Source organism: Ischnura elegans, assembly GCF_921293095.1.
Source record: "Ischnura elegans chromosome 13 unlocalized genomic scaffold, ioIscEleg1.1 SUPER_13_unloc_1, whole genome shotgun sequence".
Taxonomy (NCBI): domain Eukaryota; kingdom Metazoa; phylum Arthropoda; class Insecta; order Odonata; family Coenagrionidae; genus Ischnura; species Ischnura elegans.
Window position 1 is genome coordinate 291,773 of NW_025791657.1, and position 56,018 is coordinate 347,790.

At 36.7% G+C, this 56,018-nt stretch overlaps 1 protein-coding gene across 1 annotated transcript; it reads left to right on the forward strand.

Moving 5' to 3' along the window:
- The first annotated feature begins 19,910 nt into the window (after positions 1–19,910).
- On the forward strand, positions 19,911–47,837 carry LOC124172458 (zinc finger protein 558-like). Its single transcript, XM_046551899.1, has 8 exons — positions 19,911–20,314; positions 20,435–20,572; positions 22,336–22,503; positions 26,546–26,665; positions 28,194–28,322; positions 39,789–39,861; positions 42,896–43,945; positions 47,671–47,837. The coding sequence occupies exons 1-8, from the start codon at positions 20,147–20,149 to the stop codon at positions 47,835–47,837; spliced, it is 2,013 nt and encodes a 670-aa protein (XP_046407855.1). The 5' UTR covers positions 19,911–20,146.
- The last annotated feature ends 8,181 nt before the right edge of the window (positions 47,838–56,018 follow it).

Genomic DNA, 56,018 nt, shown 5'->3' on the forward strand with positions numbered 1-56,018 from the left:
TGGGCAAATCACTCACAAGAGTACAGAAAAATACAAAGCATGCTTCGCTGAGACATGGATGAGATGTAGTTACTCAATTGACTATAGTGCATCATATTGTTACTTCATCCTACTGCAATGCCTGGACTTACTACCAAACTTGGATTTCCATGGTAGCCTTTTCAAATTCTTCAGCGTTTTGCAGGTGATAATCATAGTCCCTGCTTATTTTACATTTACCCTACCATCCCTTCATCTACCAAAGTTGCTACGCTGATCAAAGGGGTTGTAATTGCATATGTCGGTATAGCACAGTTTGTATTTTGTAGTGAGCCAGTCAATAAATAGATAAGGAGTATAAAGGTGCATTCATTGCATGCAAACAATAACTGCTAGTTTCACTCATTTCACCACCTTTCTAACCTTAAGTACAGAGGATATAAAACCACTCTTTACGTACAAGAAGTAAGACTAAAACAATCGTGAACATCTTTTTATTATAACATTTGGTTTTTGGTGCTTTTTTGGGGTCCACCGAGGGTAGTAACTGTATTAAATGTGTAATACTTTAAGGACACGAATAAAACTTTTTGAGGCAATAATCTCAATAATTTTACAAAATTTTAAGGTTTACTAATGCATCTGCCTCATAATTGTATGCAACCAGATCCACACTAACTGATCTCAGTAAAAGTTGATGTATATCCCAAAAAATCTCAGTTCTCCCTATCTGGGTGTAAAACATGGTAACCAAGTCCCTAGGAGCAACACAAATTTAGAAGCTCCACAGAAAAATTACATCTACTTCTTTTTTATTCTATCAGAGAAACTAGTTATTGATTTATTATTGTCAATTTATTATAGTGAATTCTACCTGAATGTGATGTTTAGTATCCTCATCTGGGGCCCTAGAACCAATAATAAAATATTCTTCAAAATTCATACGAGGATACTGTAGCTCATAGGTAAAATGTCTACATAAACAGCATGACTCACTCTACATCAAAAATTGACTGTATTAACTCACACTTGTGTGTACAAGTATGCTGCAAATTTTTGTGCAAAAAAGTATACTTATAATTATGATGAATTTCTTCGCAAATTGTTTTTTCTTCCTTGGTACTGTTTTTGTATCTTACATACTCATTGACATCTCCTATATTTGTCCAAACAAATCCCTGGACCAATTTAAATATTATTATTATTATGATTACCTGAGCAGAGGCATGGGCCACAAGGTCATTTGTGGCCCCATCAGTGCTATCATTGTGCACATATTCCCCTCCATCATCACTGGTCTGATCTACTTTTACACAAGGGGACCCACATTTTCCCAAGCCACTCTGATAGGAAGTAAATTAAAACTTCATTAGTATGGGTTTTCACCAATTGATACGAGAAGAAAAAGATCACAACCAAAACATCAAGCCACTCTGATAGGAAGTAAATTAAAACTTCATTAGTATGGGTTTTCACCAATTGATACGAGAAGAAAAAGATCACAACCAAAACATCAAATTTATACACAAATGAAAAATTCCCTGAATTGCTATCCTGACCTCAGAGAGGAAGGCAGGATAAATTTATTGACCAACAATATATGGGCCACCAAGTTACTCCACCTTTTCAATTAGCCATTGGAAAATCTTCTGAAGAAGGAAGAAGAAATTTGTCAGCAATATTTTGAGACATGATGGTCTCATGACATCATTCATCAACAACTAAGAATCATTTTCTACATGTGCAGACCGAGTACAAAAATGTTAATTTCATTATCCATTAAAGGTAATAATTACATTTTATTTCAATCAAAGTTGAATATACAACATGCTCCATCAAAATCAGCTCACGGAGAATAATTGATGCCTTTAACAACCAGCCTGGTTTGAAACATTCAATACTCTCTCCAAAGATGGTATCAGTTGCTCAGTGAGCAAAGGTGTGTGATCAGAGCAGCTTTATGCCCCTATTCTGTTCAGTACAATGACCCATTCATTTTGAATGATTTCTTCAAGAATATCATCTCTTTGTTAATAAAAAAAAAACTTTGGGCCTATGGGCTAAAACTTAAGGAACTGTGATTCCCTTGATCTTCCTTGAAAAAAAAAGCCAAAATAGGCAAGGAAACGTAGGGGCTAGCCAAAAATTTGCACGTCAACATAGCGGAGAAGTTTTTCTTTAACCAACACTATGAGAAACAGTGAAAGTTCAAATGAAGACTCATGACACATCTAACATTTACTTATTCACATTTGATAAAGGAAGGTAAAAGGTATTGTTAATATGGAAAATGATATTGGATTATTCCATGGAGGACTGGATTTGTGTAGTAGCAAAACTATGCTTAACAAAGCATACGTGAACTTACCAGGTCGTCAGTTGCCAATGGGTCCAAAGCATTACTTGTAATTCCATCTGGATCCCGTGTGTACATCACAGGATAATTATCTTCACTGAGAGGGTCTTCGTTCTCCTCTTTCATAGTTACCTAGAAGATAATGCTGGGTGCCAATCAATGGGGGCAAAATAAAAATGTAAATAATTACATATAAAAACAATAAAACCTCCTCTTTCACTTGAGACCACTCAAGCTGGCTGAAATCTTGTTTGCACAAGATTTTAGAGACAACCTAAAATGAAATGGCAGACATGACCAGTTTACTCTGCACACCTTGGTGTGGAATGCTTCTCAATGTGCTAGCCAAAGTAGAAGTGGGTAAATTCTTCACCTTTCTACTCAGAGGTTACAGGTTCGAATCCCAAATGGGTGGCCTTCCTCCATCCACGCCTTGGAATATTTGCGTGTCCTCAACTTGATTGTAGGAGAAGACTTTGAAGTCCTGAATTCCATCAATCAATAAAGATGAAGCCATTGTCATCATTTGTTCATATTTATTTGTTTCATCGACATTGCAGGTCCACCTGACCCTTGGCACATCATCAGCCTCAGCATAAACTGATCTTGCCCTACATGTGCCTTATCAAGTCTACACATGGCCATTTTTTAAACTTAACAGCTCATAAGGCTTGCATGCCTTACACCCTAAAAACACAGCCGCTAATTGTCATTGTCATGACATTAATAGTACATCGGAAATTCCAGTAATAAATACCATTTTGAAAACTTTTGGTTGCAACTTTGAATGCAATGGAAGTTTAAGCAACATGATCTTAAAAAGCAGTGAAAATTTCCAGTTCCAGACTAGAGAGATCAACTGCAGATAACCACAGTGGAGACCAGTCTTTATGTGTTCACTTCATTTACACTGGTATGACTAAAACACTGAGCAATACAAAATCATACAGCACATCTCCCAAAAATTGAAATGGAGAAAAACAAACCCTAATTTTTATGTTGATTTAGCCAACTTCAAACCTTTAACTTCAAATTGATAACTACAATGACCGGCATTGGCGAATCTCACACTAAGTACCATCCAAAATTACTTTGATGCTTTATTTTTCAGTAAACTGGCTTTTTGTGGACCTAGGTGATATTGAATGTGAGTCAGACATTAAAAACTAATCAGTAAACAAAAGTACAACAAAAATAGTATGATGAAATGCATAATTATTAAAAGTTTTTTAGAATGAAACAAGCAGCAAATTAAGTTATGTTATAGACTAAAAATTAGGTTTTTCCCTATTTATAGGATTTATTTCTGGTTCTTCATGAATTTCGACAGATATTTCCGATTTTTATTAAGCTATGAATAAATTACGGCTCAATATGTCTTTCTGGATAAAGGGGTGATAAGTGCAGAGCCTTTATTTTTTCCCGAATTGTGCAATAAGGTATTTAGGATCACAATAATTAGCATTAACATGGTTTGAATTACATGGATTTTATTACCCCATATAAAATTTTAGATGAAATGTCTCTTCATTGATCATTTTCCCATGAAACTAGAGTTTCTCTACCATCACTGGCCCGAGTAGCAAATTTTGTGCAGCCATATCACAGACTTCGCCTGAAGCGACAACATCTGGATTTTAACAAGACATTCTAAAGTTTATTGCTTCATCAACGTGGACAGCTTTGTTTCCCCAAGCACAAAATGTCATCATTGCCATCAAAAAGTGATGATCGCAATGCAATTACTAACATTAGCAACTTCGATTTACCAAAAGCTACTGCCATGAAGGAAGTTGTAAGTACAAGGTAGGCATCAATAATGACCACTCAGAGCAAATACCAGGGCAGGTAGCTGGCAAGGTCTTTCTTAGGCACACGTAACCATAACATGTATGTAGTTAGCTGGAAAATTTATACATCAGTGAGCCTAGGAAGAAAAGTTTACCATACTTTAAAATGATATAAAATGTATCTTAATATTTTTCACTTTTGGCACCTATGAGAGGTCATGGGAAGAGCTACCCTTTATTGATTTATGGCATGTAAATATATACACAGTAATAATGTCTGATCACATACAAGTCACATTAAAAATTACCATGCTATCATCGAGACACTAGATGTACGTTGGAATCAAGGCAGTGATGACGTCTGCCTTGAACTTTCATTCCTACTCAAGTAATGAGAATGCAGCTTGGATGCAACCAATGGAGAGTGAAAACAGCATAACAGTCAACGTTATAACATTGATAAGACACAATTCCATCCCACTGAAGTTTAATTCATATTGTCATTTGTAGTGCATTATTGTTTGTTAAAAAAATGTCGACAGCACAACAAAAGGTGCAGAGAGATTAGTGTTTTCTCATTATTTGCAATGGAGTGAAGTGAAATCCTCATTATCAGTGAATCCATCTTAAGATAGACAGAATTGTAAGAAGTCTACCATTTCATTGTCACCTTAAGTCAGTTACTAAACAATTTCTAAACAATTACTTTAGTAATTTTTTTCCTTATTATGAGCAAATCAAGACATTCCATGCAAGAAAAAATTATTTTCATCAAATATTTGTATATACTACAGGTATTTCTCACCAAAACCTATAGATATATAACAAAAAAAGTGATGTTACAGAAATTTTATGACAGGATAGAAGAATATTCGAGGCAATAGAATTTCCATATTCTGGATCATAGACTGATTTTTCTCTGGGCTGTATACATATATGGGCATCAATGCAGTTGGCATGGCACAATGATGGAAAAATACAAGTGATGCAAGATTACAAACATACAAAATCTTTGATAAGGCCGTTTTACTCTAGGCACGGAATTGCTCAGGTTAGAATGGCATTTATTTCTAAAATGGCGTGTATCTGCACGGATGCATGAAGGGAATTAGAAAAGGGACTATTTTGCCATCTCACATGCACACATTCTCGCATGTGTTCTAGCATTTCCATCCTACACACGACACAATTTTGCCTGCACCTTCGTACACACGTCAGATTGTGCTTGAGACAGGTAAAGCGAGATCTACAGCTTCAATCATGAAACATGAAAATAGCCGCCTATGGCCGTAAGGTAAGGATCAAGTAGCATGTCAAAACAAATACTTTGTTGGTTTGGTGGAATTGAAGAATCCATTGTAGTGACCAACCCGAGCCTCTAAACCGGAAACCATAAGCACTCAGCTCAGAGGAAGCCTTTGCAGTGGATGAAGGTGCTTTGCTAGGGTTTCTTCGGTAGAGTCACAAGCACTCATACAACGCATATAAATTTTGTGATAGTTAAAGGGACGTTGCAACAGTTTCTTTGGTTGACAGACACACACTCACTCAACATAAAGGAAACCAGCTTCCTTCATTTTTACATTACTATTGAAGGCTATTTTAATGTTTTATCTATCTATCTTTTGTAGATTCATTTACGAAATGAATAAGATGAATTTGGTCATTTATTGTAATTCCCTTACTTATTACAAATCTCCATGAGGGTTCTGGCTATTTCCTATGATAAGGTCAAGCTGGCAGATTGATTGAAGAAAAATATAGTATTCTTGATATTCAGCTATGCTGAGGCAAAGACAATATGCTAGAAAGGAGAATTGACACAAACCATCAATGGACTCCTCCATGGGATGTGTGACATTTCTTCTACAAGAATGGTGGTGTAATAAACCTCAGATAGACGTATATACCTAAGTAGATTAAGGCCTTAATCTATTTAGGTATATACGTCTATAGATTAAGGTAGTCAGCCTTTTTGCCTCATGTTGTGCAACTGATGGTCACACATAGGGTGACCAGACATTCAGATTGATTTGACATGTCAATTCAGACATGATCTCCATTTAAAACATTTTTCTACGAGAACACTTTTATATCTTAACATTTTTTATTGTTGAATCTGCCTAAATATTTTGTTCATTGATAAGCAATTCTTTATAGATTTTTTAATTTATTATGTAATGGCTTGATTAAATGTGTTATCTTTTTTCTATGTTCTTTCATCTGTGATGTTATACATAAGAATATCGTTTATGGGTTATCCCGTAAATAAATGAAATGAAATAATGTATTGATGATGCCTTCATATAGGGGGACTATACCTTCGGTGCTGGTCCAGACTGATATCCTTTATAGATAGTCTCCTCAGATTTTTTAAGAATAGGAAAAGTCCTCCTTTTTGAAAATCATGATTATAAATATATAAATCTTTTAATAGCCACTCAGAACTTTCAACAAAATTTCTGAATATTTCTCAAGCCAACCATGGGAAAATACAACTGCAGAAAGGGTACTTTCTCTTATTTCAAACCCGTGGACCACCAAGAGAAACAAACTAAACAGTGCCTCAGGCCGTGTTCCAATCCGTCGGGTGCACCCTACCCTCTTGTGCTCTTACACTCTTGCGGACTCTTTTGCTCTTTCCTGCTCGGATTGCAAGTGGTGCCACCACTGCGGAGTGGCGATTTTTAAACTGAAAAAAGTTGACTACTGAATATTCGCGGTAAGAGAATGTCATTGCTGTTGTTCATTAATTATTGCAATATTTTACTGCACTAAATGTAATTGTGGAAGTGATAATGTATAAATGCGGCAGAGGCAATGGGGAGTGGCACCAATTGTAACCATTACACTTGACAATAAATTTCTTCAATTTGGACAGCAAATATCGTACAGGGTAATGTTCAGACAAATTGAAGAGGTTTTAAATCAAAACACAATTTAATAAATATGTCATTAAAATTAAAAGTATTAACTACTGTGAAAAGATACCATCATAAAAATTTAAATGCAGTAAGTTGAAAGATTAAGGGCCGATTTCACCAACGCCGATCAACGCTTGATCTTGTATCAACCGTACAAATAATCTCAAATCACACTGATCGAGTTTCACCAACGACAATCAGCGCTAATCGGGGATCAAAATCCTTGATCAAGTTGATCATGGATTTTCTTTGATCAAGCCATGATCAACCAAGATGGCCGACGCACTGTCATCATCTGACAAGGAGTTGGATATAATTATAGATTATTTCAACTTACGTGCACACCACGGGTCATTGGAAGTAAATGCGTATGATATATACGAAGAATAAGGAGTTTAAAAATGAAATTTAGATTATCCAAACCTGCCGTTGATTTCGTCCTAGAGCGTATTCATAACAGGGCAAAGGAAACAGAAGGAATCATCCATATCACCCGTGAAACAGCTTTTAATAGCTCCGAGATTCTACGTAATGGAAAGCCTGCAGTTAAATTGAGTGGCTTGAACACACGGTATTTAAATTTAGCGGCTTTTCAACATGAGAGTAACGAATATCGAAACGCTGAGATTGAAGTTGTTTATGAAGACACCGGTATGTTGTTGTAAGATATTCCTACTGTTGTTCTTGTTTCGTTGATGGTTTTGTATTTACATCATACTTTTTATTATAACTGCTATGTGTGCGGTAATAGTATGTAATATAAAGTACACTTGAAAGGAATCAAATGGTAGTTCAATCGGTCAGTAGTTGCGAAGGTTTGTAACGTTAAATTTCAAGTTGTTTGTTTGAAGGATATTATCTTGAGGAAAGAAATTTACTACATTAGCTAGTATTAATATCAGTGCTGCTGTTAGAGTAAATATCATGTAGAATTATATTGTGTGTACGATAATAGTCGCGTCAAGTTTCCATGTAAGTACATAAGTTAACTTCGATTTCAAGATAAGCATTTTGGTACCTCAGCTTACATAAGGAGTTCACTTTTACATTTTAGTTGCATGTATGTAAATCAAGTATAATGGCCATACAAATCAAAACTATTGAAAAAGTAATTTCAAAATTATGTGTCCCTTAACCTTCGCTTGCTCGATGTTGGCCTTTCGGTGATGTTGGAGATGACACATGTTAGTTAGAAATTTAATTAGTGAACTTAATATAACCTTTACTGATTATTTTAACTGTGGCAAATATGAAAATAGTTCACGATTTTTAAGGTAACCGAAGATAATGGTATTGCAGTATGTTTAATTTATATTGTGGTACTACAAATTCTGGGTAGATTTTATTAATTAATGGTCAAGAGATAAGAAGTAATGAACGATGTAGTCTTACTCATTATACACGGTCAGGTGTCAGTCATATTCATCTAGGTGATGTACTTAGATAACACTGCTGCACAGGATTTGGAGCAAACTGGTAATAGTGTTTTTTTAATTGTATCCTAAAGATGATTAATGTATAGTAGTGCACTTTAAAATATCTTACTTCATGAAGGTGATGTAGGTGAGGGGGTCACATAACCCACAATGTTATGTAAAAGTTAGATAAATGGCTAATCATAAACCAGTGAAGGAATCCTATTAATTTTCTCGACTACCTATTGAATACTCAGCATAGTAATAAATACATTAAGGTGTAAAATCATGGCATCGACAATTTAATTGCATACATTACATTTGCAGCTGTGGTATTAATAAGATATTGGAATGCAAATTAGAGATTTTAAACCACAATCTTCAATGAAGTATATTATGTATCAATGACATTAAATTGTTTTTGAGTAATGTCTACTGCTGTTGGATGTATATCACAATTTATTTTACATGAGTTCTTGGGCATGATGATTTTGTTGCTCCTAGTATAAGGAAGTGATAAATAGGTGTCAGTATGTGATGTGAGGTAAGATCGTGGGTGCAAATTCATGAATTGTGTTAATATAAAACTGTTGTTTAACTGTAGCATGTGATGGTTCACAACAATTTAGATATGGGAAGTATAAATTTTAACACGCTACATTGTTCACACATCAATTATAGCTTGATATATACTACAGCTTTGTTAGTATAATAAAATATACTTGATTAGTTTATTTTGTTGTGTCATTATTGTTATCATTCTATCGTAACCATCCTCTGTATGCATGTTCGGAAATTAAGTTAAGGATTATCTTTTAAAATCAAAGCATGAAAGTGGAGCAATCTCTTTCTTTATTTGGTCTACAATCCTAACATGTTATCATTATAAAATACAAGTGAATAAAATAAAAATAAAAAATTGTTGTTGGAATTTGTTGATGCTAGGACCTTTGTAATGCTAGTATGAGTTGATTAGTGTTAGGCATGGAAATAATTATGTACACCTAAAAGTGTAGCTCATCACATAGCTAGTAGTAGACTGTTATTAAAATGAATAATACAGATTATTACAATTATGTATTGCGATAGACTTCTCACTAAACAATAATAAGATACCAAATGTAGCTGGTAGGTCAGTTGCTAGTTCCCTAGGGAGCAATCGACCTGATTTAGGCGATTGAAATTCTTACCAACCTTTTATATACATATTTATAAATTCTTCTTGGCAATATAATATCCTTCAGATCTATTTTTCATCATAATTCAATGGTGGTGGGAATAATTCAATGATAGCAGTGGTTACCAATTGACTCTTGATATTTATGTTGAAAATAAATTTTGAAATTTCTAAATGCATTGCTCCAGTATATCTTAAAATGCAGTCTTGATTGTGTCTCATTAAAATATTTTACAGGGCATTGTAAATAACCTAACAAACTATGGTCTGAATGAGATTAATTGACTTTTTTTATTTTCACATTGAGGTTTATTTTATGTAGCTGACAGTCATTTAACCTGCCTCAAGTTGCATTATACATTTATGTAATTAGGTAAGAGGAAGCTATGAAGCTCCTGAGATTTAAAAGTTTTTGCAGATACATGGTAATTGGTGAACTACTTAGAGTGAGTAAATCAAGCAGTCTAATTTAAAGGTCCCATTTTGTAAAGCAAAGCTGTACCAAGAATTCATACAATTTCCTAGTGGAAGAAAGGAATTTGTGAGAATGGAAGAAGAATTTTTTGGGATTGCTTGATTCCCAGGCATCATTGGGGCAATAGACTGCATGCATATCCCAACAACTTCATCTGGAGGAAAAAATGTTGGAGAATTATTTGGAAATAAGAAGTCCTAATTTTCTATCAATGCCCAGGCAGTTTGCTCCCCTACACTATAATTGACTAATTTGGTGGCTTGGGTCTGTTCACAATAGCACTATTTTCAAAATTTTTCATTTGAGGGCTAAAGTGTAAAGTGCAGAGATACCAGATGATTATTTATAAGGTGATGGCGGTTATCCCTTCAGGCCATACCTCCTTGTTACACCCTGTAAACAGAGGAGAGAGGAAGTACAACCTTGCTCATGAGCAAAGCCTAAACCCATTTGAATGTTGTTTTGGGCAAGGACGTACCCAGTATCAAAACTATGGGGGGGGGGGGGCAAGCCATGGTTGTTCAAGTTGTAGATAAGATTTAAGCATGGAAAAGGTGAATGAAATTAACATTTTAAGGAAACTGTAACAACTCTTTATTAATTTTTAAAATTATTAGCTTGAAAAAATATTATTTTCCAAAAAGACATTTTTGATTTTTGCTTCTAGGGGGGGGCAGCTGCCCCCTCGCTGGGTATGCCCATAGTTTTAGGGTATTGAAACAGAGGTTTCCTTCCCTCTCCATTGGACTAAGAATGAAAAAAATACATATTTCCTCATCATTGTGACTACTGGGGTTTTACACAAAATTTCAATTATATTCAAAGAAAAGGTACTCATTCAAGGTTCTCATTCAAGATGCCAATGTGAATCTTCATCAACTCATGGGAGAGGTATCCACAGGAGCAGCTGTTTGACTAGCCTTTATTAATGGCATACTTTTATGAGTTTTTTTAAATAAATTCTTCTTTCATGATAACCATAGCATGGTTCCTCGTGGTAAATGGTTTTCTCTCATTTTTACATTTTTCCTGAGTATAAAAAATTAAATGGTAAATGTCATCTATTTTAAACATTCAATAGCATTTTAAACCTGCAGATAAATTACAGAAATAATTTTTTACCTCAATTCACGGATAGTATAACTTGGAATTTAGATTTGATGACATTAATACGATAAAAAAAACCTAGGATTTGAGAAATATTATTTATTTATTTTCCTTCACTTTGGCTAGGGCAGCCTATTTTATCTCAATTTATATTTTTCTATTTTCCAAAGCTAGTACACTATTTTTCAGTTTATTATATAACGCTTATGCTTTCTTCTTCTCATTGCATGTATTAGCATCTGTTCTTTTGTTCCATATAATATTTGAATGAGTTTCTACGAGATGAGATTCCTCCAACTCAGAGAAATTATTCGCTTTCGCTGTTTTCTAAACTCGAAAGTCGCGGTTTTCACGTAGGTAATAACAAATGCCGTTGTAATGCGCTGTAGACAGCCAATAGGAAAGCTACTTACAAATCTATGAGAATTATAATGCTACGCGATTGCCGATCAAGTGATTTTCATTGTTGATCAAGGATCAGACGTTGGTGAAACGGACGCGAAACTTGATCTCGGATCAGGGAATTGATGCCGATCAACTGATCGCCGATCAAAGAGAGGTTGGTGAAATCGGCCCTAAGTGTGTCTAGCAAACCAAAGCAGAACAATTTCCACCATTCGTGATTTTTCAAGGGAAAGTTTTCAGGTTGATGTTACGTGATTACTGTGATAGATAAGAAATTTATAAGGCCAAGGAATGAATCAGTTAACACACACTTCATCATCAAATTTAATTTAATCATTTAAATTTATTCTATGCAAGCCAAGAATCTACTTCAACCTCATAAGTATATAAGCTCATATGCTGATGTCATCTGTCCTATTCTTTGAGTTTTTGAATCTTACTTGAAACAAGAGTTAAAGGAATTTCAATTCCGTACTCTGGTCCGACATTCCACGTTTCGATGCAGCTGTAAAAATTCCACTCAGCTACTGCATTTATGATTACGACAAACACATTTTACACCAGAAAATGGCCATTGAACTTGAAAAATTACGCCTGAAATGAATTTTAAATTTCAGGCTGGATAAAATTTTCATGATATTTAATGCATAATTCTAGACACTTAAAATTCTTGCATAAATCCCAATTTTCCTGTTGCTTTTTTGGTTGCTGCACACACTGAGATTCACATTTATTCTAGATTAATTTGGATTTGATATTCACTCGATTCATCATGAACAATTTAAATAACCAATTCACTGCCTCAAATCATATCTTATCGGTATTCACATAATGAACAGAAATTTCTACCTGTGTTGAACAAGTAAAGGTGAATCCTCACCTTTCCTCTTGCTCTTCGACTATGCGCTCTTCAGAGGAGGACCGGAGTTGACTGGAATCGCACCATCTGACGTCACTTCCCAAATGTGACCATCAAAAAGTGGTGGTTAGAGCACAAGAGAGCATTCATGGTGGATTTGAACATGGCCTCAGCAAAAATTAAAAACTAAGCACTGTCAAAAATGCTGAAACTTGCTTGAAAAAGTTAGATCCACAATCAAAAAACAAAACCACAGTGCTAATTAATTTCTTTAGTTCTAAATTATGAATTTGCAATTACGTTTCTAGTGTCCTGCTTTTCCTCCATGCATACTTTTATTTTAACCCTTTCTCACCAGATGCCGGGCGGAGCCAACAGGCATTTTTATTCATTGAACTCCTGCCATTTTGTACAGTTGGGATATTCGTCTGGTATGGGGTTAGATTTTTTATGAATGGAACATTTTCCTCCTCATTAAAAATCATGATTTTGTGTACAGTTAGTCTGTTACCAGCTACCTAGCTAGCTGTAAAAATGCAAACATTGCTTGAGAAAAATAAGTCCAAAAATATTACAAAATCATAGGTCTAATTAATTTATATTGTTCTAAATCGTGAAATTGCCATTATTTTTCAAGTTGCTGACTTTCTTCTTATCTCATTTTTAAAACATTCAGTGTGGAATATGTCAATTGACATAGTCCCGTCCAAGTCAATATATGGAGCTGGTCAATACAAGTGCTCTGCCAGTCGGGCAACAAGACCATTCTCCGCCTCCATAAGTAACTAATATCCATTCCCAAGTTTTTTGATCGTGCGTACGATCTCCAGCAAGGAACCCTTTTTCGGACCGTGCGCGCCTTTTGTAAATAGCCTTGTGTGAACTGAAGGTATGTTGTGGAAAACTCCCTCTTCGTCTTTCTTATTTTATCGACCGATTCTGTCGACCTTCTTGAAAATCGCATCCGCAATGAATGAGCTAATAGCTAGCTAGCTTATACAAATACATAAATTACTCAAGAAAAATAGATACACAGAAAAATATATAAAATCATACTGCAAATTTATTTTATTGTTACAAACTATAAAATTGTCATTATTTTTCAATTGGCCTACTTTTACTCTTATTGCTTATTTAATAGGGAGCTGCCCTGCATTTTTCACCTCATAGCATCTGGGGCAGAATTCTGTACACCGTTCCGACGATTGTCGGTGTCGGTAAGCCGGTCCTACCGATAAGTCTCGGTACGAGCGATTCAGGTGACACGTTTTACTGACGATTGTCCTAATCCCACCGACAGTTGTCGGTAAAACCGTCGGTACATACCGACGATTTCAAAATGCTCGGTAGGACCTACCGACACTTTTTAAGCAATATGGCGGACTTTTGTTTACACTTTTCGGCCTAAGCTGACAATTTAAAATCATAATCTACGACACTAGATCCGTGGAAGTGCTCTAATTGTATGATATTTATAATAAAAATGATTGATTAAACACTTGAAACGTAAAATTTATGTAGTGGGAGCAGTAGTTGACTTTGCCAATGTTACACGTTATTACATATTATGCGTTCCAATAGCGTAAGGTATTTTACATTATACATATTCCATCATTTTAAGTATGTAACGTATTGCTTTGCTTTTAAATTACTCACACCAAGACACGATAGGTATCTATTGTTGATTCGTAAGTTTTGGACCTGAAATTAATTTACATTTTCAATAAAATTGAATGGGCTACTATACGGTATTGATGCACTTTCAATGAAATATGTATATCCGTGGACATTTCGTTCACTTTCATATTAACTTCAATACCCTATGTGAGCATCTGAGAATGAGGTTTATAGTGAAAATAACTCTCCTACCTTCGTAAGTACCCTTGAGAGCATCAGACAGCAACAACGAAATAGAAAAAGCATATTGCTACCATATTATAGAAGAATGCAAATGACATCACTTAAATCCTCTCACTCTTTGACGTCGTTACCGGTGCACAAAATTTCCGTTCCAATTACTGAATTTACTTCACCATACTAACCAAACACCGTCTGGGACTTTAATATAGGTTTTTATCATTATTGTATGAGCACAGAATAGGTACATACCGTGTATTCCATCGAAAGAAAGGGGCAAATAAAAAGAATGATTGCACGAAACTAGGAATCATTTAATGAATTATTCATCATAAAACTACAAACATTTCATTTAAACACGAGGAAACCTTCATACCTTCAAGCAAAAATTAACACTGATCCAGTATATTTAGTCCAAGTCATATCAACGCAAAGTTGTTTGAAATAACACACAAATGGTATCAAATGCAAACGTTAACACTTCCAAATAGATAGTGTGAAGTATGTCACTCAAGTTCACAATCACAACACTTGACGCAATGATACCTTCCGTGACATCCGCGCAATCTCGGTGTTTTTCTCAACGAATGTATTTTAAATAGCCCAAAATGTGATTTAAAGCGACAAAAATGTTTTCTAATTAAATAATTACCCTTGTGGAAGTATCGGACTTACGACGAACAATGAGGCAAACGATGTAAACAAGCCGTGGCTGAAGATGAAGGTTACATTGTTACAATATTAATAAAAATAATTTTGTCACTGCTAATCCCAAGAATACAATTATATTAAGTGTGGGTGAACAATTATGTAGCAGACAAAGTCCTCTTCAAGACAATTATACTTGAAAATTCCGATACATTGAGCACCAAATGTTGCCGATATTCTTCTATCAACGACCGTTGAATCCTTGAATATAAATGCTTTTTTACTTGGGCTAGAAAAAATCCGATGGTAAATACAGAAAAATCTCCGAATACAAGCCACATCGCACCAACGGGAGTAAGAAATTGTGTTTGCAGAGTAATTAAAAATCGTAAATATCTCACAAAGCAGTGATCAACTCTTTTTAACTTCTTCGCGGGCTACCGAATAACAGATGGCGTTTTCGGAGCCTCATTTGTTTAATGCAAAGAAAGAAGAAATATGATTGGTCGAGGCACCTAGCCTCACCTGCGGGTGCCACTTTCGTACTGACAAAAGCACTACGTCATGAATTTGTCGGTTGCACCGACGATTGTCGGTAGCATCGTTTTGAGAATCGCATTTCTATCCGTGCAACCGAACATCGTCGATAGCTACCAACACCGATGATCGTCGGTATCCATGTACAGAATTCCGCCCCTGGTCTCCCTATTCCCACAAGCAAACGTGACTTTCTGTAGAAATGCATCCATTTACACTGCACAAAGCCACTTACGTCAAACAACCGAGTAAATGTCAACTACTTAGGGTTATTAAACTCAGGTATCACTGTGGATGAGAATAAAACTTACCAACATATTAGATCCGAGTTGTTGGGAGTCTAGCACAGGAATGTATATTTCAGTCCTTTGGGCTGAGCAAGTGAGATGTGAGGTGCCTTCAATCACATCTCTAATGCAGCCATTTGTCTCAGCAGGAGTCCCCAACTTGTCATCAGCTGCCTCCTCTCCTTGGATACTCTATGAAGAGAGTAACAGTGATTAAGAATCCATCCACTCGAAAGCCAACAAATGAAGCATACTCATAATAATGAAATGGGATTTTCAACGTGATATCTAAGCTATTGTGTAAAAATTGAGATGTGTCTCTTAATCCATAACTCAAAAGCTAAATAGCTGCTGAAACCAAATTGAAAAAAAAACTTGGAATAATTAGTTCGCATAGACAACATACTTTGGGCAATGACAGATAGAAAATAATTATTTTCAACAGAAGTGTCTTATAATGTGAATCTTTGATGTGGAATATGTTTTTGATTCATTTCTACTGGAATTGAACTCCTGTACTCAAATACCAACTCAGGGAGAGAAGAGATACATCTCATATTTTGGCCACTATCTTAGGTAGAAGGGTATGAAATCATCAGCCTGTTATTGGATGGGAGACTTAAGAAAAGTGGTAAAGAGGAGAAAATATTTTTCTGGGACTCAAAACATCACAGAAGAGACAGCAATTAGAGATATATGGGACCAATTTCAACGGGCAAGAGAGCAATGCCTGAACAGCCAATGCACTGAATAGTGTACGGCATAGCAAAGAAGACAAATGAGAATCTAGGAAATTCTGACAAGTCAACGTCAATAATCTGGTGGACGGAACCTTACTAATTTACGAGATTTTATATTTTTAAATCTCATCACTTAGTAAAGTAAAAAGTAAATACAGCTAACATGCTTTTTCAGCTCTAGATTCAGGTGAAAAAGTTCTTCCCCTAAGAAACCTGTACATTTAGAGTTGAAAGTTTATCAGGAAAAAATTCTAAAACAACTAATTCATTAAACAAAATTTACTTACAAAGTGGAACACCAATCCATTCCCTGTACAGAGAATCACTAATAAAAAACTTTTCTGAAAAGGTAAATTTCTAACAAAATTACTTATCTGAAAAAATATTGAAGTTAAAAAAAAACAGACCTCAAAATTTATCATAATTATCAAAATACCTAGTGTAAATTTAACACAAAAAATTTTTCCTCAACAACCCCAAAAAATTCAGAATATCAGATTCAGTGATAATCTTAGTTGGTACTCAAAGAAAAAAACCTAGGGATTTTAAAACACCAAAATTTCAAATGCAGAATGAAATTTTAACTGATATATTATTCATAGAAACTTTAGTTTTACTCAAAAACGAAATTATTTGTAATAGATGAAGTGACATAGGTTGTTTTCGCAAATGTAATGTACTCATATCAATATACATTTTTGCTAAAATAAAAATGTAAACATTATCCTGTATAAAAATAACTGTCCAACAAACTAAACAAATTGATACTTAAAAGATACATCACGTCCATTTTCTCATTGTGTTTAATTTTATTTATATAGTTTAAAACGTTAGTAATGACATTTTTGGCAACCATCAAGTTCATAGCTGAAACTTAATTGTAAATACTGGGCCACTTATATATACATTGCGCCTCTCGTATAACAAGCCGTGAAAATTGAGAGAAGTTTTTGAACTGTCTGCAGGTATGTTTTATTATAAATAAATAAAACCTCAAGAATGCACATTTTGTGTGTGTGTATTTGAGCCTATGATTGGACACTAACTTTCAGCTCAATTTAAGTTCACAATTACGGTTAGCAGGAACCAGTAGGAGATTTTTTCGTTCGTTTTAACATGCTTCGGTTACCCAAATGAGCACATTTATTAAAAGGGATTGTTTCATTGCGTTGTGGGTGCATTGCCTTTTATGAGTTGACGACTTTGAATGCCCCACTTTGATAGCCATAATTATTTTACAAACACACGGCTGACTCAGACAGAAAAACTTCTTTACTTATCACCACCAAAAACACCAACTGCAAGGTATAAATCACTTTGCATGGAGATTGAGAAACAAAGCTTGCGGGAAACTGGGCTAGTTTCACTACTCCGTCAACCATGTACGACGGCCTTGAAAGTACTCCAGTACTATCAATTAACAAAAATAATGATCTATTTATTTTTAATCTCCAATCAAAGCACTTTTTAAAATAAGGTTGGCTCTGCCACCTTCAAGAAGTCATACGACATTCTATTTCTCAAGTTGTGGCATCAAGTGAATAATCAATCACAATTTTGAGTTAATCCAATCAAACAAGTGCCATAAGAATTTAAATCCACATATTATGATTCACCTGGATTTCTCACTGCTGTCGACACAAAACAAAGACTCTCACTTAACATTTTCCGAAACATACCATGCACCAGTCTTCAAAAGAGAATAAACGAAAGTACTCACCCTAAAGCAATTAAAGCCAGAAAATTTTCTCAGCTTTGCGTCCGATTCTAAAGAAGTCATTTTGAAAACACTTAATTCCGTGAGCTTTCTCAAACATAGTTGACACATCGTGGTGGGCAGGCCATCTCCCACAGCAACCTAAGATAGCAATCAACACGTTATACATTGAAGAAGTGCGAAATGATGCTCGTCACAAGGAATAATGAAAGCAACATGAAAAATGCGAAATAGATAAGTTGCAGGCATCGAACCACTTACTTCTAACCCGAGTAAACCATTTATAGCATCCTTCACAGTCATTCTGCAAGCTACGTTGGAAGTGAATATGTTGTAAAAATAATCATTATTCTTCATGCATAGTCTGCACAAGGTATTCTCAGAATTCCTTTCTGATGAAGTGGTGAGAATCCCGGCGGTACGATTCATGTTTCAACTTCAATCACTCATTCAATCTTCAAAATATGTTAAATCGTTGATGAAATTATCAACACACAACAGAATGAGATCTTCAGATTCGTCACGGGAACTGCATACAATTCTATGATATAACCTATATGTAGAATGCTCACGGTGAAAGACAAGTTTAAATTTTTAAATTGAAATAACTCTTAAGCATCTCAACGGAAAAATACACCACAGCAAAATGAATAACAAGGTTGACCTTGCAGTTCTCTGTAACAACGATTATATAAGATCATGCAAGCAAACATTTGTTTTCTTCACCGGAGTTTTAATTTACATTTTGGTCGCTAGAGGCGCGCATACATAGCAGGCCTATAATCAACGCCCGTTCCGAAATTAAACGGCAGTAGCATGGAAGAAGGAGGAGACTTTTCATTTAAAGGCCTGTTTACACGATACATTAACACGTACGAGTTAATTTACGTATGCGTGAATGATTTTTTTGGACCGGATCGGAACATGTACGAATGCATGAACCGAATTAGAACAGGTCCTATTTTCTGTGCATGCATTCGCACAAGTTGGGTGGTTAGACGGTGCATTTTGGCGTTCATTTTCGCGTTCATACATTTATACATAAATCCGTACGTGTTAATGCACCGTGTAAACAGGCCTTTAGACTATGCAAGCAATATTAATGCTATCGTGACAAAGCACAGGGTTGCACGGTGTTGATGAGACACATTAAACGACTATACAATGGTAGAATTTTTAGAGGTGTATGTCTAAATCAACATTATAACAAGTCTGCAAAGAGTTGATAAGGTGAAAAACTATCTCTGTAAGTGATGCATTATATTTCAATTGATATTTCTTCAGAAAAATACGTTAATGACACAAAATTAACTTTGAAAGAAAGCCTTAGAAATCTAATTTTTCATTTGAATTTTATAAGTGATGTTTTTGAGTGGAATATTTTATAAAGAGAGAAGGGAGAATAACACTTTAAGTACCAAGAATATAAAAATATAAACCATATTCCATTTATTGGCAAACTCAGTCTCATACTTAATATGCTTAACTTAATATTCACTTCTGCCGGAACGCGCCTTGATTAGAGGCCTTCTATGTATATCTGTCTCTAGCGGTAGAAATAAAAACTAACACTCAGCGAAAGCAAACCTATCTTTATTGCATGATCTTATATTAACATTGATTATATCAGTGAAGTAGAAGGTCAACAATAATATCAATTTTGCTGTGTATTTTTTCGTTGAGGTGATTTTGAGTCATTTAAATATTAAAATTTAAACTTGTCTTTCACCGTGAGCATTCTAAATATAGGTTATATCATAGAATTGTATGCAGTTCCCGTGACGAATCTGAAGATCTCATTCTGTTGTGTGTTGATAATTTCATCAACGATTTAACATATTTTGAAGATTGAATGAGTGATTGAAGTTGAAACATGAATCGTACCGCCGGGATTCTCACCACTTCATCAGAAAGGAATTCTGAGAATACCTTGTGCAGACTATGCATGAAGAATAATGATTATTTTTACAACATATTCACTTCCAACGTAGCTTGCAGAATGACTGTGAAGGATGCTATAAAAGGTTTACTCGGGTTAGAAGTAAGTGGTTCGATGCCTGCAACTTATCTATTTCGCATTTTTCATGTTGCTTTCATTATTCCTTGTGACGAGCATCATTTCGCACTTCTTCAATGTATAACGTGTTGATTGCTATCTTAGGTTGCTGTGGGAGATGGCCTGCCCACCACGATGTGTCCACTATGTTTGAGAAAGCTCACGGAATTAAGTGTTTTCAAAATGACTTCTTTAGAATCGGACGCAAAGCTGAGAAAATTTTCTGGCTTTAATTGCTTTAGGGTGAGTACTTTCGTTTATTCTCTTTTGAAGACTGGTGCATGGTATGTTTCGGAAAATGTTAAGTGAGAGTCTTTGTTTTGTGTCGACAGCAGTGAGAAATCCAGGTGAATCATAATATGTGGATTTAAATTCTTATGGCACTTGTTTGATTGGATTAACTCAAAATTGTGATTGATTATTCACTTGATGCCACAACTTGAGAAATAGAATGTCGTATGACTTCTTGAAGGTGGCAGAGCCAACCTTATTTTAAAAAGTGCTTTGATTGGAGATTAAAAATAAATAGATCATTATTTTTGTTAATTGATAATACTGGAGTACTTTCAAGGCCGTCGTACATGGTTGACGGAGTAGTGAAACTAGCCCAGTTTCCCGCAAGCTTTGTTTCTCAATCTCCATGCAAAGTGCTTGTTACCTTGCAATTGATGTTTCAGTGGTGATACGCAAAGAGGTTTTGTTGTCTCATTCGAATATGCGTTTGTAAAAGAATCATGGCTAACAAAGTGGGGCATTCAAGTTCGCCAACTCATAAAAGGCAATGAACCCACTACGCTATGAAAAAATACCTTTTAATATATTTACTCACTTTGGTAGCCGAAGCATTTTAAATTTTACAAAAAATCTCTTACCATTTCCTGATAATTGTAAGGGTGAACTGAAATGGATCTGTAAGTTGGTGTCCAATCATAGGCTCAACTGCACACGCACAAAACGTGAATTCTTGATGTTTTCTCTATTTTATAACAATATATACATGCTGATGGTTCAAAAACTTCTCTCAATTTACACGGCTTATAATGCGAAAAGAGGAGAGGTACATTGAATGCATAAGTGTTTAAAATTACGTTTGAGCTTAGGAGATGATTGTTGCAAAAATGTCATTACTAACGTTGTAAACAATCGACGTAAAAAGAAGAACGATTAGAAGGTAGATGTGACGTATCTTTTAAGTATCAATATGTTTAGTATGTTTGTTAGTTACTTTGATACAAGATTGTATTTACGTTTTTATTTTTGCATAAATATTTTATTAATATGAGTATGTTGAGCTAGAACAATGTATGTAACTTCAGCTATTACTACTAATTTTCTTTATGAGTGAAAATAAAGTTTATTTGAATAATCTATTAGTTAAAATTGCATTCTCTGTTTCAAATTTTCGTGTTATCAAATTCTTAAGTTCTATTTCTATGAATACCAACTAAGATATGCACTGAATGTTATGTGCTCTGTTTATTTGATTTTAAAGATGGCTTATTTGGTGAAATACCATATTTTATTAATTGATATGGTTAACCTATGTAACAGTCTTCACAATCGTTGCTTGCCATATCATATCCTTCATTTCTAGGGGTTGTTCAGGAAAGTTTTTGTGTGTAAAATTGGCCCTGGGTATTTAGATAATTATAATAAATTTTGAGGTATGCTTTCTTTAACCGAAATATGTTTTAAATAGGTTATTTTGTTAGATGTTTACCTTTCCAGGAAAATGTGTCACAATTTAAGACACCATTGTTGAAAACATTTATTTTCTGCTTCCGTTGCCCCAAGGATGTTATACATGCACTATGTAAAATGAGAATACGAAGAATCTTCTAGCCTAATTCGGATTAGCAGCTATTGAGCTTTTGAGTTATTGATTAAGAGACACATGTCAATTTTATGCAAATTCTTGGATATCAGATTAAAAATCCTATTTCATGAGCACGCTTCATTTGTTAACTTTGAAGGAGGTGAGTTTATCACAGTTACTTTCTCCACAGAGTATCCAAGGGGATGAGGCAGCTGATGACGAATTGGGGTCTTCTGCTGACACAAAAGACTTCGTTCAAAATGAGATAGAAGGCACCTCACATCTCACTCATTCAGTCCAAAGGACTGAAATATACATTCCTGTGCCAGACTCCCATCAATTCAAAGATAATATGCTGGTAAGTTTTATTCTCATCCAAAGTGAAACCCTTGTTATACGACCTTAATTTATAGATACTTACTATGTTCCTAGACAAAATTTCTGTAGCCCAGTGTAACTGAATGCATTTCTATGGGAAGTCACCGTTGCTTGTGTGACTAGGGAAACCTGGGGGGCCATGCTCGAAATTTTAGTCGTGCACGACTTCATTGTGGTGTGCGAGTCACTTGGTACGGAGCCGAGTGCTCTGGCCATTTGGTATGCTTCAGCTCCTTGGAAACGAATGCAACTGTCCCGTGCACGACTGCAGCCGAGCGCAACAGAAAAACAGAAAAATCTCCAAACATGAACCACATCGCACCAACTGGATATAAGAAATTGAGTCCACAGTTTAATTAAACATCGCAAATATCTTACACAACTGTGATCAACTCTTTTTAACTTCTTCCTGGCTGCCTAGTATTCTATGGCGTTTTCAGTCTCATTTGTTGCACAAATTTGCTGTTGCTATTTGAAATTAGCTGTTGTTTACTTCTCGAGCGCTCGTTTCTGCGACGTTGCCACTCACTCTTCATGTTGGTCGAGCGACCTATGTCGCATTCGGTCGACTTCGTCTCTAGCATACCGATCTCAGCTCGACTCGGGATACCACTCGACATCACCACTGGCTTCGTTGCCGAGCGCTCGGATAAGTCAAGCGGTTTTGAGCATAGACCCCCAGATGCTACGAGGTGAAAAAGGAGGACAGCACCCTATTAAAAAAGAGATAAAAGGAAAAGTAGGCCACTTGGAAAAAAACATCAATTTTATAAGTTTGATCAATAAAATTAATTTTCTGTATGAATTTATATATTTTTCTGTGGATCTAATTTTCTTAAGCATTTTATTTATTGGTATCATCTTGTTAGCTATTAACATGTTGTACATTCAATATGGATGTGATTTTCATGAAAGTCATCAGAATTGGTCAATAAAATAATAAAGAAAAGTAGAGGGAGTTTTCCATAACATACCTTCCGTTCAAACACTGCTTTTTACAAATGGTGCACACCGTTTATAAGAGGGATCCTTGTTGAAGGTCATTCACATGGTGGAAGAACTTGGATTGGATATTAATGACGTACCAAGGAAGAGAGAGGACTCCTGGCCTGACTGGCAGAGCCTGTCAATTGACTGCTCCGCACTTAATGTTTTTAAAATAAGATAAGAAGAAATATAGCGTTAATTTTATAATGTAGATAAGTAAAAATTGATTAGATCTATGATGATATATATATTTTGTGGATCTAATTTTCTCAAGCATTTTTACATTTTTTACACCTAGCAAGGTAGCTGTTAACAGATTTTCAATACACGTAATCAATATTTTCAATGAAAAGTACAATTTCCCACTTTTCAAAAATCCACGTGGCTATTGGTGAAACATCTGCACTGTACACACTGGCAGGTGTTCTATGAATAAAAATATCCGCTGGCTCCTCCTGACATCAAGGTGGGAAAGGGTTAAAAAGAAAGGATGAATGGAGGAAAAGCAGGACACTTGAAACGTAATTGCAAATTCACAATATAGAATAAGGAAATTATCAGCATTGTGATTTTCTGTTTTGTATGTGTATATTACTTTTTCAAGCAATTTTTTCATTTTTAAAAGTGTTCTGTTTTTAAATTTTTACTGAGGAAATGTTTATTTTGTTTCCTTCAATGGTCCACATGGATGAAATCTGGGAAAATACCCTTTCTGCAGTTGTATTTTGCCATGGTAGGCTGAAGAAATATGTAGAAATTTTGAGAAGTTCTGAGTTTCTATTATCAGATTAATATACTTAATATAACATAATTTTTGAAAAGGAGGGCAATTCTCCATTCTTAAAAGATCTGCCCAAGCACTGGACGTACATGTACAAAGGATGAAATGGCTAGACCAACCCGGATGTCTGGTCACCCTTTATGAAGGCGTCATCAATACATTATTACATTTAATTTATTTACGGGATAACTCAATTATGATATTCTTATGTGTAACATCACGGATGATAGACCATAGAAAAGAGTAAACACACATTTAATGAAACCATTAAATTAAAAAAATCTGTAAAGAATTGCTCATTAATGAACAAAACATATTGGAAGATACAATAATATAAATGTTTAGTTGTAAAAGTTTTCTCGTTGTAAAATTTTTAAAATATAGGTCACATCCGAATTAACATGGGGTCATTCCATTTTAAATCAACCAGGCCATGACACCAACCGACTCGGATTTTCATGAAACTTGCCAAGATCATACATCCTGTTATAATTAGATATTGTACGCAATTTTAGCCTCCAATTGTCAATTTTTAATGAAATATGAGCAATTGAACCTTTGGCGTGACCCCTAAAGTGCCGCAACGTGCAACGCATGGTGATTTTTATTTTCATCCATAATTCCATTCCTGTGAGATGAAAAGCCATTATTATTTTCTATAGCTAAGTGGTCCATAATGATCCCACGACTATCTTTAATATTCAGTGCATGAGGTAATTCAGCTGCAAAAAACAGTGTACAAAAAAATCTCGCTTGTAACATTTTTCATTGTCAGCATCCACAGGAAAAGGCCATGCGAATACAGACTCATGGTTCAGTTAAAATAATAATTAATGTATGAGCAAAGATCCTGATGAAAAAAAATCGTGAGTCGGATGTTCCTTTTAAAAAAAAATACTCATTCATGGTCACGAAAAAAAATGGCTCTTTTTCAAGTCACATAGAATTTACACAATTTAGAGGAGAAATAAGCTTATACTAATGGTTAAACAATATTGGAGCTTGCATTATCTAACTATAGCATATGCTACTGGCTCTTAGAGTAGGAAACACATGAGTAATCATGTGAATGTACTACCCAATGTACTGCTAATTTTGTGCTTTCAGGACAATTCCTAACAAGCTTTCTCTTACAAGGGTATTGGGTAAATGAATAGTATGGTATAAAATGCAAAGGCAGAGGATAGCTATCAGAAAGTTTTCTCCAATTTCAGTCCAAGTGGAGTTAATTTAATTCTCATTCATATGGTGCTGCCTTAGTGATATTATGTGTTGAATTTCAGACTAAGCAACTCGTGTGTGTGATTGATAGTCAGGCTTACATTGTAACATGTCTTATTCGTATTGAGGTATGTCTTGCCATGTCAGAGATAGCATTGTGCAGTGTTGGCAAAGAACTCAGTTCTGAATTTCACAAAAAGAGATACACAAACACAGCCCAAACTTTTTATTTCAAATAACTACCAGAAGTGGACAGATAATTCATTGCCCTGCGGAGCAATATTCCTATTTCATCACTATTGACAGTGTGCTCTCATCATCTTCATTGCTACTTAAAGATATACAAGTGTTATAAGCCTTAATGCTGTACCCTTTTGCCATACATAAAGCTCTTTTTGCGTAGCATAAAGCATAAAGCGTTTTTTGTAACATATCTATAGTTTTTGGTGAGGGATACCGGTAGTATATTCAAATAATCAATGAAAAGAATTTTTTATTGCATAGAACGTCTTAATGTGCTCATAAAAAGAATAAAAATTATTAGTTATTGTTTGGAAATTGTTTAATAACGGACTTAAGGAGACAATGTCATCATAGACTTCTATAACTTCTGTCTCGAAATGGATTCACAGATAATGAGGGTTTCACTTCTCTCCTTTGCTAATAATGAGAAAACAATAATCCCTCTGCTTCCATGTTGTGCACTGGACCATATCAATACAACATATAATGCATTATAAATGGCAATATAAATCAAGGTTCTACAGGATAGAATAATGTCTGAGTTGGAAGGGGAAGAAATTACACACTTCTACTGTGGCTTGCACATTGAGAAGCATTCCACACTGAGGTGTGCAAAGCCAACTGGTCATGTCAGCCATTTCATTTTAGGTTGTCAGCAAAATCTTTTTCAAACTTGATTTCAGCCAGCTTGAGTGGTTCTAGGTGAAAGAGGAGGTTTTATTGCTATTATTTATAATTATATACATCTTTATTTTGCCCCCATTGATTGGCACCCAGCATTATCTTCTAGGAAACTGTGAAGGAGGAGAATGAAGACCCTCTCAGTGAAGGTATTCATCCTTTGGTGTACACTCCGGATCCAGCTAAAACTTCAAGTAATGCTTTAGACCCATTGGCAATTAACGACTTGGTAAGTTCATGTTTGCTTAGTTAAGCACAGTTTTGCTACTACACATATTCAGTTCTCTATGTATTATTCCAATATCATTTACCATAATAAAAATTCCTTTTCCCTTCCTTTATCAAACATGGAATAGGAGTATGATCACAGGAATATTTCCTCCACGGAATATTCCTGTAGCAGTTGCCAGAAAAGCATAACCTTTACCCTAACTTTGTCAAATGTGAATAAGTAAACTTGAGTTTTGTCATGAGTCTTCTTTAGAACTTTCACAGTTAGTCATGTTAGTTGAAGAAAAGATTCTGGGCTATGTTGCCTTGCAAATTTTTGGGTGGCCCCAACGTTTCCTGACCGATTCTGGTTTCTTTTTCAAGGGAGATCATGGGAATCAAAATTCCGAAAAAGTTTGGCCCGTTGGCCCAAAAGTTTTTTCGACTAACCTAGAGATGTTTTGTTCTTGAAGATATTGTTCAAAATCAATGGTTCATCGTTCTGAACAGAATGGGGGCATACAGCTGCTCTGATTACTCAACTTTGCTCATTGAGCAAGTGAGGGCTCTGAAAACATCATGGCATTCCAATTTTATTTGAGCAAGGGAACACAATGCTCACTTCCAATCACCACCAAACAGAAGGACGGATCATCATCATAAGTCGTAAGATATGTTTAAGGCAACTCTCCAGTCTGCTAACTTTTTCATTGGGACCTGTTTCTTTTTTTTTCATCTTTTATAACCTTTGCTATTCCTCCACCAGTCCTTCTACGACTGTTTTTATTAGGCCATCATGTCTCATTATGGGGTCAACTACTGGTGAAGTCATTCCAAATGAGAAAAATCTTTCATGGTGAATGATAAATCCTATTGTGTTGGTTTTGGTTGACTGTATTGCCACATAATCAGGTGATGCTGTTTCTAGCCAAATCTACCAAACATGAATTACTCCCAAAAAAGAATTTATTTAAGGCATATTCAAACTGTAGCAGATGTGGATGTGGTGAGAACTGTATGGAGTGAATTATAAGGGGGACTCAGGATTTGTCCTTCGCCAGCTTTGGAAAGGGTATTAGATGTTGGCAAACCATCACGTTGGTTGGTGGTTGTTGAGAGGCATCAATTTTTTTCCGTGAGCTGATGTTAATGGAGCTTGTTATGTATTCAACTTTGATTGAAATAAAATATAATGATTACCGTTAATGGATGAAATCAACTTTTTTATGCTCCGTCTGCACAAGAAGGCAAAGATTCTTGTTGTTCATGAATTATGTCATGTCTCAAATTTATGCTGATAAATTTAATGTTCCTTTTCAGGAAGGTTTTCCTATGGCTAATTGAAAAGGCAGAGTAACTTAATGGGCCATATATTGTTAATCGATGAATTTCTCCCATCTTCCTCTCTGAGGTCAGAATAGCTTTTGAGGGAATTTTTCAATTATGCATACACCCTTTATTTGTTGTTTTGGTTGTGATCTTTTTGCTTTTGAGACCAATTGGTGCAAACTTGTATCAATGAAGATTTAATTCTCTTTTTTTCTCAGAGTGATATTGGAACATGTGGGTCCTCTTCTGTGAAAGCAGATCAGTTCAGTGATGATGGAGGTGGATATGCACACAACAATAGCACTAATGGGGCCACAAATGACCTCGTGTCCCAAGCCTCTGATCAGGTAATCATAAAAATAATAATTATAATAACAATAATAATAATAACAATATTTTAATTGGTCCAGTTATTTGTTTTGACAAACATAAGACGTCAAGGAGTATGTAAGATAAAAAAACAGTACTAATGAAGGAAGAAAAAATTTTTTATATGAAGAAATCGTCATAATTATGAATATACTTTTTTGCAGAAACAGTTGCTGTATACATGAACACAGAGGGTTGATGGATATCTACAGTTTATCTGATAGAATCAGGACACAAGTAGAGATCATATTTCTGCAGAGCTTTTGAATATGTTCCTCCTTTATTATCAAGTTTTACACCCATGTAAGGAGAACTAAGATTTTGTGGACTCTACATAAATTTTTACAGAGATCAATTAGTGTGGAGCTGGTTGCATACACTGTTGAGTCACATGCATTTATAAACATTAAATTTCATAAATTTACAGATTAAGATTACTACCTTAAAAAGTTATATTCGTGTGCTTAAAGTAATGCACATTTAATATAGTCACTACCTGTGAAGCAGCCTTTATATAGCACCAAATATCAAAATTTTATGAGAATAGCATGCAAACGATCGTTTTAGGCATACTTCTTGTACGTAGAGAGGGAGGTATGATACCCACCGTACTTTAGGTGACATAGTCAGTGGAATGCGTAGAACTTGCCATTATTGTTTGTGAGCTATGAATTGCTCCTTTATACTTCTTAGCTATTTATTGCTTGGCTCACTACAGAGTGAAAAAACTGCTATACCGACATATGGAAATACAACCACTTGGATTATCATAGTAACCTTGATAGATAATATAATGGTAGGGTAATAGTAAAAAAAAGCAGGGACTATGATTACCATCTGCAAAATGCAGAAGAATTTGAAAAGGTTACCATGGGAATTCAGGGTTGGAAATAAGTCCAGGCATTGCAGTAGGATGAGTTAATGAATGATATGATGCACCCTTGGCAAGGGAGCAAACACATCCCATCCATTTCTCAGCAAAGCATGTATTTTTTCTGTACTCTTGTGAGTGATTTGCCCTAAATTGAATTTTACATGTATCTGTATTTTGAAAGACAAATAGGAATTTTGATCATGACATAAAACATCTAGCAGATAAAATCCACGGAATATAAACATTTTTTGCACGTGTGGAAGATAAGTCAAAGTAAAGAATGATGAGGGCAACAATATTTTGAAGCAATTCAAATTAAACCCATGTCTCAGTCACACATTCAAGCATTAGAAAAATAACTCGCTGCGCTCCGCGCGCTCGTTAAGGGGCTCCGCCCCTTAAAAACCCCGGGTCCGGCTTCGCCGTCTACATTTGTGATTCTTCGTAGAATTTTAGTTCGAATAATTTCACCTCAGCTAGTGGCCGGCTTCGCCGGCCAGGGGGTACGGGAGCGCCCCACTCATTCCTCGGAACGGCTACGCCGTTCCTCGTTGAGAGGCGGCTTCGCCGCCCAGGGGTTGAGTGTGCCCCCCCGGGGCTACCCCGCTTTATACTCGGAACGGCTTCGCCGTTCCTCGTCAGGGGTCGGCAAAGCCGCCCAGAGGGCAAGGGCATTTTGGAACTGTTTCACCGTCATTCGTTTAAGGGGCGGCTTAGCCGCCCGGAGGCGGAGGGAGCCCACAGCGGCTGCGCCGCTTTAACGTCGGGGCGGCTTCGCCGCCCAAGGGTTACTGAAGCTCCCCCTCGCCTACGCCAGTTACTCCTCGGAACGGCTTCACCGTTCCTCGTTGTGGGGCGGCTTCGCCGCCTTGGGGATAATGAGCCCCCCGCGGCTGCTCCACGTAGTCCTCATAAATGGTCCTCTCCACCGAGAGGGTGCCCAGGGGGATTAGGGGGTTTTCATGTGTTATACATGCGGTCATCGATCGTCCACAGTGATCATGTGGCGATGATTTTAAAGGGTAGTGCAATGCGGCGTAAAAGTGGCGACAGGTACCCATAAAAGAAGACTTAATGGCAAGTTTTCATTTTTTGCGGGGGGTTCCAACGGAATACCGGGGGTTTTATACGTGTGAAAACCAGTGGTCACAAATCGTTCTCATAAATTCCGTGCGGATAAGTCCTAGGGGTCTGGAACAGTGGCAGAATTCTGACGATTGTTTTACCCGGAAAGGCGATTTATTAGAAAACGTTTCTGGGAGGTTTCACGGGGTTATCGGGGGTTTTAATAAGTAGTAGAGGCACCAGACAGTAGTAGAGTAAATTGTGACGAAAACTACTCGGAAAAGCGCATTTAACATTTTTTTTATTTTTTTTTCGGCGAGGTTCCAGGAGGTGATCGGGGGTTTTATGGTATATTTTCCCGTTTTATTTACGGTGGCCCGCCCTCATAAAATATTCCGGATCTAGAGCTCAGAGGGGACGGGTAGTGCGGCGTAATGTTTGCGAGAAGTTCCCAAATAGGAGACTTAATGGCACATTTTACATTTGGGGAGATTTCAGGGGGATACCGGGGGTTTATATGTGTGTACTCCTTGCGGTCACCATCCGTTCATTTGAATTCCGTAGGGATGAGTCGTTGGGGTAAGAACCAGCGGTGGAAAGTCACGAAAAGTACCGAAAAAGTAGACTTCTATACAAAACTTTATTTTTTGGGGGGTGTATGTGGGTTTACCGGGGGTTTATAGGTTTTGACTACCAGGGGTCATCAATTGTCCACATCAATTCCGTAGCGATGATTGGTAAGGCTAGAAAAGCGGTGGAATTGTGATGAAAAGTACCCAAAAAGGCTAATTTTATTCAAATTTTAATTTTTTAGGGTTTTCAGGGGGTTTAAATATGGCCTTATCATATGGTCACATGCATTTACTATCATATCTAAGAGAAGTTGCCCGTATGACATACATATTTCGATAGTAGTACAATAAAAAGTAAACCTCTCCCCGGAAATAATTAGTACTATCCGCCATTTTTATTTTTCCGCAGTTATATTGACTGCAACATTTATTAAATTCTTATATTTTCGGAAACCATATGCATTGATGTATGTAATTGTAGAGTTTAAAGGACATCGGTCGGGAAAAAATTGAAGAAATCTAGTGTCAATCTTTTTAAAATCGTAATTTTCGGTGATTTTGGGAACGTTTTTATTTTTTCTGGAAAACCATGGACGATGAAAGAAAATTGTTACCTACATATCGTAGACGATGTTATGAGCATATATAATAATCATTTTCAGTATCCTACACCTGCAATTACGACGAGGGGAGAGGGAGTTATGAAATTTGTTTCGAAAAAGCATTTTCGGACGCCATTTGTGCAGCAATTTACTTTAAAATTATCTAAATCCATTACATAATTACGTGACTACATTCATCAGCTTTCAAAACGTACATAAACTATCCGCGTGGCACACACCGTTCACGCGCAGTAAAATAAAAACCGAAATACCGTCCCCGGAAAAGGCGCGATTTCGGCCATTTTGTCGTCCTAGCCACAACACGTCGCGGAAACTTCTGGTTTTCGGATTTTTCCTCCGGAGGTTTTCTGGTATATTTTCCCGTATTGTTTGCGGTGGCCCGCCCTCATCAAATATTCCGGATCTAGAGCTCAGAGGGTACGGGTAGTGAGGCGTATTGTTTGCGAGAAGTTCCCAAATAGGAGACTTTTATGAAATTTTTTATTTTTTGGGGGTGTATGTGGGTTTACCGGGGATTTATAGCTTTGTACTGCCAGGGGTCATCAATCGTCCACATTAATTCCGTAGCGATGAGTGGTAAGGCTTGGGAAAGTGGCGGAATGGTGACGTAAAGTACCCGAAAAGGCTACTTATGTAAACATTTTAATTTTTAGGGGGTTTCGGGGGGTTTAAAGATGACGATACCATATGGTCACATTCATTTACTTTCATATCTATTAGAAGTGAGCCCGATGACATCCATATTTCGAGAGTAATACCATAAAAAGCAAACCAGTCCCCGAAAAAAGTGAGTAGCGCCCGCCATTTTTATTTTTTCGCGGTTAAATTCATAGAATCATTTATTAAAAATTCATGTTTTCTGAAAGACATTGCAAAGCTGTATGTTACTACAAAGTTTGAAAGAAATCGGTGAGGTTAAAGTTGAGAAAATGTTGTGTTAATCTTTTGGAAATCGTAATTTTCGGTGATTTTCGAAATTTTTTATTTTTTTCTGAGTAACCAAGAACGATGAAAGAAAATTGTTGCCTACATTTCGTAGACAATGTTATAAGCATATATAATAATCATTTTCGTTGCCCTACACCTTAAATTAAGTCGAATGGAGCGGAAGTTATGAAATTATATTCGAAAAATCAATTTTTTGACGCCATTTTGGCTGCAATTTTCTCAAATGGAAACTAATAAATTTACTTTATTACGTGCCCACGTTCATCTGCTTTCAAAAAAGACATTAACACTAGAATGCCGGGAAATTTGTATCCCCTAGAATGCCGGGAGGGTGTCATTTTGACACCCATGTTTTTATATGCATGTTACGTTGCAGATTAGTTTTATTTCGGAGTCGATAGTGTCAACTTCTTTTCAATGCTGGTTTTGAGTCCTAATATTTAAAAAAAATAAATGTTTTAATAGAGAACCATTGAAGTAAAAAATTTTATACAAAAAATACTCCCCTGGAATGCGGCATCCATCGATAAGATTGCGCTGAAACGTCGGAGGACGCATGAAAGTGTAATAATACCAATATATAATCATTGATTACATTTTTTTAGTATTTATTGTTCATTGTAATTGGTTAAATTTTATTTGCATAAAACAATTAAAATGAACATGACAGGATTGTTTTTCTTTTTATTATTATTTTTAACTTTTTTCGTCAGGTTTTCGTCTTAGAATACAGAAGTGTGCTTCGAAATTTAAAGACGAATCGAAATTTAAAATCGAAAGACGAAAATTAAAAAAAAACAATTGCGACCACTTATCTATGAAATTTTTTAAAATAAAACGCAAAAACTTCGTAGGAACCCAAAAAAATCGAATACTTTTTCATACAGACTTACAAAAAGTAGAATACAGACTTACAAAAAGCAGTATCTAAATAGTAGATTCTCTACATTTCTGGCTCTTTTGGTCTGTTTGGACGTAGATTTGCTCACTTTTTACTAAGCTTACAAAAAGCAACAGTTCTGTTTTTATTGCATTTTATCTATGCTTGACAATCCCTAGTCAGTTCTGGATTTGGTTGCCAGATATTCGTTGACGAAATGTAAGGAAAAGCAAGCTATTCTGACAAATTTTGTAAAAATAATTCGGGACATCTTTTGTGAAGTTATTTCCTTATATATTATCCAGGAATTTATTGCGACCAAGTCAAAAGTACTCTGGAAAGAAAAAACAGGCAATCGCCTGGTTCTAGTTCTGACCAAATATTTCCGCCCCATATGATCAATAATATCTACTTCAAAGATTATCTATCTAATATCTACTTCATTACAACACCTTTCAGTTTCGGGCGATTTGTTACAGTTGTTACTAATATGAGGGCGAAAAGATCATAGAATAAGAACTCATCTTTTTCGGTTTGCCCTGATGAACAGTAAGTGTTACGTCACCATTTTTGTACAATTTAGTTGATTACAACTCTTCCCGAGAAGCTTTTATTGCACCAGAGATTTCCTTTCTCCCCTGATTTACGGTTCCCGATAGGCATGTACCCTTTTGTTTCGATTAGAGCCAGCAAAAGTGATGTGAAATAATTGCCAGTGGTTACATTCCTGCCCTTGCTCATGTAGGGTTGCATACGTTACAATACAACATGATCTGAAACGCGATCGCCAGCTTGACGAGAGCTGTTCTTGACGTTTACCAAAAATCAGTTTACCAAATACATATTGTCTTTACATAGTGCAAACCAGGATTTTTTCCCATACTTATCAGGCTTTGGTGCCATGAATTGCTTGAATGGACATCTAGCTTTGCTTGGAAACAGCTGTTCGTCAATGGTTATGGTAGGCCCAGGCTATGATTCCTCAGCATGGCCATCTCCTTCTGTGGCAGGATCTTTAACAAGGAGTTGACGTCGCCTTGAAGTCTACCCAGCGTCCCTTCCTCGTCTGCACACCACGTCACGACCACGCACAATTTCTTTTCTGTCCGATATCCAGTGCAGATCCAGCAATTCAATTATGGGTATATGCGTATTGTAAAGTAAATATGTTTATCTTTCGTGATTAAATTACTAAACTTAAATATAAAAAACACTGAAACTGACCGTGCTCACTATTTTCATTGCTTTTGGATGAACTAAACTGCACCTCCGGTGCAACCCAATCGTTGTCCGACTCAATATCTTCATCAGACCCTTTCTCTGACACGCCTCCTGACATATCGTTTAGTATTGCCATACTTTGCTCCGTCATAACACGTCTATGCAGTGCCATTATCAAGACAACTGCCGAAGCAAGTCAAGCAGCAGGTCGCGACACAATTGCGACCCAGTCCGCCAAACACGAGAGCGAGCCAGGCAGCCCAACTCAGAGGCTCGGCAGCAGCTAACTGCATTGTCGCGAGCATCACTTCACTGCTATGTTTGACGGCAAATAAGTGTCACCGCGGTAAAAAAAATAGTTGGTTTCAAGGCGTATCATTCGCAAAAGACAGCGGAATATAATTACCTTACGAGCTACTAAACTTTCGAAAATAATAGTATACAGCCGATGCTCATTGAAATTATGTAAAAAAAACTATCATGAAGGTAATATACTATACTAAAATATACTATACTATGCTATACTATACTTAAAGGTACTGCACATGAAGATAATGTACTGCACTATACTAATTTGACAAATAATTATCAAACCGAATCCCATGAGACACCTAAACTGAAGGAAGACATGATATAATATACTGGGTGTCAAAATGACACCCTCCGGCATTCAAGGTAAATTTGAATTTTTGAGACGAAAAAAATTATCCCTTTTACTGTCGTTTTGTTATGAGCTAAAAATGAATAAAAGTCACGAAATATTTTTTTCTAGAGCACTCTCTGAGGGCCAGCTCCGTAAAAAATGTACGCGTAGGGTGTCAAAATGACACCCTTCGGCATTCTAGTGTTAAAGACCCGTGTGGCACGCATAATTCGCGCACAGTAAAATAAAAACCGAAAGATGGTCCCCGAAAAAAGCCCGATTTCGGCCATTTTGTCGTCTTAGCGACGACACGTGGCGGAAACTTCCGGTTTTCGGATTTTTCCTCCGGATCATTTCGGGTTCCCCGCACGCGTGCCAAATTTCAGCTCTGCAGCACTTGTAGAAGTGGTCGGGAATTTGTATCCATCAGTGAGTCAGTCACCACAAGGGCTCTATATAGATATTAGAAAAATAATTATTCACCCATTACTTGTTTTTTACTTGATACTTATCCTGCATTTTCTTTATAAGATGAGTCATCCTTTTTTGAGCACTGTGATACAAAATAATTAATGTACAGTTTAATGCATATGAATGTGACATACAAGCTGTGTATGTGAATATTAACAAGTTAATTTTTTCGGTTGTTGTGTAGACGATTATCAATGATATATATGGGAATCATTATTTTTTGGCGAACTAAATCATCTATTTAATACATATATTCAATTAACCCATTATTCCCCAGACTGCATGTAGGGCTTTTACTTTCAGTTAATTGGTATTTTACGGTTTATTTTGACCATAAAGCAACATTATGCAAATCATAATAAATGATTTGCATAATGTTGCTTTCATGCAATGCTGGGTAAACTCTGGAATATAAATCAAAAAAGAACTTTTCACATCTCAGGTTGCATATTTTATTTTTCATCGTCTTTTCTGATGTAATATTAAATAACATTTTGCGTGGAATTAAACATAGCACTTTTTACAACATAACACATCTTTGATTTGCACACTTAACATCTTTGCCGGGAATTATAAGTATTCCTGAGGATGAAATGCCCTATTCTCCCTTGATGACCATGCTGGGGTATGTCATTTTTCCTAAGGTGTCCCGCCATTGGGCACCGATTTTTATGCTAAATGTCATTGGCAATTGTATTGGAAACGATTTCTTTCCTCAGTAAAATTTTACGATCTCGGATCGAAATTCTAACAAAGGAATTGCTTTGCCCATGAATTTGGCGTAAATTCACCACTGCAATATCAACCCCTTTTAAGGATAAAGGTTTTTTTGCCCTTAATCTGAATAGGATAACATTCAACATAATTATCGAGTTAATCTAGACCTCCCATTTCCTAATTGAAATCGTTGATGGCATTTCCATTTTCTTCAGGAATCTTCGTGAATACCTTTTCATCTTTACTACGGGTTCCATATTCAAGTAATTTGAAGCAACAGGGGTGACAGAGTTATCATGCATTTGCACTAAGAGAATTAGTTTTGTCCTGTCAAACAAATAGTAGAAATCCCTTTTAGTCTTCTTTGTCTGATCTCTGGAAGACATGAGTGGGCAGTTTTCGGTTCGATTTTCTCTTACTGTTCCTGTTGCAAAATATCAATTGTCACTTGAAAGCTGCTAATAGATTGTAACCGCTGAAGAAATTATAAAAACTCTTGGCATGTAATTTTGGAGACTTGCAAAACATTCATGAAATCCTGAAAATATCACTTTCAAGTTCCACCTCTCCATAAGGGAAAAACTGATAGCTTATAGATGAGGTACACTACCATGTATCACCTATTCTAAGTAGTTCCCGACGAATGAACATTTTAGCTGTGTGCCACCTGAAATAAAGGACCATTTGTTGGGAAAATTCCTAACTGAATCAAATATTTGTTAAGTCTTTTGAGGGAAGGTCCGACTGTCAAAAAAAGAACACTTTTGTGTAGTTGAGAATTATCAGAAAGCTGTCGATATTCATTTAATTCATCGAGCGGAATCTGTGTCATACATTGCCTCACAATTTCGACCGGCCTCTCATTTTGGATTGTCCAGTACTACATAGTGCACAGTAATATATGTTACCCCAAAAACATTATCAGTCCAATTTTTTTTTTAAATCTGCCTTACTCTGAGTAAATTTATGGTTAGTTATCTCCTCAGCGCAGTTATTTGTGTAGCTAAAAATTAATTCCAGTAATTTTCACTGAGAAATAAGTGACAGATCTCAATTGGTGAGTGGCCTCCATACTTAGTAATAATGGTTTCTAATGCTTTTTTTTCACGCAGAAATTCGGGACTTCTTAGGAAAGAGATTCTATTTTTTTCAAGTTTAGATGAACCTGTTTGTCCTCTGTATCTTTTACTTGGGTATGCATATGTAATGGACGATTTTTCTTTAGATACTGCATGAGTAATCTGATTTGCCATGCAGTACCTCCTGGAATCATTCATATTTAAAATACTGATAAGAGGTAATCCCCATTGTAGTTCCAAAGTTTAGAAAATATCATACATCGCCTCTTCTGTTAATTCATATTCCTCAGTTACCTCCTTGATGTTTCTTCTAAAGTATACGTTTGAGGCGTAGAAATAACAGGTAAAATTTTCTTCCTTTTTTAATTTGAATGAAACCACTGGATGAATTGTTTTCCAAAAACGCTGAGCAAAAACTAATGCGGTATTATTGATATAATTACTGGACGAGAGATAGATATGCATTTCAGAGGAATATTTAACTGATATGGACCCAACTGAAGCTAGATTATTAGACTTACAACACCTAAGCGATAGAAGAAAAGAGAGGTAACTCAGGATTGCGTGGAGAAAATTCCAAATAGCGACTAGAGGAACACTCCACCTTCCATCAAAATCCTGCTTCAACGAATACGGTTTTCACCCTCTCATACTACCGTCACTGAAAATGAATGCATCTGAAGCGGAATTTAACATCTACAAATAAATATTTCCTCTCAATGACATGGGAATGACATTGCCCTTGGTTCCATGCCGCTTCCATTTGTGTGCACCTAACAGTTTGATTCTACGAAGTACCAGAGTGCTAGATGTAATATTGTTACAGATGGCCATCTTGGAATTCAAAATACTGTTCACGCTTTACTTTGTAAACTCACAACCTGTGAGTGCCAAAAATGCAGCTGAACTACGTAAAAAAACATCTGGCGATTTTCAATCATTGACACATGTTGACACAAGTCAACTTGCGTCGTGGTTTTCGTGTTCCATTCTGTGTGTGTCGCCGACTGTTGTGACACAAGTCAACAAACGGTAACGCTAGGGAATAGGAGAGTTATAAACAGTTACTGCGAGTCGACAAAAGTCGCTGCGTGAGTCGCATGAATGGAAAGCGCTCATAGTCGATTAAAAGCCATACTGATAAGTTTTGTATTGCTTTGAGGACAGCCCTCTAGTCTACCTGTGAATTCCCATCACTGAGTAAACGCAATATTATTTACAACAACCATATTTATGCCAAGAATGGCGAAAGTTCGGGACAAAAATAAACATGAATAAAGAATCAATTTAGAGAAAAAATTACCTCTTGTAGAATTACTCAATAAATATTTGTAAAATATCATTTACAATTTGAAGTACATCAATGCTTCGAAACGGGCAAATTTTAAAGTAAAATAAAAAGTATTATTTTAGTGAAAAGTTTTACAAAATTAACTGAACAAGAACGATGGGTATTTCAGAAATTCAGAAAACCTGAGAAAAAATTGTCCCGCACAAAGGTTTTCTTTCTATTAATTACGATTCAATAATGTTGCGTTTACGCAATGCTGGGGATTAATGGGTTAAATTAATAGAGAAAAGTGACGTTTGGGGGGAATCCTAAATTTGAAGTACTGTAAACACGGGGACTTGAGCCCAAATTTTGAGATCTATATCATTATTTTCAAATATGTGCACGACATATAGTAACCATTGCCGCTTGGCAATTTTTATGGGTAACTTCAGCACTAAATCAGCACTCACAAGGTAAGGAGAACTGCTTCAATATCGTGTGTGAATGTGTGGGTGTATACAGTGAAAATTGAATGGAGTGTTGAGTGTTTCACCCTCCCCCCACGATTCCTTGCTTTCGCAGTTTTGTTGTTTTTCCGTGATGTGTACGCGACCAGTGGAAGGTCCACATTTGTAACAATGCCCTCCCTCTAAAAGAACACCCGTGAGCAGCGAATGGAGGGTGACGGAAGGTCATCCCCATCCATGACGGAGAGCCGAAAAGTAAAACTGTTATCCCACATGACTTCTCCCCCCAGTTAAGAAGATGCACGAAGAAATTCCATATATTATTAAGATTGGAAGAACTGACTGTGAAGAAGACCTGTTGCCCCGCAATATTTGTACCTTGTATTTTGTTTATTCTTTTGGCCCACCCTTTCTCCGCGGATAGGAGTGTACATTTTAGTATTTAGGGTAGTGTATTATTGGAGTGTGTTTATAATTAGTCCTGGTGTTGTCAATTCATTTCTCTTTGTATTCTCGCCACAGATTCACATGAGTATAAGATCTTTGTTTCATTCTTTTATTATTTTAGAGTTGTCATTTGTTTTTGGTAAATCTGAAATTCTTACTTTCAGCCTACTGTTACGGAAAATGGAGAGCTGATTCAGAATTACTCAATGGCCATGGAGTCTATGGCGGAGGATGTGGGTGAGTGCTCTTCAGTGCATGAAAGTGTCTCTTCAAAGAAAAGGCTAGTAACTATTCTCACAAGGGAATATTTAAAGACAGGACTCAGAATTCAATCAAATTTTGCAAACCTGGCATGACATTTTTTATATATTGTTTGTATTATCTATGTTACAGATGAATTCATCAATATATCCATACATTTCACTGATAATTTTTAATGTTTTTCTCGACCCCGAATCCTTGGCGTGACAACTGGTCACTTTAACCACTAGACTAATGCTCACCCTTCTTATAGTGGCTCCTATGCATGAATGTTTTTGACCTGTAAATTTTAAACTGCATTTAAGTCTAAACTATTTCGTTATAAACCCTCTTATGGGGGCTATTTCAAAAATAGTCTCCAAATGGACAATGTATAACTCAAGAAAATTTGATTGAAATCTGAGACCCGGTTTTTAGACACTTCCCTTTGAAGGATGTAGCATCTGTATTTTTCACCCACCTAAAAATTCTTTAGTTTATGATTTATATTTGTGCTTGAGACTGTAGTCAGGTCGGCAAATGTCTGGTAAAAATTTCGTCATGCTTCAGTGACATTAACCAGTATGTGCAGTCATGTGCATTCATATGGGGATTCCAGTGTACTTTACCTGACAATTTTTTCTTTAAGACTGGGTAATAGAAAAAAAATACCAATAAATAACTTATGAAGAATGCTAAGCATAACAATCCAGTTATGTAACATGTCAATTGTGGCGTCCATAAACAAAATTAACATGGAACTTGTTGAAATGAGCTAAAGTGTTTTTTTCAGTTTTTAAATGATGGTAAAATTTTGCTTTGATAGACACTCCAACCAATTCACTGTTTTGCGATCTTAGGAAGTGTGCTTTAATAGGCCTAATAGTTTTTCATGGAAAAAGTGAGATATGAAAAAAACAGATTTGGGTAAAAAAGGCTGAACTCAATTTCAAAACCTTGCGTGCAGAAGTTGGAGTTCTGTAGAGAAATAGCAGTGGGTGCTTATGCCAGGCCATGCTTACTTATTCTCGTAAGCTAAGATTTCAAGGTTATAGCTTCATCCAAATTGTGAAAGGTGATACAGCAAAGTACAAGGCATCACCCCCTTCGAGAGCTGATATGAGAAGTTTGAAAAAATTGGATGTTGCTTTAACGATTAACTGCAAAGTTTATTTTTTGTTAGAATGTTCTACACCATTTTTCTGAACTGATGGGGGCTGACTTTGAGCGCGCTCGAAACCCACCCACTCTTCTAGCCAATCACAGGAGAGCGATAGTAGAAAGTGTGGAGGAGCCCGCAGTCTCTCCCCGAACTCCGTGCAGTGCAGATCGCTCTCCAGCTAGCAGTGTTGCCAAATCGAATAGCTCAGCGTTCGTCCGAGAATCTTCCGCCGCCCCCGAAAGTACCGTTATTCTCAAGGCTGGCAACGCCGGTCGGCCGGATGGAGGGGGGAGTAGCGGAAAAGGGAAGGGGATGGAGAGGAAAAGAGAGGTGGAAGGGGCAGCGCTTCTGATTGGCCACTTGCCATTTTCCACCCAGCCGCCTTCAGTTCAGAAAAATGTTATAGTGGTATTTTGTACATTGCTTCACATTTTCAGTACTTAGAGTTTTATGAAAATTCACTCTAGACGTATTCAAAATTAAAATAGCATTGAGATGATTGCTTCTGAAAATAGATAAATTATAAGGGAAATGTTAGGGAATTGGAAAATGGATACATCTTGAAAACCTGGAAATCAGGTATCTTTTGCCAATTTTCCTTTTTTTTCATATAAAGTCTATGAATCGACAAAGTGAGGAAATGAAATAAATATTCTTACAGACTTACTCATGAATCAGGCTTCATGGTGATTGCTTGCTAGACTTAATCCATGATGAATTCAACCCTGAATACTGGGTCAGCTGGTGAAACCAGACGGTTTTATGTGGCCTTGAGACAGAGTTGGGAAGTAATGTGGGGGAAGGCTACTTATATTTTACAAAATATACTGTCTACCATTTCAGTGCGCCTTTGCATGCAAAGCCTTTTATCAAATGTTGGACGCATTGTGCAAACACGACAATCTTTTTCTCATTCTAACATTCTACATAACTGGTATGTTTTGATGGTTTTTGAAACCAATCCATCCTGTACCATCCAGGCTCTCAAACTAAGACTGGCAGAAAGAGATATCAGCGGCACTATGAGGGCACATGCAAAGAGAGAGTTGGAACCCTTTCCACTCTTCTCATTTGGGGTGTGCATTCACTGAAGCCGTAATATAAAATTTCGGATCCAGATCCGATGCCTTCCGCAACTTTGGAACATCTGACCATGCCTAATGTTAATCTAGGTATGAGATCATTAATGCCCCATTCCTTTATACTTGAAATAGTTTTATAAATAATGCAAGGTGTTGTGGTTAGGAAAGAAATAGAGAAGTGTGCCCTTAAGAGAATGTGATCTTCATCTACTGCTATTGTTGTTCTTAAAAATAGTTCTTTTTTTAGTACATGTTGTCGTTGAAGGTAATTTCTTATAATATGCAATACATTTGCCCCTCCATCTTCCTGTCTATGATTTAGTAAGCTGGAAATGATTTTTGTGTGTGCTTTAATTACCTTCTGGGCTGTGTACTTGCTTTACATTTCTATATTGCATATTTTAAACTTTGTAAAGGAAGGGAGTGTTTGTTTTCTATTATAATGATTATCGTTTCAATTCAACATTATGCCTATGCATGCCATTTGTGAACTGAGTTTATGATTACTTCTGTACATGACAAAGTGCATTGAGGTGTTTTCTGGAGTAGATACTTGAGATTAGTATGCAATATTTTCTCAATTTTTCTGAGGAGCAGTGCCACTCAATTTGTGAAGAAATGTATGGAAACCACCGTAAAAAATTAATTGAGACCTTGTTTAGCATTTAACCGGAGGATCGGTTAAAGTAGCTCCCTTGATATGTCTAATGGCTGTTATAAATTAGTTCAACGAATCATAGATTCCATGCCTTCCCTTACTTATTTTTAATTTGAAATTCTTTTCTAGAGTCCCCAGCTCCTGAAAGGGCCTCAGCCTTGTTTGCAGTCCTTGAACCAAAGATTAGTGCATCGCATTCAAGGAAAAGAAAGGATGTGATGGATAAAGACATTAATGAATGTGATAACTTGCTTGCTGACCAAATAACGTTGTGCCTAAATCCTAATGATGGACGGTTACATTCGAAATCGAGATACGCGTATGAAATTGGAGGGGATAGAGCAACAACGACCATTGCTGAGAAGAGAGGTGGTTGTGATAATGCAGACACCATACAGCTTTTCAAGAGCACTGAGAATGGCAAGAATGGCCCCGAGGTAATCATACGGGAAATCAAAGTGAAAAGTACTTGCACGATCAAAAATCCTGGGAATTGTGCCAGCTCAACGAAAAAATCTTATCATTGCTTCATCTGCAGAGATGTATTCAACGCTAAATATGATCTCATTAACCACCTCAAGATTCATTTCGGTTCTGGTAAATTGGATATTGATTCAAATTTGTCAGTCGAAAAAGATTTGTCCCACAAAACCGTTGTTTCTAGCAGAGAAAATAGTGGTTTTTGTCTGCCCTTCTCCTCGAAAAGTTTAAATCAGCTGATGTGTAAAAGCCAAGAGGTGGGGCAAAAAAGAAATAGGCTTCTTAAGGAGAAATTCGGAGGAACAAGGGAGAATAAAAATGTGAGGGAAGTGAGGAAAAGCTTCCATGTAGATGGGAAACCATGCACAGTTATTCCACACACAGCAAAGAAGTCTTATTTCTGCAGTGAATGTGAAAAGTCTTTCTCTAGAAAGAGCACCCTTGTCTCTCACATTCGGACTCATGCGAAGGAGAAACCGTATTCATGCAATGAATGTGATAAGTCTTTCTCTGTTAAGAGTAACCTTGTCAGTCACATTCGGACTCATACGAAGTCGAAACCTTATTCATGCAGTGAATGTAAAAAGTCCTTCCATAAAAAAGGCGACCTTGTCCGACACATGCGAACTCATACGAAGGAGAAACCTCATTCGTGCTGTGAATGTGAAAAGTCTTTCTTTGAAAAGAGTCACCTAGTCAGTCACATTCGGACTCATACGAAGGAGAAACCTTTTTCTTGCAAAGAATGTGATAAGTCTTTCTCTCGAAAGAACACCCTTGTCACTCACATTCGGACTCATACAAAGGAGAAACCGTACTCATGCAATGAATGTGATAAGTCTTTCTCAGGTAAGGGTAACCTTGTCATTCACATTCGGACTCATACGAAGGAAAAACCTTATTCATGCAGTCAATGTGAAAAGTCTTTCTCTCAAAGCAGTAATCTTGTCTGTCACATTCGGACCCATACGAAGGAGAAACCGTATTCATGCAATGAATGTGATAAGTCTTTCTCTCAAAAGATCAATCTTGTCTGTCACGCGCGGACTCACACGAAGGGGAAACATTATTCTTGTAATCAATGTGATAAGTCTTTCTCTGATAAGAGTAACCTTGTCAGTCACATTCGGAGTCATACGAACGAGAAACCTTATACTTGCAATGAATGTGATGTCTTTCTCTGAAAGAAGTGGTCTTGTCTGTCACTTGCGGATTCGTACAAAAGAGACGCCTTATTTGTGCATTGAGTGTGAAAATATTTCTCTCAAAAGAGTTACTTTGTCCGTCAAATTCCGACTTATATGAAGGAGAAAATTTATTCGTGCAATGAATGTTAATAGTCTTACGATACCAAACAAAACCTTGTCCCACACATGCGGGTACATCAGAAAGAAGCCTTATTCTTTCAATGAATGTGAAAAGACTTTCTCCTAATGCATCCACCTTTTCTTTCATTTGAAAATACACAGGGTTAGGTCTAACAAGGGGAATACACGACCTTCGGGTGGCCGATTGAGCTCAAATTTTCGGATTCGGTAGATCATGGCTATCAATTAAATATGCAGAAGCAAGACAACGCACTTCTCAAAAATTTTCGAGAAAAAAGCAATTATAAAGTCCTAAAAACGGGTCTAGGCTATATATCCGGTATTTCCTCAATTTATAGACAGTGGTGGCCCAGCAGTTAAGGTGACTGACTGTGGATGTGAGGGTGGCGAGTTCGATCCTCACTCACGGAATTACTTTTTATTTTATTTTTCAAGGATTACATTGTTTGCATTTTTATAGATTGTTTTCATATCTTCGTTTGCTCAATGACAACATTTTTAATTCATTTTTTAAATAATAATAAGTGCTGAAAAGGGTAGAAAATGAAGCAAGGATGTGTAATTGCCTTTCCAAGGTCGCTTTTGTATTTATTTGTTCTCTCTACGTGTATTATGGTATTGCGAGTGTAAATTGTCTTCCTTAGAGGTGGGGACAGAATAATGACATTTAAATTATTAATTGGGAGGGAAATCCACCCTATCCACGGATTATGATTTCATTTGGAGTGTCATTTAGAAAATTATTCGTAAGCGAGAATGACGCGTGTATACCGTCAAAATAACAGACGTTGCGGCGGATGAAAGAACGCGTTCTCCGTTTGTTCTAGTAGTATCCCGAAACTTGCAAACGAAGAATTTACTGGAATGGTCAGGTAGTGTACTGGCCTCTACGTCCAAATCTCGGTAAATAATTTAAGAGCAACTAGAAATTTAATCCCTGCGTGTTATGTGGATTAAACCAGAAGTGCAGTAATCCGTCCGTCGGATGGGACGTTAAACTGTTTTCCCCTTGGTGCCATTTGTTAACAGTTGCATAATGCCGATGCCGGGTTTCTGTGCACTTTTCATCCTGTTACTTATCCCAAGCTGATCCACTTCCATTTCCCAATGAAAGCATAAACCATCTATCACATCCACATCCAATCCATCCATCCTCACATCCACAGTCAATCAGTGTAACCGCTGGGCCACCGCTGTCTTAAGGAGAAGGTGAGGAAATACCGGATATATACCGTAGACCGGTTTTTTCGATTTTTAATTGCTTTTTTCTCAAATATTTTTGATAAGTGCGTCGTCTTGCTTCGGCATATTTAATTGATAGCCATGATCTACCGAATCTGAAAATTTGAGCTCAATCGGCCACCCGAAGGTCGTGTATCCCCGTGTAATTTGTCTTATCAATTGGTATACATTAGTAATCAAGGTAAATAATTCTTTAAATACGAGTACTGCTTGTATGAAATGAAAAATGTCCCATTATGTTGAAAAATATGTAATAATATTCAGTTAGGTTTTTGACCTAATTTGATAGATGTTCAAGTTGATATACTATGCTATATTTTTAAGGGCTAAATAATTTATTCTTGTATATTTAACGGCTATTTTTTTTACTGTTAGAATAATATTTACATTAAAATGTAAGCCAGGCATTTTAACACTTCCGATAAAAACCTGAGGCACTTTGTCTCATGAGTTATTTTCAATGTAATGTCAATGTTACATGTGTGATTAATCAATGTTTAATTCTCTTATCAATGTTAGTTGATGTACTGCTTCTATGTAATTTATATGCGAATATCAAGTCAATAATAATATACGATTGATGAAGAGAGTGCTGAACTGAGGGACTGGTCTGTTTTAATTGTTGATGTACCCACATGCCTGTCAATGATTACATCAGTATTGGTTTGTAGTTTTAATGCTTGCACCACAACCACCATGCAATTATTTGTTCAAATGACAATAATATGTCCTTTTGAAAACATTGCTAGCCATGGTTTAGGCTTTGATGATCAATGCAAGGAATTTCTTTCTCAGGTGAATGGCCATATATTTCGTGGTAACTGTGTCCCGTTTACAGGCATCAAGCGAATAACCTCCCTGATGTGTATAAATAGATTTTTAGGTAATTGGTGGTGTAACACGCGTGGTTTTGGCGTCGAAATGTATCACTTGAAAAGATTTTATCATGGACAAAACATGTCACGTAAAAAATGTGGTCAAAATACATATTTTTATCACAGGGATTGAAAAGACCCGGTTTTTTCAAGTCCGAAAATGCATTGCTATCATGTAGATATTTTGGGAGCGAAGTCATAAATATTTAATCATACAACTTGTCTATCTGACATTTTGGTTTTACCTTTCCCAAAATTTATGTCAAGTCCATCAAGAAAAAGGTTCAGGCGGAAGGAATTCCTTTGGCATTTACAATTGCATTTTTAAATTTCAAATTATAGAGCTCTGTTCACATTACTAATTTTAGTCACTGCCGTTAATATCTCATAATTTTATCATACCTTTTTACGTTTTATTAAGTATTTATAATTTGTTTCGAGTAAATGATTTAGATAAATGATTGAACTTATGCTGCATAAATAATTCTATGCGCTTAAAGGGCAGTTAGTCTATGCCCATGCAGTGTATGAAAGAAATTAGGTTGCTGTGAATTTTGCGTTATCAATGATGAGATTTCATGTTGACTCGATATTTAGTGAATTTTTGCCATGTGAATGAATAATTGAAATAAAGTTACGAAACGCAAAGGTAGCTCGGATCTTCAACTGTTGTTAACAATAATAAAAAATGTCTTGACACACCGCAAAATAATGGTTATATATACGACTTGTCTACAGCTTTGGACTGATAACCTTCTCCTTTGGCTGGACCTTAACCATATAAAAACTTTTTCAGTGTTATTGCTGGTGATGCACCTTACGCCGTTTTGATTGGTGCTGTGATGTTAGCACGCCAAGTCATGTTTCCATCCACAGTAACTCGTAGTAATTTGATTGTTTTGCCTCGCCTGATTCTATAAGTGACATAGTAAATGAGGATTCATGTGGAGCATTTAATCTTCCTTGTGAACTGTATCAGCTAATTATTTTAGAGTTAAGTTGAAGCTTCCTGGCGGTAATCCAGTCCTCAACTTAGCCCAGGTGTACCGGGATGCAGTTCACATCCGTGATTTGGTCGAAGGACGTTCGACAAGAAGAAGTATTCAGTGTGGAGGCAGAATGTTCATCCGAGTGGATAGGTCATAAATGAAGACGTTTGGATTACATTTCCGCAGATGTAGATTGGGGACTGGATTTATCGTTGTTGAGCCTTGCATGTGATAGGGTACACGTAAAAAAGTAAATGTTTTAGGGGGAAGAATGGCGTTGGATCTGAAAGTTAACATGGGGTGATTCTGATGAAATGAATCGGGATAGGAGAGGGGTTCACCAATGAATCCCTTTTAACAGACTAATGTCATATCCTTTGGACTGGTCTAGAAACACCCCAGTCAAATATTTCCTGGTATTGAAGAGAGAGTGCATTTTTTCCCTGGGCCGGGTTATTTGGTTTACCATGGATTGGCCGGCTATGATGCCTGCCTGCCCATTCAAGAAGATCTGTACTGTGACAGCACTCAATTTACACAGTAACTGGGCTTACTGCTAAGTGTGTCGAACAAAATATTTTCGTTTCCATGGCTCGGTAACTAAGGAGTATCGACCCCATGTTTGTTGGACGTATTTAATTTTTTTCTTCATGTTTGCATGCGCTACATAGTGATACTACATTACGTTCAAGTGGTTGACTGTATGCACAGCTCAGCAAATATCTTGCTGTCGGCGTCAAAATGATGTGCCGCTGTAATTTGCAAATTTATATCTGGACCTAAGTGCATGCCATAATAATGAATAATACGTCATTTTAAAGGAAATTTTATTATAAATCCTGATTTATTTTTTTATGAAAATTTAAAAATTAAAGACACGCGGGTGCGTGTTGATGACGTCTAACGTTGAAACCATGGTCGTGAATAAATATTAATGTGAAAGCGCAAAGTTCTTCTTTTTTAATTTAATTATGAATCGCTTTCACTTAGTTAAGCCTCAAACAATTAAAATATCAGTAGTTATTAACCCATTAGGCCAGATAAATAAATACCTAAAAATGTATTATTTTCTCCCTTCATTTTACTTAATAATATGGTAAATAATGTAAACTGAAAATATGGGCCTTCAAAAAAATTTGCTTATGGTAAAACATAAATGTTGAGTTTCGGCAACTTTGGCGGAATTAGTATCTATAGGCAGTTGCGCAACCCGCATTACCATATATTGCTCCCTCTTAGGAATATGCCGTTTATATTGTCGGATATAATCCTACGCTATTTTATGCCACGTGTATGGCTTACATCGTCATATTAGATAATTAATATTCTTATATATCATGTTTCCAATGGGATGTTGTATAATTAATGACATAAATTCTCCATAAAATAGGCCTGCTTTACAGTTTGAAATAAATTAGTCAAAGTGAATATTTTCGCTTAAGACCGTGCATTTTTATTTTTTTAATTGAAATTAATTTTATCATTGCAGATTAACTCGATGGCAAAATTCGTCCTCTCTTACGTCACGAATCCGCGAAGAACTACATGGACTGCATTTTTCTGTTTATGGACGTGAATTGCATGGGGGTACGGCTACTGACTCCTTTGCTTCACATTTTAGATGCGTCCCTGCTAGATACGACTTGAAGTCTACCAGTGACATTTACTTCCGTTGCATAACGTGTACTATTTCCAGACGTTAGTGCAAACGCTGTTCAGTAAGTTGATGTACTGGGTCTCTTTTCCTTGTATTCCAGTGCGGTAATTTACATTCGCATTTCGTGTAGGCCTACACCTCGAAGGTATTTACTATACTCCCCAATAACTCGAGGCTGTGGAAAGTTTTTAATTTTTTTCTTAAACGTTTCCTTGCGCACAATGGAAGCGCAGAGCTTGTATTGCTGTCTACAGTAACAACCGAGCTATCATTCCATCGAAGAATACTAAGACCTACAGCTTCATCAAATGCTTATTTTTATGTTCCTCTCTGTCTTATGCCGATGGTTTTACTAAATTCTATCATACACTTCTCCCTTCTATTTTCACGGTGAACTCCACCCAGACGGCACAGAACCCTCCGTATCTAATTCGTATGTAGACAGTATCCATTGACTACGGGGACACTATGCCACTCCGTCGCTTTTCGTACTTACTTAGAAACTTCATATGTTAATAAGAGTAAATTCTTATTAATTTTGACACTAAATATGACATCACATTGACATAACCATGAGCATTGAAAAGCTTACCCTAAAGCCTGACGAAATAAGATTTTTTCAATAAAAATTGCCGATGAAACGAGATTGCTGACACATCTGCTATTATTATGATCGAATTCATCAAAATGCAAGCAAAAATTAACGAATAGTTCAGTCTCAGCTACTAAAACGTACTCGTACTAGGCGCTTAAGTATTGGAAAAATTATTTAGGATGAGGAAAAGTCTCTATGTCAGTGCAGCAGATGTATTTACCTATAAAAAAATATGAAAGTACTGCCAAATCACCAGAATAAACATTTGTAGAATAAAACCTGGTGTCTCTAAGAGCACACCTTCGAGTTTATACTTACTTTGCATGAAGTCATCACCACAAGAAATTTGAAGAGGCAGGAAAGAAAAAAAACACAGAAATACAACACAGATATTATGTATTTTCTTTAGTTAATCACAATAATGTTTCCAATTCAACCCATATCTACTTTGGCGAAACAATTATTTCGTATTCTCTTTTGAATATTAAATTATTTAAAAGTGGACTGGCCGATACATACTATAACCATCATCATTACTTTCTCCGATGAAAGGTAAGAGTGAAGCAATTGTAACTTCCTCCAATCTGGGTACCTTCAATTCAACAAGAATTTTCTCCCTGTCTTCTCGTCTAAGGCCACAGATTATTTTCTGATATCACGAGGTGTGATGTGAAGCTCACACACCTAAAATTAATAAATAATAAAATACCATGTCACTTACTAGGTCACATCATTTCCAATTTTTGGTATTTCTGCATGAGATATCAAATTACTGGGCTCGTATATATAGTAAATAATTGTATCCCTGAATATTTTTTATTTTAAATTATAGCTTAAGATAGTTTGAAATGATGAAAGACGACATATAACACACCATGGGGAAAGCTAAGACACAATATTCGATTCTATAAACTTGGCTGCTTATTCCTTGTTTCTCCTTTAACCTCACGTTTACCGAATGAATTAATACAAAAAAGGCAACTAAAATGCAAGAATTTTCAAATGAATTGCTGCTACAATATTTTGAATCGCCATTTCAGTACTGAAGTGATGCATCAACATAGCGAAGCCGCTTCTAACTTAAATCCCCGTTTCCAAAGCGTATTCCCCCAAGCACACTCCTCCACTTATTGGTAATGATATATTGTAGTTTATCAGCTGGCCCAGGATTTTACCAGCTTTGCATAACCGTTTGCTCTAATATTGATATTATTATACCGGAAGCCTGAGTGATTGATGACCCATTGTTTTTTTGCAATTAATATTGGGTTATTTGAATCACTAATTAATGATGTCTTTTATTCACTTTCCGTGAATCAATCGCGAACGCCCCATTATGAGTGTGAATTTTAAGAGACCTTAGTACCTATATGCTTTAGACGCTAATCGTATTTGTTAAATTTTTATTCTTCTGTTGCGAGTAATTGAAAATACTTTTATCCCAGCGATGAATTTAGATCTACATTCATCTCTGGGATCGAATGATCCATTTATCTACATTTTATTTGCATGCAATACGATATTTTGCGTTCATTCTTGCATTTCAAGCCTATTTCGGATCGTAGTGCATTTGATAGTTGAAATTTCGGCTCTGCCCAGGAGAAAAATAACAGTTGCGTAAACTACATTTTACTCTACTAAATTACTCTATATTCTTTAACCGTAAGAATTTACGATTTCGTTGGTGAAGTTAATAAAATCAAAATTTGTCTACAAAACGCTGAAACGGAGCCTTTTGTTTCAGATGGCTCGTATTCAGGTGAGTAACCGTTATGTAGCTGAAAAGCTGGTTGATCGCTGGCGAATCCAGAATTTATTTCTATGGCGGAGTTAAAAGGGTCTGACAGGTAAGCGGTCTTCTCATACTTGAGCTTAAGAACAATGTATATCCATTACGAAATATACTTCTAGTAGGTATTAATCTTAAAGTTATTTTTTATGAAAACATAAGTACCTTAAATGTATGATAACCACAGTTTTCCAAAATGTTTCTTTTACACGACTTAAGTTTATTAATATTAAGTCGTGATCAATGTCAGATAAAACGCAATGGATTACTCTCATCTTTTCATGGTATGCTTCCTATCTCCTAAAAGATTTTCTGAATTTCGCCTCTCACCATCTCCATTCGCAGCCTCTTTTTCATTTAAACTGGGAAATGACTTTTAATCCCTGAATTTACGTGCGAAAGAAAAGCTTAAGAAGTACCTCTACCTTCAACTCTGTTTCTGACTATGCTAAACATAACGAACGTAATGACAGCGGAACCGAATTAAGGATCCAGTCATTTCTTTCCTATTCGCGCCAAACCCGGGGTGGAGCCCACGGGCAGCTTCAAACGCAGAGCACGAGACGTCGGGTATAGCTGTCGCTGTTTTTTCAACAGAAATGATGGCTCCGTCCGACATGCCATAATTGTCGGAAACATTTAGGCCCGGCCTGAGACCCAGGTTATCGAGTCCTTTGGGGCAACTCCCCTGCGATTAAACCCGATCCTCCCACTCATTTAAATTACGACCATCCTCACCGCAGGAATCCGATGCAAAGTGATTACATTGCCAATAGTTCGTTATACGATATATATTGCTGCATACTACAGATTTTTATCCTTTGAAATGAATTTTTCGTCTTATTCTGTGCGCAAGCAATTTTTAAGATAAATTACAGCGTTAACCTTTTCCCTATTGCACACGTATATAGTCGTGTGGACGTTTCCTGACCCGGGAGACGACGGGCGTATATATGCGTGTGAGATTTACCCGGCCAGGAGAACAAAAGCCGTATATATACGTTTTCTAGCTCCCCCCCTTTAGGACGGTCGTGGGTTTACGACGTCTTTGTCTCTGGACCCAACGCTTCGGGATTTAGGTTTAACCTTCGGAATCCGGGAACAGGGACCCTGACCCTCTAATATATACCGGGAGCAGGTACCCTATAAAAATCAACATGGAAATTTTTGCTGCGTTAAATGCGTTAATAATGGCCTTAGAACTTCGTTTAAAATTTGACAATGCTCAGATAATAATGAGGAATACAATTCAAAGTCTGTAATTTACGTGCAAGCAACAATTATCCATTTCCTAAATACATATAAGCAATACATAAGTTGACCGCGAACCCATGCCGCAGGCATGGTCTTTAACCCGGAAATGAGGGAGCACAACTACTCTCGGAGTCCGAGATAATGCGAAGTCCCTGCGTGGAGGGGTCGAAAAAGGTTCAGCGAGACCCTTCGGAACGAATGTCCTCCAAAAATGCTCCGTACCACAAGAAAGAAGAGTCTCTTGGGACTCAGTGCAGCAGTCATGCTAAGACGAAAACTCCGCCATCTCGAAAGGGTTAAAAAATAACGGACTTCCGGACTTATAGTCACTTAACTTTATATTTACTGTATTTGATGTAATTAACGGTAGAGAAATACGTTAAAAATTCCACAGTGCTTAAAAAATGTAGTCCTTTTTTTAGAAGATAAGTCATAGAAAATCAAAGGCAAGGTATACTTGAAAAATGGTACCAGTAATGCAAGAAGTTGATTGTGGATTTGGGCTGTGATAGGGTTAGGTGGTAGTCCAGAGGCTAGAGTAAGGGACGGAATCTGAGGGACTAATATTAGGGTATCTCCCCCCTAAAGCGTCCATTATATTATGTCTGTGGTACCTAGAGTTCGGCAAGTGGATATCCCGAAGGCGGCGGGCTTCGTATCATGGTGTGCGTGTATTCTTAGTTTGCCCTACTTCCTCATTAAAGATATCGTGACTAGAAATACTAAGTGGGCAAAAATACAGTGGGATGAAGGCGTGTGGCAATCTCCGAGGGACTTCACCAGTTATACTCTGATATTCGATGTGTTTGCGGACGACCCTCCCTTTCAGGTGGCATGGACCATCCCGACATTACAGATCACCAAAATTTGGAGTCTGCCGGAGCAGTTAAGCATTTACGAGGCGGAATGCTGGGCGGCCTTAATGGCGGCTATCCACGCCATCACTGTTCTTCCTAAATCCTCTGAGATAATTGTTCACTCTGATAATCAATCTGTTGTTCACGCCTTGGGGAAAGGAAAGGGTATCTCTATTATATACAGCGCTTGGGGTAACTGACTGACTGATGGATACAAATTCCCGACCACTTCCAGAAGTGCTGGAGAGCTGAAATTTGGCACGCGTCCGGGGAACCCGAAATGATTCGGAGGAAAAATCCGAAAACCGGAAGTTTACGCCACGTGTCGCCGCTAGGACGACAAAATGGCCGAAATCGGGCTTTTTCCGGATACCGTCTTTCGGTTTTTATTTTACTGCGCGCGAATGGTGTGTGCCACACGGATCGCTAATGCATTTCCTGAAAGCTGATGAACGTGGGCACGTAACAACGTAATGTTGTCAATTTCTTCTTAAGAAAATTGCAGCCAAAATGGCGTCCAAAAATTCGTTTTTCTAATAAAATTTCATAACTTCCGCTCCCTTCGACTTAATTTAAGGTATAGGATAACGAAAATGATTATTATATATGCTCATAACATCTTCTACGAAATATAGGTAACAATTTTCTTTCGTCGTCCTTGGTTACTCAGAAAAAAATTAAAATATTCCGAAAATCACCGAAAATTACGATTTCCAAAAGATTATCACATGATTTTGTCCATTATAACCTGACCGATTTCTTTCAAACTTTGTACTTACATGCTACTATTCATTGTCTTTCAGAAAACATGAACTTTTAATAAATGATTCAATGGATTTAACCGCGAAAAAATAAAAATGGCGGGCACTACTCACTTTTTTCGGGGACTGGTTTGCTTTGTATTGTATTACTCTCGAAATAATGATGTCATAGGGCACACTTCTGTTAGATATGACAGTAAATGAATGTGGCCATATAATTTTGTCATCTTTAAACCCCCCGAAACCCCCTAAAAAATAAAAATTTGCACATAAGTAGCTTTTTCGGTTTCTTCACGTCACAATTCCGCCGCTTTTCCAAGCCTTACCACTCATCGCTACGGAATTGATGTGGACAATTGATGACCCCTGGTAGTGCAAACCTATAAACCCCCGGTAAACCCACATACACCCCCCAAAAAATAAAAAATTTCATAAAAGTCTACTTTTTGGGTACTTTTCGTGACTAAACAACCGCCCCCAACGACTCATCCCCACGGAATTTATGTGAACGGTTGGTGACCGCCAGGAGTACACGCATATAAACCCCCGGTATCCCCCTGAAATCCCCCCTAACTGTAAAATGTGCCATTATGTCTCCTATTTGGTAACTTCTCGCAAACAATATGCCGCACTACCCGTACCCTATGAGATTTAGATACGGATAATTTGATGAGAGCGGGCCACCGTAAACCATACGGGAAAATATACCAGGAAACCTCCGAAGGAAAAATCCGAAAACCGGAAGTTTCCGCCACGTGTCGTGGCTAGGACGACAAAATGGCCGAAATCGCGCCTTTTCCGGGGACGGTCTTTCGGTTTTTATTTTACTTCGCGTGAACGGTGTGTGCCACGTGGATAGTTTATGTACGTTTTGAAAGCTGATGAATGTAGTCACGTAAATATGTAATGGTCTTAGATAATTTTAAAATAAATTGCTGCACAAATGGCGTCCGAAAATGTTTTTTTCGAAACAAATTTCATAACTCCCTCTCCCCTCGTCGTAATGGCAGTTGTAGGATACTGAAAATGATTATTATATATGCTTATAACATCGTCTACGATATCTAGGTAACAATTTTCTTTCGTCGTCCATGGTTTTCCAGAAAAAAATAAAAACGTTCCCAAAATCACCGAAAATTACGATTTTCAAAAGATTGACACAAGATTTCTTCAATGTTTTCCCGACCGATGTCTTTTAAACTCCACAATTACATACATCTGAGCATATGGTTTCCGAAAATGTAAGAATTTAATAACTGTTGCAGTCGATATAACTGTTGCAGTCGATATAACTGCGACAAAATAAAAATGGCGGACACTACTAATTTTTTCCGGGGAGAAGTTTACTTTTTATTGTACTTCTATCGAAATATGGATGTCATAGGGGCAACTTCTCTTAGGCATGTGACCATATGATAAGGTCAT

What these genes read in the sequence shown, in the direction of transcription:
- LOC124172458 (XM_046551899.1), top strand. Translation starts at nt 20,147, where the DNA reads ATGAATCGTACCGCCGGGATTCTCACCACTTCATCAGAAAGGAATTCT. An exon ending in CTGGCTTTAATTGCTTTAGG is followed by an intron (nt 20,573 to 22,335) that starts GTGAGTACTTTC and finishes CTTTCTCCACAG; the next exon opens with AGTATCCAAGGGGATGAGGC. An exon ending in TGTCCCAAGCCTCTGATCAG is followed by an intron (nt 28,323 to 39,788) that starts GTAATCATAAAA and finishes TCTTACTTTCAG; the next exon opens with CCTACTGTTACGGAAAATGG.